Raw genomic sequence first — 72,089 nt, 5'->3', positions numbered from 1 at the left:
CCTCTTCGTTTATTAGAGAAACGTTGGTAGATTCAAAGGCTGAGGCAATGGACTTCCTCTGAGAGGTTAATGCCAGTTTTTACAAAAGAAATTCTGACCTAAAGGGGTTCAGAGCGTGCCACCCCCAAAATATAATGGCATAAGGATCATTCGGAGCTGAAAGCAAATGAGAAAAAGCAAACACAGGATGAGCTCTCTGCCCTCCGGCTACCTGCCTGAAAACAGAACACAAATTCCCCTTGTGAATTCCCTACCAGGAAGGGGATAAATACCTCATCACTGGAGGCAAGATGGCACCGGAAAGGGCCTACACAAACAAACCTTACTAAATGACCACTGTCTTCCATTAGTTTCCACCGCCCCCCCCCACACACACACACACAATTCACCTTCCCAGAGTTTGCTGCCACTAAAAGCCTAAAGCCCTTTTCCTTTGTCTTGTTACTTCTCTACAAACATACTATTCTTTCTTAAAATGCTGTATAAGCCCAAGTTCTAACCATCCCTTTGAGTTACGCATCACCGAATTTCTCCTGCGGGTATGCATGCTGCACATATAAACTACTTTTCTCTGGTTAATCTGTCTTTCGTCAGTCAGTCTAATTTTCGGGGTCCCAGCTACAGGTTTTTTCCCCCTCCTCTACAGACCTAACCCCTGATAACATGAAGACTCCCTACCATCAGAAACCTAATGTCATAAAGAGTTTATAAACCCTGGAGAACTTGTGTGAAGGAAACAAATACGTGACTCCTTCGACCGAGCAAGAGGACTGGAAATAAGATTCTAACCGTGGGATTCGTCACAGGGTTAATTTCAGGGTCCACGGGAGACCTGTAAAGTGAGAAGAGAAAAGAGAGGGGACGATAACAAAGCTCTTGTTCCCCTTTGTTAGCGCTTGAAGACACTATTCATTTAGTTCCACATCTCCAGGACTGTATTTCTCAGAAGTCAATACTGAAGCGGTCTCGGACAGGGAACTGGAAGGAAGAAAATCCGGCAGCAGTTCAAGTTTGACTATTTATGGTGTGTCACTGGGGCGAGTCACGGCACCTCTGTGGATGTTTCCTCAACTGTGAAGTGTATAGAGTAACTTTCTTTTCTTAAAGGTGACAAAAGGATCAAGTGAGAGCCTATGGATGAGTAGTTCTCAATTCTGACTGCATCTTAAAATAACTTGAGGAATTAAAACCAAAATGTTGATGCCTGGGCTGCATCCCACAGATCCAGATGTAGTTGTCCCAGGGTGGGTCCTCAGCTCTGTGGGTTTTCAAAGCTCCCCAGATCCTGCTAATATGCAGCCAGTGCTGGGAACTACAGGCCTACTGCAGAAGCAGCACTTCTCCAATGACCTTGAACAGGATCACCTGGGGATCCTGCCAAAATGCAGATGCAGATTCAGCAGCATGGGGCCGGAGAGTCGGCATTTCTAACGGGCTCCTAGGTTATGCTAAGCTGTTCCCAAGCATACTCAGAGTACAGCAAAGTACTAAGTAGCCACTAAGCACAATGCAAACAGGCATCTACTCTCCTTCCCCAAACGATCAACTTTTAGTGACCGTGGTGTGAGCTTCAGCAAACAACCTTCTTTCCTTCTTCGTAGGATAGTTTTGAGAGTAGTGTGTCTAACACACTACTATATATAAAATAGATAAACAACAAGGACCTACTGTAGAGCGCTGGAAACTATACTCAGTATCTTCTAAAAACCTATAATGGAAAAGAATCTGAAAAAGAATATACATATACGTTTCCATTATAGGTTATTTTATATATATATATAAATTAACTATACCTCAATTAAAAAAAAATAAGTGTGTACAAGATTTAAAAAACAAGCGTAAAAGGGTGGTATGAATAAAAGGGATCACTCCAGTTATCTGTTAAGAGAACATTTATTACAATTACAAGCACTCCCACTTGCTATGGTACCACTGCTCCCCACATTCATTGCAGATTACATAGGTCATCATTTCTTCATCTGGGCTTGAATTCTGCACCCAACCTGGAAGGAAGAGTGTCCCTCTGGCGATGACGGTGACCTGGCAATTGAATTTCTCGCAGCGTCGGCACTTTATTTTCTTGGTCGGCGTGCCCTCCACCACTTGGGGCAGGTAATGTTCCTGTATGCCAGATTCCGTGTAGGAGGCTCTCAACTGCTTCAGTTCGTGGCTGGCCATTTCCATGGCGGTCATTTCGGCAAATTCCCTTGGAGACATGGTCCCAGAGAGCAAGTTTTGCTGTAAGTGAGACTTGTGGGGGGTTTTCAGGTTGGCAACTTTGCTTCGGATGCAAGCTTTATATTTTTTGAGGTTCTTGGAGTGAAGGGTAAAAATGTGCTCTTCGATTTCTCGTGCAAACTTGTGCCACAGATCGGCTCTGGGCTGCTCTGTGGAAGGACTAGTTAGAGCTTCGTACAGCAGCTCTGTGCATCTGGCTCTCACGGGCGCTGCAGGATCTGGCTGCTCACTCGCTCTCTCGTCGGGGGATTGAGGGTCACCGGCCCTGAGATGCGCTGCCTTAGGCTCCGCTCCACCAGGGCTATTTTCTGGCACGATCCTTTCAACAGCTCCTGCAACATCTTGGGATGCGTGCAGAGAATGACAGCGGGAGCTGCCCCGTATCTCATCCTGATTTGGGTCAGGAGAAAGTCCTTGATTTTCTTCTTTATTTCCACCTGGAGGAAATAGTTTAGGGCTGCCCCGGGGCTTGCAGCGAGCATCCTTATACAGAGCTTTCCATTCTGACAGCAAACACTTGGCTTTCTTTTTCAAAGCCGCCGTGGGGCAGTTTTTGAGGACTCTGTACACAGCCCTGACCACACCTGTCTCCTGGAGATGCTCCGGAGTCACACGCAGAGTTTCTAGCTCAGTGAGGTGGTTGCCCAGATCCTCAAAATTCCTTTTAGACATCAGTTGCTCAATAAGGGAAGCTCTGGCAGCTATATGCTTCTTGTCAGACATCTTGTTACGGCTGCAAAGAAAAAACAGGTTTCCGTTTTCTCAAACTTGCGTTTGCCAGGCCGCAGCTTCCTGATAGGAGCACAGCACTCTCTGCCGGTTACCTATGCAGAGAAAGAGTTTGTAATAAAAATGGGTGCAATGGATTAGGAAATGCAATCTGCCATGTAGTATGGTTTAGCCTCAAAAGTTTGATTCTCAGTAGTTAAAAAAAAAATATATGGCCCTGTAAATAGCTTCTGCGTTAACAGTTGCTTAAAAGAAGCATGCTGAAAGATCTGCTGTAACTTTCCCACCTCTAATTTTACAAATGAATGATCTTTCCAAATCAAGATTAGTCAACTGCTTTTTGTGGAATTTGGTGGTTATGTTGGGGATGAAAACATGCCAGTGTCAGCGTCAATGGGGGAAGGCTGAGGAGGCTGGACTATCCTCCCCCATGTTCAGCTATTTCACTGAACTCCTTGCTGATGTTACAGTCTTGAAGTAGTACTTTTCTGAATATAAAAGCATGAGAAACAGGGCCAAGAGTGGATGCTGTTTAGAAGTCCCAAGGAATCTAAAGAAACGATGAAGCGGCACAGGTTGGGAGGCAGCTGAATCCAGGTCAGATGGGCCGCAAAGTCAACAGGCCACACTGTGCTGACATCTGACTCTCCTGAACAACGGGGTCAAGGTTCCGACTCTGTAGTCCAGAGGATTTATGACTTTGGACTAACAGGTCCCTAGGCCAGAGTTTGGTTCCATTAACTTTTTTCTTCTTTTTTTTTTTTAACTTTTAGGTGTAAAAAATTGCTTAATGGTTATGTCTGTGTGAATCTCATCCTGGGCAGGCGAATGTTCACTTTATCTAACCAGTCTCTTTTTCTCTCCACATAATGCACATAACCTTGCCTACCAAATACCCTTGGATCTGTATCTGCCCATCTGGTCTAAACGTGAACATAAGCATCTTGACGGCAGGGATACCGTCTTTTCAACACTCCATGGACTCTCATTTTATAGCACGTGATATTAAATAAACGATCACCGATCACACGCAGGCTAACAACGCTGAAGTGATTACGGAGAGAGTTAATGCAGTCTTCCTAGACACCATCTGACAAGGGCTGTAAAACGTAAGGTCCTTGCAGTCAGCAATTCTACTTTTATAAATTTACTTTAAGGAAATAAGAGATGTGGAAGCTGTTTTTGTAAGAACTTCCTGCAAACTTAGAAGAAACTATGAGGTCCCAAATGGTTAGACTTGCACACAAATGTTCACAGCAGCACTGTTCGTAACAGACAAAAAGTGGAAACCACCCAAATGTCTATCAACTGAGGAATGGATAAACAAAACATAGTATATCCATACAATGGGATGTTACTTGTCAATAAAAGGAAACTCTGATACAGACTACAACATGGATGAGCCTTCAAAGCTCTATGTTAAATTAAAGACACAGAAGACCACGTATTGTACGATTTCATTTACATGAAATGTCTGGAATAGGCCAATCTATAGAGACAGAAAGTAAATTAGTGGTAGGGCTGGGATGGAAGGAAGGGGGGGGGATCCAGTGGGGTGGAATGAAGAGTGAGTGACTACTAACGGGTGCAGGGTTTTTCTTGGGGGAGGTACAAAGTCTTCTCTCAAGTGGACTGTGGTGATGGGTGCACAGCCGTGACTACGCTGAAGACCACTGAATTGTACACTTCAGGCAGGTGAACCGCACAGTACGTCAACTGTATCTGAACAAAGCTGTTATTTACAACCAGCCTCTAGGGACTTCCTTGGTGGTCCAGCAGTTGGGACTCCGTGCTTCCACTGCAGGGAGCACGGGTTCGATCCCTGGTTGGGGAACTAGGATCCCGCATGCTGCGTGGTAAAAAAAAAAAAAAATTTTTTTTAAATAATAAAAATTAAAAAACAGCATCTAGGGAATTCCCTGGCGATCCAGTGATTAGGACTCCGTGCTCTCACTGCTGAGGGCCCAGGTTCAATCCCTGGTCAGGGAACTGAGATCCCACAAGCCATGTGGGGCAGCCAAAAAAAAAAAAAAATTTTTTTTAATTAAAAATAAATAAAAAGAAAAAGAAAAACAACATCTAGAGTCTGATCCAAATTTTATTTAAAAATCACATGTGACAAGAAAAGGCCAAAAAGAGATACAAAAAATTCCAGACAGAGGCATTTTCTGAATGGCAAGATTTTAAGTGATTTTTGTTTGTTCTTTTACTCTTTTGTGAATTTCCTCTAATGTGTATGTATTGTTTTCCTAATCAGAAAAGTTATTAGTCTAATACAGTTTCATGATAAACCCTATATATTTAAGATATTTGTCCGCTGGCAAATGGCATGGTAAATGGATCATTCCACTTCTACCACTCTCTGAAATCAGGACACCACAAAAGAGCCACCTCACCTCACCTGTGGCTCTGCATTCAGATCAGCTCTCACGATTTCTTCAGAAGTCCAGTGCTGCATCAAAAACAGTTCCATCTCCCCTCAAACTCTATCCCCAAATATGAACAGTTAAGTACCCATGACTACAACTCTGAGGTTCCTACTGGTTTTCCCCACTGCACAGCTCAGATGACCAAGATTCTGGGTCTTGCATTTTTACCGCCTGGGCAGTCTTTTTTTCCTCTATTTCTTTTTTAAAGTCAGTTAGCAATAACTCAATGGGCCATTGATTCTGGATCTTAAGTGGCATTTTCTAATTATCGAGAATTGGTACTTCAAGATCATTGTTTTTCCTTTTTGAATTCCACTTTCTTTTTTTTTTTTTTTTTTTTTTTAACATCTTTATTGAAGTATAATTGCCTTACAATAGTGTGTTAGCTTCTGCTTTATAACAAAGTGAATCAGTTATACATATACAATATGTTCCCGTTTCTCTTCCCTCTTCGCTTTCTTTTTTTGAATGATCAGAATGAAGATTTATTATTTATTTTTTTATAAATAAAGTTTTATTGGAACATAGCCCTGCCCATTTACTTATGTAGTTTTTTTAAAAATTTTACTGAAGTATAGTTGATTTACAATGTTGTGTTAATTTCTGCTGTACAGCAAAGTGATTCGGCTATACATATATATTCTTTTTCATATTCTTTTCCATTATGGTTTATCACGGGATATTGAATATAGTTCCCTGTGCTCTACAGTAGGACCCTGTTGTTTATCCATTCTATATATAATAGTTTGCATCTGCTAACCCCAAACTCCCAATTCATCCCTCCCCGACCGCCCCTCCCCCTTGGCAACCACAAGTCTGCTCTCTATGTGAGTCTGTTTCTGTTTTGTAGATAAGTTCATTTGTGTCATATTTTAGATCCCACATATAAGTGACATCATATGGTGTTTGTCTTTGTCTGACTTACTTCACTTAGTATGATAATCTCTAGGTCCATCCATGGTGCTGCAAATGGCATTATTTCATTAAATTCCACTTTTAAAGACTGAAGGGGCTTCCCTGGTGGCACAGTGGTTGAGCATCTGCCTGCCAATGCAGGGGACACGGGTTCGAGCCCTGGTCTGGGAAGATCCCACATGCCACGGAGCAACTAGGCCCGTGAGCCACAACTACTGAGCCTGCGCGTCTGGAGCCTGTGCCCTGCAACAAGAGAGGCCACGATAGTGAGAGGCCCGCGCACCGCGATGAAGAGTGGCCCCCACTCGCCACAACTAGAGAAAGCCCTCGCACAGAAACGAAGACCCAACACGGCCAAAAATAAATAAATAAATTTATTTAAAAAAAAAAAAAAGACTGAAAACAGTAAAAGAGGTCTTCCTAAGATTCAAAGGCTCAGTAAACAAAGACCAGGCAAGACAGCAGAGAAAAATTAAAAATACACATCCTCGATTGCTGAATATTGCTCTCAGCATTGTCTGCCTGAGATCTTGGGATCTGGAGGAAGTCAAGCAGGGGCGTCACAATGATAGGGTCTCAAGCAGCTCAATAAACTTGAGCCCTCCCCCCCAGCTGTGGGAAAGTTTCCTAACAAGTATTCATCCTACCCGCGTCTATACTCATTCTATATGCATCACTACCAAAGAAAGCAAGCAAGATTGAAGTTGGCTGGACGTCAGCAAGGTAGTTAATAAGAGACCAGTCTAGAGTGCCCACAACGAGGTTAGGCAATGTTTAACTCAGGTCGAATTTCTCAATGAAGGGTCAGAGCTTCAAGGAGATTCTGAAGGGGAATTTAATTGGGGCTTCAGGGCTTCAGGGCGATGGGAGCACTGTTTGTCTGTCTTAACAGTAAAACTTTTCCTTTACTCGTGGAAATCTACAGAAGTTAATGGCTTCATATATAAGCACTCTGCTCTGCATTTCATATGTCCTTTTTTTTTTTTTAAATAAATTTATCTATTTATTTTTGGCCGTGTTGGGTCTTCGTTGCTGCACGCGGGCTTTCTCTAGTTGCGGCGAGCGGGGGCTACTCTTCGCTGCGGTGCGCGGGCTTCTCATTGCGGTGGCTTCTCTTGTTGCGGAGCACGGGCTCTAGGCACACGGGCTACAGTAGTTGTGGCTCACGGGCTCTACAGTGCAGGCTCAGTAGTTGTGGCGCACGGGTTTAGTTACTCTGCAGCCTGTGGGATCTTCCCGGACCAGGGCTCAAACCCACGTCCCCTGCATTGGCAGGCGGATTCTTAACCACTGCGCCACCAGGGAAGCCCCTTCATATGTCCTTTTATTTACTGTTCCTCCATATTTTTTTGTTTTGAATTGTGGTAAAATACACATACCATATAATTTACCATCTTAACCATTTTTACATGGACGGTTCATTAAGTACGTTCACATTGTTGTGCAACCAACTTTCAGAACGCTAGTTGTCTTGCAAAACAAACTTTGCACCCATTAAACGACAACTCTCCATTTCTTTCTTCCCTGCAGCCCCTGGCAACCACCATTCTACTGTCTGTCTCTATGAATCTGACTACTTTAGATGCCTTATATAAGCGGAATCATACAGTATTTGCCTTCTTGTGTTGGGCTTATTTCACATAGCATAATGTCCTCAAGGGTCATCCATGTCGGAGCATGTCTCAGAATTTCCTTCCTTTTCAAGGCTGAATAATATTCCATTGTATGGACAGAGCACATTTTGTTTACCCATCCGTCCACTGATGGACACTTAGACTGCTTCTACCTTTTGTGAATAATGTTGCTATGAACATGAATGTACAAATATCTCTTTGAGACCCTACTTTCAATTTTTTTGGGTATATACCCAAAAGTGGGATTGCTGGATCAATATGGTCATTCTATTTTCAATTTTTTGAGGAACCACCATACTATTTCCCATTCTCCTCCGTATTTTTACTGGCATTTAAATGCTGTCCAACTTTCTATTCTCCCTGTGGGACAGTCACGTGGATATAAAGCAATTTATTGCCCTAGGAGGCTACAGTGTGGAAGCACCTGGAATATAAAATTGTGAGAACTGCCACAAAAAGACAAAGTAGGCTGTGTGTCCAGTTTAGAGCTCTACACAGTTCATTCAATAAACATCTATTATGTACCTCATACACGATAAATGCTGAGCCTAATGAGCTACTCTCTGCCTTGAAGGAGCTGACAGCCCAGCGGAAGGAATACAGACAAGAAGCTGGCCAATTACAAGGACAGACACCGCTGCTAAGGGACACACATAGGAGGAATACAGAAACCAAACCTGGGCTTCCCATCATCTGGCCGGCTCCAATTACTTCTTCGCTGCTTTCACTCTGATTCACGACATTTCGTTAGAGGAATCATCCTCCAGTACAGATCTCAGCAAGAGAGTCCCCCATTTGCCTGCTTAAAGCCCTTCAGAGGCTCCCCTCTGCTCTCAGGATGGAGGCCAAGGTCCCTGGCCAGGTAATGAAAAGCCCCGTTCCAGCTTCCACTGTGATCGCGTTGAATCGCTGACAGACACTGCCTACCTCCTTCCACTGTGATCGCGCTGAATCGCTGACAGACACTGCCTACCTCCACCTCCCAGCTCGATGCCTTTGCCCCACTGGCTCCCTGAGCCTGCCTGTCTCTCACCAAGAGTGGGTCTCACTCCTGACTGCCAAGCTGAATCATCTGGAGAAATTAAACAGCAAAAGCAAAAACAGTGCCAGGGCCTCACCCCAGACAGAATGAATTCAAATCTCTGCGGGCAGGCCTGGTATTTTGCAGCTCTCCGGGTGACTGTGAGCTAAACCAGAGCTGCCACCACTGCCCTGTACACACAGGCACAACCCCCCTCCCGCAGCAAGACCAACCCAGCTCTGCTGCCATCAGCCCGAAGGCAGCTCCCGTCCTGCTCCCACACTGAACACACACAATCTCTCTGACTTCGCATTTTGCTACAGGAGCCTCATTAAATTAGGAAATATTAAAAACGCTGGCTGTGCACAACTCACCTGAGAACCTTCTCTACAAACCACAACCGGTGACTGCAATGTCCTAAGTGCCACGATGCAGCCAGTCCCGAACAGTCATTCCCACACTTACCTTCTAACAGCAGAAGACAGTGCACATCGAGCAACTCTGTGTGCCGTACACACTCACGCCATCTCCATCCTCACAAAAACCGCGACACAGGTATAGCGCTTAGCTCCATCTTACAGATGAGGAAACCTATTAAGAACATCAAATATTTGCACACTGGTTTTTTTGTCGTGGTGCATATCACACTAAAAAAAATTTTTTTATTGTCTGCCTTCCCTACAAGACCACAGAAGAACAACGTCTGTTTCATTCACCGATACACACCTGGCAAACACCTGGCCAGGGCTTACTACGACTCAACAAATACTTTCTCCTCTCTGCTTGTGAGCGTCATCCTTTTCACCACGGACCAGCTTGCTTGTACCCACTTGCGTCTAAGCCCAGTGCCCCTCGGCTTCTTCCACGGGAGCCCAACCTCACCTCAATTCTAGTTCAGAAAATCATTTTAAAATATTCTAGTTCAAAAAAAAGAAAAAAGAAGCATGGTGCCTCCTGTGGGCTAATCAGGTGGGCTCCAGGAGTCAAGCCATTTGGGGATAAGGAGGGTCTAGAAGGTACCGTTCCCAGAAGTAGGGGGTGTCAAGTTTGTGGGGGGGGGGGGGGAGGGGAAATCCAACATCCTAGAATTAATATGAGAATTAAACGAGAGAGTCCTTATAAAGTCCTTAGAACTATGTCACACACACTAAGCCTAACTGACAATTACACAGGACTACAATGAAAAGGTTTACTTATATCTACCATACCGGGCATTGTTGTAGAGCAGGGTGTCGGCAAACTTTTTCTATAAAAGGCCAGATAGTAAATACTTTGGCCTTTGCAGGCCATGCAGCCTCTGTACGGACTACTCAACTCTGCTGTTTTTGTAGCAGGAAAAGCTGCCACAGACAATACAGAAATGAATGGATATGGCTTCGCTCCCACAGATCTCTTTTTCAAAGACAGGAAGGCTGGATTTGGCTGCAGGCCATAGTCTGCTGACCCCTTTCTAGGGCAGTGCTGTCCAATAGCAATATAATGCAAGCCAAAGATACAATGTAAAATTTCTAGTGGCCACGTAAAAAAACATAAACAGGTGAAATTAATAATACATTTTATTTAACCCAGTGTATCCCAAATATTGCTGTTTCAACACGTTGATGGATAGAAAAAAACTGGGATAGTTTACATTGTCTTCTTCATACTAATTCTCCAAAATTCGCTGTTTTACACTTAATGCACATCTCAATTCGGACCAGGCACATTTCAGGTACTCAAGAGCCTTATGTAGCTAGCGGCTACCATACTGGACAACACAGTTCTAGAGCATATGCTAGTACAGATAATGCTGAGATACACACCTATTCCCCTAGCTTCTGAATACATATTAAAAACAGTTTCTACAGTGCCAACAACAGTAGGCCCTAAACATCTGTTGACTGAATGCATACAAAACCTTGTAAGTATTAACTGGCATTACGGATATATGGACAAAGTGCACACATCCGCCCTAAAAGCTGATGAAAGATCAAAGAGAAATTTCCAAAAGCTGGTAACAAATCAGCAATAACCTAGATCTGTTTAGATCTTTAGATCTAAGATCTAAAGAGAAAACTTAAATTTCTAGCCGTAACCCACATACCTCTCTCCGGCTACACAGGGAGCCCCTTCCTCTGTGGAGAGAAATGATGCCAAATGTTGGTAGGGGCGTCGCAGTTTCTGAAGTCACGCAGGACTGCTCTAGGGCCCTTTCGCCTTACGACGACCCCTAGCAAAGGTGCAGCGAGGGGAAGGGACCTGCACAAGGGCCCACTCCGGCCCGGGTTCGGGTACCAGTGGGTGGGGTGGAGCGACAAGCAAAGCCTGCTGCAAGCCGTCCAAGGGTGACAGCCTGGCACCCAGCACACAGGCAGCGGCGGCCCCGAGAGAGCGGCCCACCCGGGAGATCTCGGCTGGAGAAGAGGTGAGGGCGAGGGCACGTTCCGGTCTACCGGCCCTGGGCACACCGAGAACCTCCCCAAGCAGGGGTGGGCTTCCACTGGGAACAAGGACTCGCCTGACTGCAGTGACAGAGACGCCCGCGAACACAGAGGATAGCTCACCGAGAAGCACCGGCGAAGCCCGGGAAGCCTCGGCGTCCAGATAGAATTTCCGGTTCCGGGGCGGGACCACGAAAAAGCTCAACCAATCCAAGCCCGCAGGCTGGAGAACACTGCCCGGGACCCAGCGCATGCGTGCTAGGGAAGTGGCGCCTGCGCAGAGCGGTCGGTGGCCCAGGGGGCCGGGCCCGGGGCCACCACCCATCCCCGCATCCCCCCATCCCCGCATCCCCCCATCCCCGCATCCCCCCATCCCCGCATCCCCCCATCCCCCCATCCCCGCCACACACCCCCACCCCCCGCAGCTCCCAGTATGGGGTCCTGTGGTCTGGGGCCGACGGTCCGCACCGGGCCCTGAATTGAAAGAAGCTAGCCTTTGAGCATCGAAGTGTGTTGAACTACTCTGCAACCTACCCTTTCTGCTTCCAGTCAAGACAGCGCTCAGCTAAATGTTGACAAAACTTTGGACAAAACTGTGAATTACCTATTTACTTAACGCAGTAATTAATTCAACAAGTACCTACTGCACCTTTGGCATGCATCAGCTGATATGAAAGTAGAAAACATTCATTAAGTAGCCTTGTGCATCCTGCACTTCCCACCTGTACGCATTCTTTACCTGCAAGGGTCCAATAAAGACAAAGTGTTGGTAGAACTAGAGAAAGTGGCAGCCTTCTTTGCTGACCCCATACTGGAGGGTAACTTGGGGGAAGGTTAAAGGAAGCAGGGTTTTGCTCTGGATTGGGTGCTGTCAGGAAGCAGGGTGGTTCTATGATTGAGCAACGTAATAAACCTTACCTAGGAGGAGGGAAGACAGGACCAAGACTAAAGCTGTAATTAGTAAAGCAGCAGCAGCGACTCCATTTTAAAAACTGTTGAAACATCGCAAGTTTATCCTGGATGTAACCTCAGAGACTAGTTTCAAAAGGCTATTGCTTCTGTCACAAGAACAAAGCGAGACACCTATTAATCTACTTTATTGAACAGGCTGGGCTCTGTAAGGTGTAAGAAAGAAGAAACTTTTAATTTTTTCTCACCATTGCCTTGAAACAAGCTCTGTTGGCTCTCTCCTGCCCCTCGGCTGCTCTAGGGCTGGAGCTTGAGGCTTGAGCAAATCCCACAGCTTTTCTTTTCTTTTTCCTTCCAGTTTTACTGAGATATAATTGACATACAGCACTGTATAAGTTTAAGATGCAAAGCATAATGATTTGACTTACATACATCACGAAATGACGACCACAATAAGTTTAGTGAACATCATCTCATATAAATACAAAATAAAAGAATAAAAATGTTTTCCTTGTGATGAAAACTCTCAGGATTTACTCTTAACAACTTTCATATTTAACATACAGCGGTTGTTAATTATCTTTATAATATTGTACATTACATCCCTATTACTTGTTTGTAACTGGAAGTTTGTATCTTTTGACTACCTTCCTCCAGTTCCCCTTCCCCTGCCTCCCCACAGCTTTTCCAGTCACTTTCAGGTATAAAGAAACAATCTTATTTTTAGGTTGTTAAATCCATTCTAATCTAATATCAGAACTTCTATTACTCAACCAATTCAAAGTGCTGACCCTCGCTCAGCTCAGGTGTGATCTGTAACTCTGTGGCCCAGCAAAGGGGAAGACACGTGGATTAATTTCTTCACTCTCCTTACTGTACCCTGTCTCTGCTTCCTGCACTATTTTCTGGTCTCCCCAGGGTGAGGGCAGGAGAAGGAAGGAGTGGTAAAAAGGTCTTATTTGATTAGTATTGTGAATTGAATGGTCCCCCCACCCCCCAAGATAGATACTTCTACTTCCTAACCCTGGAACCTGTGAATGTGACCTTGTTCGAAAAAAGGGTCTTTGTAGGTATAACTAAGTTAAAGATCTTAAGATCATCCCGGATTACCTGGGCGGGCCCTAAACACAATGACAAGTGTCCTTAGAAGAGACAGAAGAGGAGAAGACACAGAGACAGAGAAGAAGCCACGTAAAGATTAAGGTGGACATCGGGGTGATGCAGCCACAAGCCAAGGGACTCCTAGAGCCACCAGAAGCTGGAAGAAGCAAGGACGCATTCTCCCCAGAGCTTTTGGGAGGAGCGTGGTCCTGCCAACACTTTGAGGTTGAACTTGTGGCTCCAGAACTGTGAGGGAATACGTTTCTCTTGTTTTAAGCCACCCAGTTTTTTATGGCAGCCACAGGAAACGAATTCAGTTAATGATGTTGCTACCTGGTATTGGAGCTCTCTGTGTGCTGATATCCAAAGGCTGCCTCTTTTGTTTTTTTTTTGTGCGCTCACTTTGGGGATATTTTGGAGACACCCCCCCCCCCTTGCTGGGGGGCCCCTTCTTACCCATTCTCTGGTTCAGATGATACACTGGTTGACCACCAGCTCCTGCATTTGGTGGCACGTCCCACCCAGCCTTTTTCTGTTGGGTCAGCTCACCTGCAGACAGGCCTCTTGGGCGAGGTCCTTCCAGAACCACCCAGCTACTTGCTTGATATGCACTTAGCCCTTGGCAAAGTCCCAGCAGCTCTGCCCCGACCGAGCCCTGGAGGCAGAGGCCGCTCCCTCTGCAGTCATACTAGACTTAAGCCGTCCCAGCTGGCTCAACTGTTGAGTTTTTTGGGCGCGTCATGCACCATTTCTTGTCCCTTTCAGTTCAATTCGGGAGCACCTGTCAATTTCTCTGAGTGGTTTTCTCTCAAGTTCCCCTCCACTTGCTGGGAAGGCGGGAGGAAGCTTCTAGAATTCTAAAGGTCATCTTCCAATTTTGCCTTCTCCTGTACCTCAGCTGAAAAGGTGTGACAGGCCATGGGTGCCTGACATAGTGTTGGGCTCCCCACTTAGTACTGTGAAGATGGTCTAGCATGTCTCTCTATAAAAGTACCCAGCGGGCACTTAACACTGGGCTCAGATTTGGGTGAAACTCCAAGTCAGGAAAAGTCCCATTTAACATCCTCTTGCACCCAGAGTAATCTTTTTTGTTGTTTTATAAATTTATTTATTTTTGGCTGCATTGGGTCTTCATTGCTGTGCGCAGGCTTTCTCTAGTTGCCGCGAGCGGGGGCTACTCTTCGTTGCGGTGCGCGGGCTTCTCATTGCGGTGGCTTCTCTTGTTGCAGAGCACGGGCTCTAGGCATGCGGGCTTCAGTAGTTGTGGCACACGGGCTTCAGTAGTTGTGGCTCACGGGCTTAGTTGCTCTGTGGCATGTGGGATCTTCCCAGACCAGGGCTCGAACCCATGTCCCCTGCATTGGCAGGCGGATTCTCAACCACTGCACCCCCAGGGAAGCCCCTCAGAGTAATCTTTAGCTCGTTTCCATACCTCTTGTTCTCCTTCCCCACACCATTTGCCCATTTTGCCATTTCTCTAGAATGTAAGTTATTGTAACCTAGATTTATGGCCACAGGTTGGTAGAGAATGACGGAAGCCTGGCTTCCATCAGTTGGTGGTACATATCATACGATGGAAATTCAGAGGCAGTAAAACAATATTCATACTAGTTTGTTACTGGGGATGCTTCAAAATTCCATGTAATCAGAAAAATGGAGAAAAAGTACAAAAAGAGATGGGATAAAAGGATGTCAACTCAAACACCTCAGCCTGTCTACTCAGTTGCCTCCCGCATTGCGGTTAACAAATCTGAACCGAAGCCCACCCGCTGGGATTTCACTCTGTCCGAGTGGCTTGGTACCAGCAGGAACGCGTCTGCCAGGGATGTGGACTGCTCCGTGAAATGCCTCACCGCATTCTGGTTCTCAGGTTTTTCTTTTAAAAGGAGGTCGTTTTGTAACAGCAGTTCGTCCGAGGAGCAAGATGTGAGCACTGAACTAAAAACCACTGGTCTGTGCTGCTTCTTTTGTCTTTCATGCGCGCACCCTGTAGCCTCAAGGCTTATTCTCGTGGACTCGCCACTGTACACACCATCCACAGCCCCCCTTTCCCAACATGACCTGGGCGTGCTGCCAGAAGGGACCATTCATCAGAGACGACACTATAAAGGGGAACCATGCTCATCCCAGGTCTTCTAAGTCTTCAGTGGGAGACACATTTGGCCAGGAGTGTACCATTCTGATTTATGGTGCCCAAGGGAAGCATTTTTTCCATTTCAGCCTCATTTTCCCCCATAACAACCTAACGCACTGTAGTTGCCACATGATCTGGCGCATACAATACTATTTTTGCTAGTTATTATTCATTTCAAACCGGACCCAAACACCACCTAGTTTTCTAGCTGCTGAAGAGAATGAAGGCGTCAACTCCTTAGTTATGACAAGAATAAATCACTTAGTTTGGTATGTTGGCTGGGACAATTACATGTACTCAATACCAGCTTTTATGTGACGGGGTCTACGTGGTGGACTTTGGTGGGTTTTGGCCACCTGGCTTTCAGCCCACCTTCAGAACAGGCCATCAGGTGCCCCGCTCTGCCCTAGCCAGGGGGCAGCGACACGACCCAAGCGGGGCTGATGGCACACTCCTCCCTGGAATGTGAATTTCAAGCACAGTAATGTGGAGACTAACATAGTAAGAGATTATTCCTTCGATGGTGGCTTCCTGATCAGCAATGGCTTTTTCCCATTATTCTGCTTCTAACCCTGCAGCTCATTTCCAAGGCTGGATTTCTGGTCTTTCCATCCACCTGCACACTCCTGTTTCCTTACTGTAATTTCCCTTTGCTGTAGGTTAGTGGAGGTCTGTTTCTGTTCTTGCTACAAGCAAACACTGACTCAGCCCGTCTTAATGTAGCTGTGTGATTTGAGTCATCAGAAGAGAATTCCTGATCTTAACATGGTGCTGAAATTGCCTTCTTACTCGTTCCTTTGTATGAAGGCATTGGAAGCTGCTAGTACAAAAGAGCAAATATTACTTAGGGAAGGTTACACTGCCAGCTCTTTACTCCTTACACCTGAGTTTTCTTATAAGGGTCGTTTCTCTTTACTTGTCAGAGATCAGCAGAATGGGACTTGAACAAGTAAATGTTGATAGGGGTGAACTGGGAGAGAATGAGAGGTCTGCAAGATTAGATTCTTCAAGATCTCACGGGCGACTGATTGGAAGGTTCTCGGTACCCAGAAGAAGCATGAGTTCGCAAGACACTGGGGAGAAGAGAAACGGAGCCAGGATGAAGCTGGAGATGCTGGAGACAGCCCTCTTTGCTGCCTGCCCGCTGGCAGCCACATACATGCACGTAAATTGCCAGCAGGGGGCACTGCTGGAACTCTGAGAGAGGGTCTGGAAACCGAATGAGGCAAGAAGAAAGTGTTTCCCTTTCAGCGGGGGAGCTGTGTGCTTGCAGCTCAAACTCAGGAGGAAAAATATTTTTAAAAGGACAGTAACAGGGATAGGAAAGGGGACGCAGAAACTTTTATCCCTGTGCAGAAAGAGCAATAGATGTGGGGAAGGTGAGCCTGCGTTCCAGGCTCCTGAGCAGCAGGAAAGGAAACCCTCAGGCCTCAGCTCCTGCTGAATGACTCCTCAAGACTCCAGTGCCATTTGCCTTCAGTCACAACCCGCCTGCTATTAAGAGACGAACTCACTCCAGGTGTCCCAAGTCAACTGGCACCAAGTCACATAGATGAGGTTCATCTTAAAGGGGGGGGGGGGGGGTGGGTGGGTAATACTTTTACTTTTTAAAGTAAATGTTTTGGTGAAGTCTAACACATATATAGAAAAGTCAGGGCAGAAATCATAAGTGTGCTGCTCAAAGACTTCCACAGAGTGAACATGTCCCTTTAAAAAGCATCAAGAAACAATGGCCACTCCCCCAGAAGTCCCCCCACCTTGTGTTCCCTCGCAGCACCCTCTCCAAGGGTAAACACAGTCCAAACTTCTCCATCACAGAGTTATTCCCCTGATCTCAAAACTTTTGTAAGTGAAGAGGGGAAAAAAATTATGTAAGTGGAACCATACAGTATGTACTTTCTGGCTTTTTTTTTTTTTTTTTTTTAATTTTTTGGCCACACTGCGAGGCTTGCGGGATCTTAGTTCCCCAACCAGGGATTGAACCCGGGCCCTCAGCAGTGAGAGCGCGGAGTCCCAACCCCTGGACCGCCAGCGAATTCCCTTGGCTTCTTTTGATCAATGCCACATTTTAAAAATTCATCTGTGTTGCTGTGAGTAGCATTAGTTCGTTCATTCTCATTTCTTGGTAATATCTCATTGAATAAATATACCAGTTTATTTATCCATTCTGCTCACAAGGGACAGTATGGATATTTGAGTTGTTCCACTGTGATTATTACAGAAAGTGCCACGATGCATTCTATTGAGTATATACCTAGGACCGGCATTCTGGGTTGGTAACGTGTACTGTTTTCCGTCACAAATGACGCATGACCATAAATCGACACACCACATCTTCTGTATGATTTTTGTACCTGAAGAAGGCACTTCCAAATGTGTTTTGAGCAACACTGTCCGTGCAATACATAATAGGCTCTCAAAGAAATTACTGAGAAGGAAGGGGTAATTAGTTCTTACCTAATCTCATTGAACCCAGCACTCATCATGCTCTAGGAAGTGGCCACAGGGTGGCAGAAACCATAACAAACAAAACCCACAACCTAGAAGTGGAAAACAATTTCTATAACATTCCCAAACTGGTTAGAGATATACATAGGACAAGTTTTTGTCAAAAATATGCATACGTGTGCCCAGCAGTGGGATTGCCGGGTCATGTGGTAGTTCTATTTTCAGTTTTTTAAGGAACCTCCATATTGTTCTCCATAGTGGCTGTATCAATTTACATTCCCACCAACAGTGCAAGAGGGTTCCCTCTTCTCCACACCCTCTCCAGCATTTATTGTTTCTAGATTTTTTGATGATGGCCATTCTGACCAGTGTGAGGTGATAGCTCATTTGCGACCACCTAGAGGGGTGGGATAGGGAGGGTGGGAGGGAGACACAAGGGGGAGGGGATATGGGGATATATGTATACGTATAGCTGATTCACTTTGTTATAAAGCAGAAACTAACACAACAATGTAAAGCAATTATACTCCAATACAGATGTTAAAAAAATATACGCATATGTAAACTTTTTATCCTAAACCCACTTCGGGGCAGCCCTTCTCAGCTCCAGGCCAGACTCTCACCACCCCTTACTACTGCCTCTAAGTCTATTTATAAACTGTTGTACAGAATTTTTTCACATGTATGCTAAGGATAGAATTTTTATGAAGCAGGACGGGACGTTTAAAGATGTAAGAGTTCCCCAGAGGTCATAAATAACTACTCCAATCTACAACTCCATTCTCCACAGAAAAAAAAGGACCCTTATTTGTAGACATTTAGAGGAATCCCAAATTGTTTGTTGCCTTGCCATTCCCTGGCCAAACAGAATGAAGCTGCATCCACACATCGCCAGGATGATGCTTTGAATGGACACAGAACGCAGCTATTTGGCATCTGCAGTCACCGTTTTACTGACTGGAAGAGGAAAAAAAAAAAAAAAAAAGGTCGAATTCATTTACAATGGCCTTTTAAATGTTGACCTGGTCTAAGCCTTCTTGAAGGGCCTCAAGCCTGTTAAAGGAATTTGAAAAAAGTCTACAGGCAAATGTGGTTAGGGGCATTTCTCTATAAAAGCCAGTTTTTAAAAGGGAAACATGTCTAGCTACTACCCCTGCCCCTCATTCTTGCTTGGGGAGAAACTATTAGTGATTTGGATTGTCAGTCTGATAGCACTGCACCTACCAAAAGAACTGCATTTACTTGAAATGATGCTAAATGGTCATTATCCAATTGGCCCCTGTCAGATTTCTTAAATGTTCTAAAAGGCAAGAATACTTGATTCAAAAACAAATAACCACTATTGGAGGAAAGTTATCAAATTATAACATATTCTAAAACTTTTGGATGCCATTTGCGGCAACATGGATGGACCTAGAGATTATCATACTAAGTAAGTCAGACAGAGAAAGATAAATATCATATGATATCACTTACATGTGGAATCTAAAAAGATGATATTAAACGAACTTATTCACAAAACAGAAACAGACTGACAGACTTTGAAAACAAACTTATGGTTACCAAAGGAGAAAGGCAGGGGGAGGGGGAGGGATAAATTAGGAGTTTGGGATTAACATATGCACACTACTATATATAAAATAGATAATCAACAAGGACCTACTGTATAGCACAGAGAACTCTACTCAATATTCTGTCATAACCTATATGGGAAAAGAATCTGAAAAAGAATGGATATATGTGTACGTATAACCGAACCACTTTGCTGTACACCTGAAACTAACACAACATTGTAAATCAACTATACACCAATGTAAAATAAAAATTAAATTAAAAAAATAAAAAATAAAATTTTGATAGTTCTCTGCCACAATGTAGAATGATTTTACTCTATGTTTATTTTGCAGAAACTAATTTACCTGATATCTTATGGTCTGATTGGAACAAGATTTAAATAGCAGTCCTGAAAAAGAAAGCAGTAGTATCAAAGGTGAGAATGTTATCTGCAAAGCTATAAATTTATAAGAAGCCAACCTTGCTACCCAGTCTTTCTCACTGCCATCACCTCATCTCACTGATCCCTGAAAGGTAATAAGAGTCTGATTTTGGGAAGCCATTCTCCATGGGCCTCTTGTGTTTCCACCTATCGTCTGCACAAAGGCATTCGCAGCTTTTGTTCTGTACTATCTTATCAAGGATGTTGGTAGAGCCTGGGAGAATAGAGATAGTATCTTATTTCTCAAGAGCAGATTTGTTTCCTGACAAAGATAAAAATATCATCTCCTTCTGGGGCAATGTTTGGGCAGGTTGGCTATTGGTCCCCTTATAAGATTGGGGCTTTCCTCAACTCAGAGTTCCTCACTGTGACACAAACTCACTGGGTACCCGGCAGCCACCTGGACCCGCCTCTGCATTGCCCCGCCCCCTCTGAGCCTCGGGGTCGGGGACAAGGGGCAGTGGTGTGACCCTGAGGCCCGTGCTACCTGTTGTCCCGTGGATAATAAAGTCCACCTCTGACCCAGGAGTCTCGTGTTTTCTACTGATACCTATGAAACTGTGACAGGCCAACTTGTTAGCTTGCAAGTAGGGGAACAGTTCTTGACATCTGTGAACATCTCCAGGTAAAAGTATTCCAGAGTCATCCCACAAGTATTCTGTGCCTAAGAAAGAAAGAAAAGTACCAAAAATATAGGCTACATCAGGCCACACTAGAGATCAGTGCAATTTTAGGGAGGCATCAAGTGCCCGAGAAGCAGGGGTCATTCAGTACCCTTCCTTGCTTAGGACAGAGGCCCAGATGTGGTCTCAAAATCTTTAACTCAGTGCTTTGGGCAGCCGCTGACATTCAGCCTCCTGAGGAGGCAAAAACGGGGCTCACGCCATTGTTATTTCAATGTTAATATACACTCGTGAGGCTGGAGGACGTGGTAGATCCTGGTGAAGGTAATCTAGTCTATACCAGCAGACAGGCAGCACCATTCAGTGGTAAGAAATTTGCGCAGCACTCAGGGCCTGCGGCAGGTTGAAGATCTTGCTTTTGTTGCAGACCCAGTCTACACAGTCTGTCCTTTTCTCTCACAGTGCTTCACAGCCTGGAGACAAGATGGAGAAAAGAAAGCAGTTGGCTTGATCCAGATTGGGGCTCTGCCTGGCGGCTGTGGCAGAAAGACACCAGAGCACGGGCCTTGGGGAGGCAGTGGCAAGGGTGTCTTTGAAGGTATGGTGGGCCTTGGGGTCTAGGTTGTGTCTTATTAGAGAGGAGAGTCAAACCAGGAAGAAACCAAGAGGTGGGGAGAAAATGGAAATGTCAAGGGAATGGGGGTTTCATTTTAAAAAGGTCAAAGGATGAGCATGGGGAGATTAAGAAGAGAAAGCCAGATCAATCAGGGGAGTTTGACGTTGGAGTTCAAGAGCTCAGAGGTGATGATCAAGTTCAAGGGGTGGCCACAGGGCAGAGACTGAGGAGGAGAAGATGGTTACTGGAAGAGAGGAGGTCAAAGAACTGTGAGGGCAGGTTCTGAATGGGTCATGTGGCTAGATGTCACCACGATGGTTGACGACTATGGCTAGAAGGACGGAGGGCCAAAGAGCTATTTAACTGCGCCTTCAAGGAACAGTGGCCGTTACGTGCAAGTAGAGAAAGAAGAGACTGTGGACAAGAGTTGGAGCAACGAGGATGCCGCCCTCAACTCCAGCCCCTGAAAAGAGTGTCGTGGGGGAGGAGGAGCAGCTTCATGTGATCTGGCCGCAGGCGGAGCGGCGGCCCTGGGAGAGCTCAGTTCCGCTAAGGGGGAGAGACCGAGTCTGTCTACCAGACAACGGAGTACGTGTGATGGGGGAGGGGGCAGAAACGGTGGGCGTGAGTGCCCAGAGGAGGGAGCCCATAACAGTGAGGGGATGAGAGCGTGGGAGAGGATGGATGACAAGGGGCAGCTGCACACTGGGTGATGCCAGGGTCAACATCTATGGGAGTCATGGCTCAATTATCCGACCTTAGTTTCCCCAAAGGAACCCAAGTATGATTCCACGCTACTGCGGGCTGGAGGTCCATGACGCTATAGGCCGTTGACTGCAACTCAAAATAACATGTTGGTATCTAAGGTCCAAGAAGTTAGTCCCAAACACCGTGGTCTTGTGGTAGAAATGGCAGGCGAGCCCACCAGTGGCCAGGGAAGAGTGGTCACCTGACTTTGGATTGTGTTTCGTTTGAAATCCTAGATAGGCCGAGAGAGGTTTATTTTTGTCTGACCAGTATGGGATGGGGTAGACATGCCACCATGTCATCAGGGACCCAGGCTTCCTCCAGCTATGTACTCCTCCATAGGCTGTGGCCCTTGCCCTCATGGTCACAAGGCAGCTCCCAGAGCTCCTGCCTTCACAACCACGTTGCAGGCAGGAAGAAGGAGGAAGGGAAACGGCAAAAGGGGCTGCTAACCGAGAGCCTTCTTTAATGATCCTTCCTGGAAGCCCCACCAATGACTTCAGTGGGCTCCCCCATCTGAAAGAGAGGCTGGGAAATACAGCCTTTTAGCTGAGCACATTGCATTCCCCTCATATATATGGTTATACTAGTAGGGAAAAAGGTGAGAATGGATATTGGGTAGGCAACTAGAAGTCTCTGCTACAGATATTACAGAAACATGAAATATTATTATTCAGTTTAACTCATCTTTGTGTATTGGCTTTCTCCCCCATACGTAACATAATTGCAGGCCTCCCTATTTCATTTCTGGTTCAGTATCGCTTCCTGTAACCTGGATTACTGGGGCACTGTCCTTCGCTGCAAGGTCTCCCCTCTATTTTCCTTTAATCTAAGCCAAATTATGCTCTCAAATCTCCTTGGTCACTGAAGAGATGGGGGCTGGGGTTGGGGGGGTCCTTCTTCAAGTTCTAGCACAGTTTCAGAAGCCACCTGTGTCAGTTAGCTTTTGCTGTATAACAAACCACCCCAAATTTTCACATCTTAACACAACTACTTTATTACCTCTTGCAACTCTGTGGGCTGATTTGACTGAGCCAGGCACTCCTCCATCTGGTCTCCCTGGAAACACTGTTTTGGGGGTTTCTATAACTAGCAGTTATCCTAACACATACAGCTACAGTCCTGTATAGACTCTATGGCCAAAGAACTTCACACTAAGGGAGAACAATGTATTTTTTCCCACCATCTTAAGAGGTTGTATGTGTTGGTTGTATTAAAGAGAACATCGTTGAAGAAGGATTACTTTTAAAAAAAAAGACAAAGAAGAAGGATTACTAAGAGTTTCAGTATAAAAAAAACTCTAAGAGTAAGGCTACAAATTTTAAAGATTAGTAAGTGGACACCTTCTTGCTTTCCTTCCTTTTACAGCTCAATGCCTTCGCTGCTTTCGGGCTAACAGGCAAATATCTGGGGAATCTTCTGTTTGGGAGCTCTCTTGAACCTCTTTCTGACCTAGACTCTTCAAACAGAATACACTTTCATCCTCAGGGAATACACTCAGGATTCATTACCACACAAAGCAGTTCTTGAATTCAGAAGAAAAGAGAAACAGGAAAGGAGGCATTAGTCTTTTTTGGAACCTGGCTACTAGCATAATTTGGTTTTAGGTATTTCTCTGAGGCCTTGAATTCAACAACTTACGCTAATTGGCATTGCAGTTATGAGGCCTAATAAAGCAGTCATGTGTTCCCATAATGGCAAGTAATTTTAAGAATTTTTAAGAATGTAAGTAAATAAATAAATATATATATATATATCTCTCTCTAAGTATTTCCATAGAGAAAAGAATGAAAAACACATTTTCTAGCAAAGCAAATAACCATACACATAATTAAACACAGAATCAACAATACCTTTTCTTACTTAGAAACTATGACACAAGGTGATTATTTAGATATTATTATTACAAAGAATTTAAATATACAAATTTGGTTGTAAAAGATCAGGCTAAGCCACTTAGGTAAAAGTCTATCTGTGATGTTATAGTTTCCAAGAAGTGCCATGAAAGTCAAACAGTTAAACATTTCTCTGTGCTTTTTTTTTTTTTTTTTTGTAATTCTCGAAATGTTATATAAAGTGGTTCATCAAATCGTGTAGACACATCAAACGTACTGGGGTGGTGGGAGGAGGGCTAAACTGACACATCCACGTTTTATAGACTCAGAAATGAATGAGAAGACACAGTGGTACTATATTTAAAGCAAATATTGGCATATCTTGTACAAGAAAGGCATCTTACAATAATGATTCTGTTGATACATCACAATTTTTCAGTTTGTATTTCTAAAATGGGGGATCTATGATATAATGTCAAAAAAACAGAGAACTGACATAAAAAGCCAAATATAAAGATACAAAAGACAACAGTAACACTCAACCATCCACAGATAAAAGGCCATCTGGACATAAGCCTGAAACCAGCAAGACGCCATCCACCGCAATTTCTCCGGTTTTGCCCTTGCCACGTTCTGCTTCAAAAATGATCTAATAATGGAGAGGGAATACAAAATTACTTCAAGATATTTAAAGCAATGATAAAGTCCCACTATTTAATAGCTATTAAACTGGACTAAATTCATATGTCCCTATTGCATAGAAACAGGCTTTGACACTGAATATATAATAATATATTTTCCAGATGCCAGGTATCTACACTGAGTGAATTACATTCAGAGAAAACAGGGTCACTGCAACACCTAAAAGAAGCTGGAAAGCCCTGGAAAGCTGAGAAGAGTAAGGTTTAAGAAGAAATTCTGGAATTCCCATTTAAAGAAAAAAAAAAAAAAAAAAAAAGCAAAAGTAAAAGAATAATATGATTTTCTTCTCGAAAACCAGGCTAGAAGGAATCGAATACTCCCCGTGAACATAACATAATCACAGAGCAGTGTTCAGGGCAGCGGAGATGAGGCAACTTTAGGCTTGCGTGATGACCAGTGCGTCCGGCTTTCCCTGGCTCTCCAAAGAGAAAAGTGGAAGCCTCAGAAGGACAAATGGGGGCAAAGACCGACTGAATGCCCACTGCCCGGGCTGCTCTCTGTTTTCTTACGCTCCCTGGATTCATTTTCTTGAGAATGGCTGGAGACAAGCTATCACTGAGCAGCAAGTGATAGCACAACTGGGTACAGAAATCTCTTCCTCCCCTAGTCTCTTCTCAGGCAGGAACGGCTTTCAGAAAGATGTTCCTTTGAGATAAGTTTTAAAAGTAGTGAGCCGAAAAGCAGACCCCTCACAGCAGCTGCAATGGGTGGGATAATGAGGGGAGGCATGTCTAGATCTTGGGATGTGGTGGCTTTCCCATCACTAAAATCCCTGACTGATACTCCCAGATAACTAAAAAATAAATATCAGGATAACGGAACTGACATCCTAATTTGTGTTTGTTTTTCCACTGCATTTTTGCCAAGTCTGGAACAACAAAAAAAATTCAGGCAGGCTTCTTACGTTCTCTTTCGTCAAGGAGATTTGGGATATAAAAATCAAAAGCAGACTTTTCTACAAGACATCCCCTTGCTGATATTTGCCCCCCGCAGGCTTAACCTCCTTGAGAAGGCTAAGCCAGTAGAAGGTGGAGTGAGGTGCCTGTGAGGGGTAGAAGCAGAAGGAATGAGGGGGAAAGTGAGATTCTCCAGGACTAGGAGCCACACCACTGTGTCTTCGTGGCCGAGCCCTGGGTGGGAAACGGTTGCCCGAACTTCCTATGGAGGATGGATTCCCAGGAGCAAGACTCCAGTAAAGTTTTCTGGGTCCAATCTGGCATGGAAATTGAAGAGATGAGTCACTTGCAGAACCACGTGGGTGCACAAAATGTGGGTCTCCAGGGCCCTCACGATGAAGGGAAGATGTGCTGCCCATCTCTTAATGTCTGTGCCACTTTTAGCCTTTCAGATGCTCAGGCCACCCTGGGCAGAGTGGCCCTCACTCAACCCTATGTGAGCAAATAACGGAGACTGAATCCCACGCAGCGCCATCCCCCCGCCACACAGCCTAGTGGGATGGGGCTTTGGGTTCAGATGTAATTTGATTTAGAGAAAGCAACGTGACTTACCTTGTATGCCTGAATTTATGGAGTAAGACTCACATCTGCTACAAATATCCACAGCCAATATGACACTGATAAACTGAAATGCACGCTTTAGTCTGGACTGCTTGGCTTCCCCACCCTCTACTGCGCCCCATCAAGGTTTGCCCTAGTACTGAAAAAGTTCAGGGCACAGGTGCCTGCCTCAGGCCCCTGCTGGGCCTGCGTACCCTTCTAACAGGCCAGGCTCTTTGGGGGCATGTTTTCAAAAATGTGCATTTAAATAAAATCACTGTTTTGATAGCATACACCCCCAGCAAGCCACTGAGTTATGTAAAATATTTCTCAGTATATAAATTCAGTAAACATGGAGGTAATTACAAACGCTGGGCAGAGGCACGCTTCAATTCTCCAACAGGGATCTCAACCCTCTACAGCACGACTCAACGTTACGATCCCCAAACTACGCTACAAACACAACAACGTAAATATGTGGATTGGATGTGTACTGACTCAAATTTTTTGCAGTGAGAATAAACTAGAATTAAGGCATTCGTCGGTGCTAAACCAGCCCTGGAATTGGGAAAGAACGGTTAAGAAGTTCATTAACTTGGCCCAACATATACTTTTATCCATAGTCATGTCTCAGGATGTATTTTATTTAATTTATTTATTTTTCATTATTTATTTATTTACTTATTTATTTATTTATTGCTGCATTGGGTCTTCGTTGCTGCATGCGGGCTTTTCTCTAGTTGCGGGGAGCAGGGGCTACTTTTGGTTGCGGTGTGCGGGCTTCTCATTGCGGTGGCTTCTCCTGTTGTGGAGCACGGGCTCTAGGCACGCGGGCTTCAGTAGTCGTGCCTCGCGGGCTCTAGAGCGCAGGCTCGGTAGTTGTGGCGCACGGGCTTAGTTGCTCCGCAGCATGTGGGAACTTCCCGGATCAGGACTCAAACTCACGTCCCCTGCATTGGCAGGCAGGTTCTCAACCACTGCACTGCATCAGGGAAGCAGGCGGACTCCCAACCACTGCACTGCATCAGGGAAGCCCAGGATGTATTTTATTTTATTTTATTTAGTTATTTATTAAAAAAAAAATTTTTTAGGTATCTATTCTTTTTTTAAAATTTATTTAATTAATTAATTTATTTATTATTTTTGGCTGCGTTGCGTCTTCGTTGCTGCGCGCGGGCATTCTCTAGTTGCGGCGAGCGGGGCTACTCTTTGTTGCGGTGCACGGGCTTCTCGTTGCGGTGGCTTCTCTTGTTGCGGAGCACGGGCTCTAGGCGTGCGGGCTTCAGTAGTTGTGGCTCGCGGGCTCCAGAGCGCAGGCTCAGTAGCTGTGGCGCACGGGCTTAGCTGCTCCGCGGCATGTGGGAGCTTCCCAGACCAGGGCTCGAACCCGTGTCCCCTGCATTGGCAGGCAGATCCTTAACCACTGCGCCACCAGGGAAGCCCCCAGGATGTATTTTATATAAGATGTTCTGCTGTGATCCAAGTGTGATGAGTGAATGAAGAGATGCTGAATCTGACATCTGACACTAAGGGCCTGGCCGTTTGGTTTGACGCCTAGTACAGGATTTTACTTCCGTTGACTAACACGTTCTCTTTCACAAGCAAAGTAGAAATGGAGTCCTGAACATTCTTCTTGTCACCACTGGTTGGTACTCTGCTCTTCGTGTATCTCCTTCCAGATTTCACCCTATCTTTTCCCTTCCCACCTCGAGCAAACTTCTCATAACGGCCTAGAGGGGCTGTCCCCAGGGCTCTGCTCCCTTCCCTCCTGGTGGCTCTGCAGTGTGGCTTTCCCTCTTCCCCTCCAAAGACACGACTCCTGCAAAGGTCGGTAGCCACCTCCTGATGGTCAAACTTGACAGACTGTCATTTTTATCCTATTTGTTCCTTCTGAGCAGTACATCCCATTGGTCAACTTCCTCTTAAAACTCTGCTCCCTTTTCCTTTATTAAATCCTCTGGGCAGTAAAGGATGAACTCAGCAGGTCTGGGTTGTCCAAACCCTGCACATTCCAAAGACAGGTTTGGACCTTGACTGGTTCCTGGAAAATAACCTCTAAGTCCCTGGAATATCTTACCTCTTAAGAGTGTCTGTGGCCACGCCAGATAATTTATGCTAACAATGTGATTTACGGTGGGGACCTTGGGCCACACAGTATCAGCCTGTCCTCCGGAGAAACTAAAGACTGAGTAACTAGGGTCAGCCATGTGGGCAGTCATGCGAGCAGACCAACCCAGAACAAAACCCCTGAACACCAAGGCTTGTGTGAGCTTCCCTCGTGGGCAGTACTTTGTGCATGTTGTCACGCATCATTACTAAGAGAATTAAGAGCTGTCCCTATGACTCACCAGGAGAAGAAAATTACACGCTTGTGCCCAATCTCTCCTCTGCCCTACATGCCTTTTCCCTCTGCTGATTTTAATCTATATCTTTTCACTGTAACAAACTATAATCGTGAATATAACAGGTTTCCTGAGTACTTTGAGTCCTTCTAGGGAATCATGGAACTTGAGGGTGGTCTTAGGTACCCCAGACAATGGCCACTCTCTCAGTGCAGTCCAAAAAACATTTAAAAAATGACCTTCTAGATGTGGTAGATATATACAATGGAATACTACTCAGCCATAAAAAAATGAAATAATGCCATCTGCAGCAACTTGGATGGACCTAGAGATGACCACACTAAGTAAAGTAAGTCAGACAGAGAAAGACAAATACCATATGATATCACCTATATGTGGAATCTAAAATATGATACAAATGAACTTATCTACAAAACAGACTCACAGACATAGAGAACAGACTTGTGGTTGCCAAGGGGGAGGGTGGTGGGGAGGGAAGAAATGGGAGTTTGGGATTAGCAGATGCAAGCTATTATAGAGAGGATGGATAAATAACAAGGTCCTACTGTAGAGCACAGGGAACTATATTCAATATCCTGTGATTTACCATAATGGAAAAGAATATGAAAAAAAATATATATGTATAACTGAATCAATTTGCTGTACAGCAGAAACTAACACAACATTGTAAATCAGCTATACTTGAACAAAATAAATTTTTTAAAAAGTGACCTTCCAGTCTCCATTCACTGTGATAAGTGCTGGGCATAAAATGAATGAGCGTTCACATATTAAGGAGTTTAGAGCCTGGTTCGGAAGGAAGTTGGCGAGAGGAGCCTGACACACACAGACAGCTCATTCCCATAAAATGCTGATACGCACGCACTTGACAAGTATTATCATTAGTTGTGCTATTAATTACCTCATCTATTTCGCTCCAGAACGTAAGCTCTTTAAGTGGAGGAAAGAGTCTAATTCATCTTTGTAGCCCCAGTGCCTAGGTACTTCAGTTAAGTGTTTTGTTTTGTTTGTTAAATCACTGAAAAAGAATGTAAATATCTCGTTTAATATGTTTTCCACTTACGCTTTTGGGAGTATCAGTCCCTTGATACAGCTGAATCTTCCCCATCTTCCACCGTTCATCCGTGCTCCTGGTCTTCTCCCATGCCAGGGCATTATTACTGTTTTTCACAAACACTCGAAGTTTCCCTACTTTGTTTCCAGCCAGCCGGTAATGAAAGAGCAAACAAAAGTTGCTTTGGGGTTGCAGGTCGGGGAGGACAAGTTTCAAACGGCCGATGTCCTTCTTCTGACCTGCCAGGACCGGAACTGCCATATAGTAGCCAACAGCTTGAAAGAGAAGAAAAACCCACAGTTAATGAGGCCAATGTAAAGGGTTTGGCTATAGTGTATAAAATAGCTGTAAAAAATGAACGCTAGTCTCCTATAGGGAAAGCTGAAGTCCTTTTCATTTCGAACATTTAGGAACAAAATTTTCATGCTAAAATGGATTTTAGGGATCATGGGGCTGAAGTTCTTTGCTCTCCAAAGAAGGTAACTAAAAGTCGGAGAAACTGAAGAATTTGTTCACATTCACAAAGCTTGGTAATAGCAGATACGGGGCAGGAACCTAACTAAATGGTCTTTTAGCACTGTAGGTGACTTTCTGCTAATGGAGAACTTGTGTTCCAGAACTTTCCACATTGGTTGTTTGAACCTTGGAAGGCATTTCCCCGCTGAGTTGGTATGTATGATGGCCAGCTCGTTAGGTGGGTCCACAGTGCGGTATTTAATCCACAACATACATGACTTTGTACCAATGGTATCATGGAGCTTAGCCACCATGTGTAACGTATCACTCCAAGTTCTGATTGAAGATGGCAGGAACACAGGTCACCTTCTGTTTCTAAGATCCTTTTCCCAAGAATTTTTTAACCAGTGTGGTGGATGTTTGCTCATCTCCAGTCTTCTGGTTGTGGCTTTGATGGACTTGGGCAAAAACTCTCATAGAGCGGGGTTTGAAGAAGTTGATAGGAAGAAAGAATTCCTCTAGAAGCCAGGAAAAAGACACGGTGGGTGGGTGGAGTCTTCTGCTAGCCCACAGACACTCCCAGGACCCAGGTTGACAATGTTTTGGTTTTCACTGGACCCAGAGACTGTCTGGTCTTCTTCCCCAGTTAGTGAGTTTGCCAGATTCAGAAAATAAAAATACAGGCTGCCCAGTGGAGTTTGCATTTCACACAAACAACATGTCTGAGATATACTAAAAAGTATGTGCTGCTTATCTGAAATTAGGCATCCTATATTTTATCTGGCAGCTCTTCTAGCTATACTCTCTTCTGTGACCCATTGTGGTAGGTTTCCCTTTCACTCCCAGCTCAAGCCCACTTTGATCTGTCCTTGAGATTTTATCCTTCTAAAAATGCTGATTCATCCCATGTTTCTTTTTTATATTTAACTCTGTAGGGAAGAACCAGCCCACCTAGAGATCTGATGGAGGCTCAGGAAGGGAGGGAGGACAATCTGAGTGATGCAACAGCTGAGAACCCCAGGGTCATTTCTGAATGAGGTGTTTGTAAATAGGGGACTTGGACCCTCTACCCTAATCCCAAGTTCTAAAAGGAATTTTTGTTAGGAGATATCCAGGTTTCCTGCTTGCATGTAAGGGCTTGCAAGGAAAGACCTCGGGGAGGAACTAGTCTAGAGGAAGGATCTACAAGAAGGATCTTTTACCTGAGAGCTGAGCCTATACATCCCCAAATAAACAATTTGGTAAGGATCTGGATTTCCTAAAGGTATAACAGTTACCTCTAATTATAGACTCAGCCTTAAATGACCAAGATTCGATTTATGCTCCAACTGGGATCAGCCAGCCAAATGCTCTGCCCAAAAGGAAGTTAGAGCTCATCGACAGTATTTAAGTAGGCAGTGGAAAGCAGGCAGCTCAGAGCTTAGGCAGAGAAAAATCCAAGGTTAAGTGGAAAGAAAGAAATCCTCAAGCAATAGAAGGGAAATTCCAGTCCAAAAGTTCAGATTGCTGATGTGATGCTCATTACGGTTTCAATGCTCTGAGGGGTAACTCTATGAAAACTCCAGGTTTAGGCAGAGATCATGTTTCCTTTCCAGATTCATATCCCCTGCCTCCCAAACCCAAAGCAAAACCACAGAGCACCACAGCTGGTAAACTGGGGAAAAGAAACAATTTCCTTCCCCCTTTCCCCAAATACTCTTAACCCTTATACCAACTCCCACATCTGTCTCTTAGCAGTAGGAGAGTGAACATGGAAGAGGTTTGCTGGAGAATCCTTTGCGGGGGTGGGTAGGTGAGTGGGAGAGGGATTAAGGAGGAGAATATATGCTGACCCAAGTCAATCATTCATCAGGGGAGACATGGGAAGGTCTAAAAGTTTCCAAACTTTCAAACAACCCTGACCACACAAGTGATAGGAAAAATGACCCTCCCGTCACTGGAGCTCTCTTTCCCTGGGCCGTATCGCAGAACATGAAATAGTGAAATCTGAATACCATTATCTCGGTCAGCAGGATTCCAGTCGAAATCATCTTCTATATCCTGTTTCCAGTCACAGACCCCGTGGTCAAAGCTGCAGTCAACTGAGATATTTAAATCTGCTAAGAAAAAGGGTGCATTTCATCAACATTAAGAGCATTACGAAAGGGAATTCCCTGGCGGTCCAGTGGTGAGGACTCCACACTTCCACTGCAGGGGGCCCGGGTTCAGTGTTCGAACCCTTGTCGAAAACTAAGATCCTGCAAGCCACGTGGCGCGGCCAAAAAAAACCAAAAAAGCATTAGGAAAATGTTTAACACTGGGAGCTTTGGAAGGCGATGCCATGTTTTCAGTTGCTGTCAAGAGTTTAGGGAATTTGGAGGACTTCCCTGGTGGCGCAGTGGTTAAGAATCCGCCTGTCAATGCGGGGGACATGGGTTCGATCCCTGGTCTGGGAAGATCCCACATGCCGTGGGGCAACTAAGCCCGTGTGCCACAGCTACAGAGCCTGTGCTCTAGAGCCTGCAAGCCACAACTACTGAGCCCACTAGCCACAACTACTGAGCCCACGTACCACAACTACTGAGCCTGCGCTCTAGAGCCCACAAGCCACAACTACTGACCCACATGCCACAACTACTGAAGCCCGCGTGCCTAGAGCCCATACTCCACAACAAGAGAAACCACCTCAATGAGAAGCCCGCGCACCGCAATGAAGAGTAGCCCCCGCTCGCCGCGACTAGAGAAAGCCCGCGTGCAGCAATGAAGACCCAACGCAGCCAAAAATAAAATAAATAAACAAGAGTTTAGGGAATTTGGGACTAGCAGATGCAAACTATTATATATAGGATGGATAAACAATAAGGTCCTACTGTATAGCGCAGGGAACTATATTCAGTATCTGTAATAAACCATAATGGAAAAGAATATGAAAAAGAATATATATATATATATATATATATATATATAAATATATATATATATATATATATATATATAAATATATATATATATATAAAACAGTCACTTTGCTGTATACCAGAAGCTATCACAACACTGTAAATCAACTATACTTCAATTTAAAAAAAAGAGAGAGCTTAGCCAAGCTACTCCACAGTATCGCTGCCCTGGCATCCGTTTTGTTTGGCACCACGGCCTGCGGGGGCCTCTAACGGGCACTAGCCCTTGTGCAAGTGCACGCCCTAGATAAGAGCCTGCAGAGTCACGAGTAAAAGTGAGTTCCTGATATGACTTCCCCAACAGCCCCTGTGATCGACAGTCTCCCTTGCTTCCCAGGGCCTTGCCCTTGTGCTCTCCTTAGGTAAGACCCCCTCGTAGCTTACCAAAACCCCTATTGTTTTTGTTGGAATCCAGCAATCCAGGCTTCGCCCAGCAACCCCAAAGCGCTCCACACATGGACCCTAATAGAGGCGTGTGCCCCACATCCTGCCTCGACTTCCCTCTGTGGCCCCTGGAGGCCTTGCCATGTAGTCCCCCAGGACCCAGAGTAATAAGCTTCTCTATCTCAATTTCTTGTGTGGGCTTTTGTTGAACCATGTGGCACCCAGGGGCTCTACTTAACGAATGTTAATTTAACAAATCCTAACAAGTGCATGGACTACAAGGCCAGTTAGTACAAGCTTTGAACCAGTGCCTCTGGTTACTTTTATGTAGATTGGGGTCAGCAATCTAACATCCTGGCCCACTGCTTGTTCTTGCAAATAAAGTTTTATTGAAACACACCACGCCCATTCATTTACATATTGTCTATGGCTGCTTTTGAGCTACAATGACAGAGCTGACAGATGCAACAGAGACGGTATGGTTCACAAAGCCTAAAATATTTACCATCTGGCCCTTACAAAAAAAGTCTTGACCCCTGATGTCGGTGTCAGAAAACACCACTGGGAAAGAGGGGAAAGACTGAGATGCTTCTGATTCATAACAAATGCCAGCCTCTGGCTTGGATTTGGGGGTTTTGGCAGTTTATGCTGAAGAATAAAGGACTGGCAAGGAAAGGGGAAAAGCTAAAGAGAGAAGTGGCAGCAACTGGTTGTTGACTCATTACGAATTGCAAAACATTTTCATGTACCTTACATCATCTGATTTGGTTGTCACAAAAATTCTACAATCAGGCCCATTTTCAGGAAAGTAAAACTGAGGGTCATAAGTGATTTGTCCAAGTCCCCCAGACACTGAGGGCTGGAACTGGACCTGAATCCTAAATCAGACTGAAATCCAGACTGTCCGTCTGCACATATCTTAAGCCAGTACAAACACATGGCTTCTTCTCTCACTTTCCTTTCTTCCTAACCCCTATTCTTCCCTATTCCAGCAAAGATATTTTATTTCTAGTCCCAGTTTTAAAATTAAAAGATGGCAGGGGGATGGGATGAATTGGGAGATTGGGATTGACATATATACACTATTGATACTATGTATAAAACAGATAACTAATGAGAACCTACTGTATAGCACAGGGAACTCTACTCAGTGCTCTGTGGTGACCTAAATGGGAAGGAAATTCAAAAGGGGGGATATATGTATATGTACAGCTGATTCACTTTGCTGTACTGCAGAAACTAACACAACATTGTAAAGCAACTATACTCCAATAAAAAAAAGGAAAAATAAATAAATAAAAAGATGCCAGGTAACACTTGCTTCCAGTTTTCAATACTCTTTAGTGAGTGCTATTACTCGTTCGATAAGTTGATGTTAGCAGCCCACAAATAATGCAACATAAATTTTTCAGTTGGTTTATAACTGTAGTGGCACGTTTGTCCCAAACTCTCCCTTCTTCCGCATCATGTGGGACATGGGGAATGTAAACTGGGGCAATGGAATGGTATGTAGCCAACCATTCCGCCAAGAGATAAAACTCAAGGCTTTGGTCTCACCAGCACCATATTTCATTTGTATAGCGCTTTAGGGTTTACAAAGTACTTTCAAATACATTCTCTGATTTAATCCATACCACCCTCCAAAACACATGCTGTTGGTGCCGCACCAGTACGTGTCGGCACGTTATGTTCCCTTGCAGGCACAAGGCTTTCTACTGCAAACACCACAATTCTCTGAGTGAGGGTATTCTCTGGCTGGAGCATGCTTCGCCCAAGCCAGGCAGACCAGAATACCAGGGAGCTCTTTCCCTGGGAGAGCTCTCAACCAGTGATGGACACGACTTGGTGATTAGCTACCTCTGCTTCCCTGCCTTTGGGTAGGACCACTAAGTGCTGGAATTGGACCTGGACCTGAAGTCAGATTGGAATCCAGGTTCTCTCCAGTCTTGTAGAGGGTCCAACTGGGATGGAGATCCAGTTGCCACAGTGGTGTCCTTCCCTGATTTTATGGCAGGCCAGGAGCACCAGGGAATTAACACCCTCCTGGGAGTGGCCTTCAATCAATGTCAGATGGGAGTTGGTGTATAAATACCCCAGCTCCCTTGCCCCTCCAGTAGGATAATTCTGAGCCACGTGTTCTATACACTGGCTCCCAGATTCCCCAGTTGGATCCAGCTCCAGGCACCTACAGTGGAAACTTGCTCAATGACATGTCCTTTATTGCCTCCTTCTCTTCCCCGGTCTCCAACCGCTGTTTCCTGGAATTACCGCCCACATAAACCACTTGCACACAAATTCTTGTCTCAAGGTCTGTTTTTGAGGAAAAAACAGCCTAAGACAGCACCTTAGAGAGGAGTGTTGCTCTTATTCTGACTTTACACATGAAAGCCATGAGACTTCACAAGCCTAAGTGACCTGCCCCAGGCAAACAGCAAGTGGAAGAGTTGGGGGGCCCACCTGAGTCTACTAATTGAGACTGAGCACTCCGGACACCTTATTCAAAGACCTTTAAAATCAGAGGCATAAGCTAATAAGCAAAATTGTAAACTTTCTGTGTTTCATTGAGGATTATGGAAGAAAAAGTAAAGTAGAAACCTGGTTGATTTGGGGATCCAAAGAGGACTCAAATAATTTATTAATGTCACTTAGAAGTGTAAAGCAGAGCTGGGGCAGAAGTTCCAAGCACCTAGAGAAGGTAGCTTATCCTCTGAGCGATAAAACATTTTCTTCCTAACCAGGAAAATGGGCAATAAGATGTTTGATGCAGAGAAATTTAAAAAGCGGAACACTAGGACATCTCTGGCGGTCCAGTGGTTAAGACTCCGTGCTTCCACTGCAGGGGGAGTGGGTTCGATCCCTGGTCAGGGAACTAAGATCCCGCATGCAGCAAAAACAAACAAACAAACAAACAAACAAAAACGTGGGACACTTAGGAGAAATATGAAAGAAAACAAGATGCCTACAGGAGTTGGGTCATGGGTCACTACCCTTTGGAGAGTTTTTCGTAGAAGCTTCTCAGATTAAATTTGGAGGAGTGAAGTAGAGAGGTACTTTCTTCATGGTGGAGATTGTCCTATAAACCAAAAGGACAGAATTTGAGAATGTAATCACGGGGTAAACACAGAAGGAAATCCAATTAGCGTAAGCTTAGGACATGTATAGTGGTAAGTGAAAGTCTGAAAAGGAAAGAGATCAAGGCATTCATATTTACACGAAGTAAAACGGATACGTATATAGGTTAGGCTTTTCCCTGATGTCTGTGTAGAGATGCGCAGGTAATTTGTCGTGGGTAGTGAAAGTGCTAAATAAACTCAGAGGAAATTAGGGATCATGCCTAAGAAATTCCAGATTATGAGGCTTTGCTAGAATGATCACAAAAATGGTCCCAATTTTTACCCCTCCCTGTGTCCACGCTCTCTGCAATACGACGTTGTCGTGCCTTCCCCAACTCTTAAGCCTGGGCTGGCCTTATGACTTGCCTTGGCTGATAGAGTATGACAGAAGCCATGCTGTGCCAGTTCTGGCCTAGACCAGGCCTGTGTGCCTCTGCTCTCCTTCTGGGAACCCTGCCACTGCCTCACAAGAACAAGCTTGGCTAGCCTCCGGGAGGATGAGAGACCCCATGGAGCAGGGCAGAGTCAGCCCAGGGGTCCCACCTGAGGCCCCAGGCCTGTGAGAGAGCACAGCTAAGATGAGCGAAGTCACCGAGCGGGCCCACAGCTGATGCAGACACGTGGGCGAGCCCCACCTAGACCAGCTCAGATCAGCAGAACTGCCCAGCCAATCCACAGAGTCACATGCAAAGCTAAATATTTATTGATATAGGCACCGAGGGTTTGTGGTTGTCTGTTACAAAGCGCTACTGTGGCAATAGGTGACTGACACAGGCACTTAGGGCCAGATTTTAGTACACGATGATTTTCAGGTCGTGGGTCCCCATGGGTTGGAGTTGAAGCAAATGAGTCATTTTCTGCCATCTCCATACATAATGATCCGCCTCACTTCTTTACTCTAGGTGACAGGTGGAGAGGTGGAGAGAAGACAGCCTTACAGTATCATAATCATTGGTATTAATCACATAAGGACCTCCTATTTTCACACTGGCACTGGGTATCATGATGTAACGATTTTTCCCTTGGGTATTTAGGAATGAAGCAGTGATTCACACACAACCATCTCATCCTATGAAGAAATGAAAGGACCACGGGACACCGTGAGACAGTGTATACTCAGAAGAAGGCACCACTCACCTCTGTGTTCCAGTCGGGACGCTGTAGCTTTTCTTTGGACCAGAACCAGATCAACTTCACCCGCTTCGTTCACCTTAGGGGCTAACAATGAACACTTGATCAGTTAAAAAAAAAAAACAATAAAACCCTAAAGCCTCACGTGCTAAGAAGTTATGAATGAATGAACAAAGAGGGTTTTACCATATACAGCTGGCCCTCCATATCCATGGGCTCCACATCCACAGATTCAACCAACCACAGGTCGAAGATATTTTTTTAAAAATCCAGAAAGTTCCAACGAGCAAAACTTGAATTTGCCTTGCGCGCCAGGCAACTATTTACACAGCATTTACATTGTATTTTGTATTTTAAGTAATCTAGAGATTACTTAAAGTATATGGGAGGATGTGTGTTGGTTATGTGTGAATGCTGCACTATTTTGTATAAGGGACTTGAGCATCATGGATTCTGGTATCTGTGAGGACTCCTGGAACCAATCCCCCATGGATACCAAGGGACAATTGTGTTCTACGGACAGAATACGTTACAACTGTGTTTCCCTAACATTTCCAAAGCATCCATATTGGTTCCAGTTTCCTCATGTAGAACATCTTTTTCCACAGGTGCGACCTAAGCATCACCCAAGTAACCTAAATAACACATCCCTTCTCACCAGGTTTTGGAAACATACTCTCTTGAGATTTTGACTCTATTAATGGAGATGATGTCATTGGTATGCTAGTTCTTGGACAGGTGGGGCTGAAGCTACTTTTCATTTGGTTCAATCCAACAGCCATGGAGCAGGAACAGACAAGACAAAATATAGAGGGAGCAACAGACGCCTGCTGAGAATGAAATGGAGAAAGTCTCAGTGTGAGGGATCCAGGGTGGGTTAACATGGAAACCACCCTGGAGGGGCCGAGGCTGGTGATGGGCTCTGCTCGGCCACCAGTGACAAGGGGCAGTTCTCCAGCTCATGCAGGAAACTTAAGCTTAACCTCTCTATAGAATTTTCCTCCAGCTGTCTATCTTGCCTTTTTAGATCATAACCACACAACTCTGAAAATCTCCTTTCATTGAGTGCGCCTGTAAAAAGTGCCTCCACGAAGGAAAAAGGTAGAGCTAGGCAGATCCACCAGGGGGCGCTCTCTGGGGTCTGGGGGTGCGCTGCATGCAAAGCTGGGCGTCCAGACGGCCGTGCTGGCAGGACAAATGGGCTTCCTTGGCTGGGAGCGGAAAGAGGGTCTGCATCAAATAGGAAACCCCCCAGGCAAGGGGAAGGGCCTGACCCTCCGTGCGTCCCACAGCAGCAAATTGGATTTCGTATCTGTGGAAGACTAAGTTTCCAGACCTTATACAGAGCCCTGCTTCTTAGGACTTAAAGCTGACCCCATCTTACTTAAGGCGTGAAACTGTCTTCCCTTTTTCTCTCATTTGCCAGGAGAAACTACAATTCACTTTTCATAAGATGTATAAATTAACAAAAGTGATACTCACAAAACACATCTCCCCGAAGGCTTTGCTGCTCCTCCACATGGTTTGCCAGGGCTTTCTCATCTCTTCTCTCTTCCTCCAGCCCCTCTTTCTTTCTCTCTTCATTCCTCTTTTTTTCTCCAGGAGGGTTCCCATCTCTGGAAACGCTCTCTTCAGAGTTGAAGGGCTGCGAGTCAACCTTAGGGGCAGGAGTCCCCCCAGGTTCTGCGATGTTTTTCATTTTTACCTTCTTTTTCATGTTATTTTTGTGAGCAAGCAACTTCTTGATTCTGTCTTTGATGGTACCAGGTGCTCTGAGGAATTCCTTCACAGAATTTTCAGGGATAACTAAAACCAACAGTAAAAGAGAAGTTCCACATTGGCCAATAATTAGATCCCTCACGAAAAATGGAGCATTTAAAAAGCGTCAAAGTGCAGTACATGAATGCTTCCAGAATCAACACATCTATGAGGCTCAACCATTTGATATTTTAGGAAGAACTATATTTGCAGCTGTTTTAAGCAGTTCCAATGTTACGGTAGGATCTTAACGACTTTAATTGTTAGAGGACAAACTTTCGTTCTGCTTCAGAGACTACGATAATGAAATACCTGCTCCTACCAAGCAAGGCTACAGATTCCAACGTGATGGATTTTCCAGGATCCGCTAATATTTCTGCTTTCACAGTGGTATTCGCCAAAGCCGCTGTTGCCCAGGTGGTCCTGCGATTTGTTTAACTGTGATATTCAAAGATTATGGCTAGCATTATGTTGAACCATATAAATTGCCAATAATGGGCCATTTGTGACCTACAGAACGGTGATTTTTGATTCGATGTATACACACCTAATTTTTCTTCCCTGTTCTCTCTCCCCTTCGAATTTCTTCACCTCAATCAACTACTATCAAAAGCTAAATGATTTTACTTATTGACTATTTATAGAGAGACATCTATATTTACTGTTTTACATTCATTTCCTATTTCTCATCACTAAATTAAATTCTTTTTTAAAATGCACCTTTAAATAGACTGACAGACATAGAAAACAAACTTATGATACCTAAAGGGGAAAGGGAGGGATAAGTTAGGAGTTTGGGATTAACAGACACACACTACTATATATAAAATAGATAAACAACAAGGACCTACTGTATAGCACAGGGAACTATATTCAATATCTTGTAATGGGGCTTCCCTGGTGGCACAGTGGTTAAGACTCCACCTGCCAATGCAGGGGACGTGGGTTCGAGCCCTGGTCCGGGAAGATCCCACATGCCGTGGAGCAACTAAGCCCGTACGCCACAACTACTGAGCCTGTGCTCTAGAGCGCGTGAGCCACAACTACTGAGCCCACGTGCCACAACTACTGAAGCCCGCGTGCCTAAAGCCCGTGCTCCGCAACAAGAGAAGCCACCGCAATGAGAAGCCCGCGCACCGCAACGAAGAGTAGCCCCCGCTCACTGCAACCAGAGAAAGCCCGCGAGCAGCAACAAAGACCCAACGCAGCCAAAAATAAAATAAACAAATGTATACCAAAAAAATATCTTGTAGGGCTTCCCTGGTGGCGCAGTGGTTGAGAATCTGCCTGCCAATGCAGGAGACACGGGTTCAAGCCCTGGTCTGGGAAGATCCCACATGCCGCGGAGCAACTAGGCCCGTGAGCCACAACTACTGAGCCTGCGCGTCTGGAGCCTGTGCTCCGCAACGGGAGAGGCCGCGACAGTGAGAGGCCCGCGCACCGCGATGAAGAGCGGCCCCCGCTTGCCGCAACTAGAGAAAGCCCTCGCACAGAAACTAAGACCCAACACAGCCAAAAATAAATTAATTAATTAAAAAAAAAAAAGTCTACTCCAAAAAAAAGAGAAAATCTTGTAATAACCTATAATGGAAAAGAATCTGAAAAAGAATATATATGTGTGTGTGTGTGTGTGTGTGTGTGTGTATAACTGAATCACTTTGCTATACACCTGAAACAAACACAACGTTGTAAATCAACTATACTTCAATTAAAAAAAACACAAACAATATGGATAAGAACAAACTCTCCTTTGACCATCATCCCCAGTTCTAGAGCTCTCCCCAGAGCTAAGCACTGTTATCAGGGTGGAAAGCATCCTTCAGAATTTATCCACACTATTCATTTTGGTTCACACAAATGCACTCAGACTCTCTGTACTATTTGACAGCTGCTTTTTTTATTCATGAATGTCTGGAGATACTGTCATGTTTGTATATATAAATAGTTCTACCTTAAAAAATGTACCTCTAGGGTGCTTCCTCATACTCCCCAGTGGATCAATGACCACTGGGGGAAAATGTTAGTGTAGAACTTGAGAGGTAGAAAAAAAAGGTCTTTTAGCCCAACATCTTTGTTTTGTAGATGAGGCAACTGGGCAACGTTAAATGACTTGCCCAATGTAACTCAGCTACCGAGGGGCAGAGCTAGATTTGAGGGTAAAGCAGATGAATGAGTCTTTTTCCAGTCCTATTTCCATGACATGTTTCTTCCTGCTTTAGGGTTAAGGGTTACTTTTCTCTAACTGCCTCAAATTCCTCGAGATCTGGAGTCTAAAGATGCATGCCCCCTTTCTGGGGATCTAATAGTGATAATAAACAGTATTCAACTACACACTACTATATAGAAAATAGATAAACAATAAGGAACCTGCTGTACAGCACAGAGAACTATATTCAATTATCTTGTAATAACCTATAATAGAAAAGAATCTGAAAAAGAATATATATATGAATCACTTTGCTGTATACCTGAAACTAATACAACATTGTATATCAACTATACTTCAATGAAAAAAAAAGAATATCCAAACTGATGCGAAAAAGTAATTTAAGGGAATTCCCTGGAGGTCCAGTGGTTAGGACTCCACGCTTTCACTCTCGAAGGTCCAGGTTCAATCCCTGGTTGGGGAACTAATAAGATCCTGCAAGCCGCTTGGTGCAGCCAAAAAAATTAAAAAGTTATTTAAGAAGATTAAAAACCCCGACCTTTAAAATCAAATATATTGTCCTTTTATAAAACATCTAGGCATGTGCTAGTCTAAGACTAAGCAAAAAGGGTCTAATACCACTGAATCAATTCACTCAATTCTACAACCTGGATAGAGTTCAGAGGGAAATGAAATAAGGGAGTAGGCACCAATGTCAGTGTCCAAGAAGAATATTACAAAAAGACATTGGATTGAGAGTTTGTTAGAATATTTTTCTTGGCAGTATTTTAATCTCTTCTGCTCAGTTCCTTCTCCAACATTTGGCTGATTCGCTCTGTACCAAAATGAAATGTAGAAAAATAAATAAGAAGAGGTCCACAATATTTTGTGTAATCAAAAGGAAAAAGAAAAATGCTTTGAAAATATATATACTCCTAATTAATACATTGCTCTTACTTTGAAATCAATCTAAGGTTGTGAAGACAAGAGGTACATTTCTCTTTTCAATGAAATGTCCTAGTTATTTATCAATGTGACAGCCTGTAGTTACAGGTTCGAAACCAATGACTAATACAAATAATCCATCATTATTCATCTTCGTGAACTTCAGATGGCCTGTTTCAGCTAATCTGCCAGAAGTTGCATAAGCTCTGACTGTAATGTGCGTATATACCCCTTCCTCTGAAGGCTCCACTGTGCAATTCTGTCTTCGGGTCTCTGATTCTTTTCTCAGGACCCAGCATGAAAAATTAACAGGAAATACCCATTCCCTGGAAATTTCCTTTATGCAGTCAGTAACCTAACACTGAAGACCTTTAATAAATAATGAGGAGAGGGTTTCAAGCCACACCAGCCAAACCTAAACATCTGCCTTTGTTTTCTGCTTTGAAGTTTTGATTTTTCCTATTGAAAAAAAATAAGTCAAACCATCACAACCTTTGTGGTGCCAACAATTTCACTCCTTCAGTATGTAAAGAGCTGGGGCAAGGATAAAGCAAACTATGCATATGCATGACTATGAATGGATAGATTTGGCTGTATCTAGGTGTTGCTATTTCAAATCTGACACAGCTGATGACGGTTTCTCTTGAAAATTTCTTGATGAGCGTAACATCTTTTTGAGAATATACAAACGTGGGAGGAAGCTGCCACAGTAGGAGGACCTGGCACATTTGGGGATCTCAGACATAAAAACAGGGAATTCCAGAGTTTTCAGATTCACAGGCCAGTCTTCTGTAAACGAAGTTGACAATTTCTCTTTCGGAGAGATCTGAGATTTCTCTATATATCCACTTTGTCAACAACTCTACCTACCTGAAAATCCTCGCTTTGCTTAGAGAAGACCACTATGATGTGAGAACACCTTTCCCAGGAGGAACATGACTTTGACTTTCATTTACCTGTGCCAAGTTCACCACATGATCTCCTATCACCTGTCAGGAGAAACTCTCCTCTCATCTGAGCTTTAGACGTGGTCTTGGGCGGAGAGGCTTAATCATGAATGAGGAACGTACTGCACCATGAGATGCAGGCATCAGGAAGGGGCTAGGATAGCAGAGAAGCTGACCCAGGAGAGTTTGCTGGGGAGGAGTCCAGGAGAGGTGCCCACCCCAGAGGAGTAGCCGTGGGTCCCGGACACACTTATCCTGCCTTCAGGCACACAGCCCTGGAGCCCAGTTTCCTGGGTATGACTCCCAAGTCCCCACACCTTCTCGTCCTATGTCCTCAAGCCCATATTTAACTTCTCTTTGCCTCAGTCTCCCCATTTATAAAGCTGGGATAAGAAGAGGGTATTTGTGAGGCTGAAATGAGTGAACACATGTCAATTACTAAGATTAGTGCCTGACATATATTTGGCCTATTATTTTTAGATTTCATCACCAGAATGTTGAAAATCTTCTACTGAGTTAAAAAAATTTTTTCCAGGCCATACCTCCAAACTTCCGTTTATGTTATTACTGAAAGAAAAAATATTCAATGACCTGGTTGTAGCAACACCTATGCTCCTGAATATGCTCTGTATAAACTGAATTAATAATGACTAAAGCATATTCCTAATGACTAAAGAAGCCGCTTTCCAACGGGAACGATCATTGAATTTTGGTAAAGAAGCCATTGCCACTATTACTCCTATTACTAGTGCATGGTTATCGAACATTTAATAATTCTGCGCTGGAGTTAAGCCCTATATGTGGATGTTTATTGATTATGTATGGATTATTTCACGTAATTGTCAAAACAATATTAAGGGCCAGATACTATTATGTATATTTTGCAGATGTGGAAACTGAGACACTGAAAGGTTAAATAGTTTCTTCTCAGTCCACAGGCAGTAGGCTAGGGAGCCAGGAATCAAGCCAAGGTAATTTGATTCCAGAAGCCATGCTCCTGGTAACTAAATGACTTAGTGTCCTTTCCTAAATTGACTGGTACTACCCAAGTCGGGTAGTACTAAAGTTTTGATTTCCTTAGAATGACACACAGCTGCTGTCAAATTAAGACCAAATTATCGAACAGTGTATTATTAATACTAACATATGTTAGAACGGTAAAAAAAAAAACAAAAACAAAAAAAAAAACATACATCGACATTTAGGTTGCTTTGTCCTTTGGGTACAGATGGTGCATAAGGATAACTGACTAACTCCTCTTCTGTACTGTCACGTAGGGTCTAAACTTTCCCCAAAACAATGAACTCATAATAAAAGTTGCTATGTTATTAATATAATACAATTTACATGGATACAAATGTATTTTACAACGTAGCATCTTATAATGTTGGATGCTAATTGGATGCAATTCTCTCATTTTTGTATGACTTTTCTTTGCACATAAGGGTGGATTTTTTGGCCATCCTTTAAGTAATGTGTGTTAAGACTTTAAGATCAATTTTTTTTTTTTTCATGTAATGTCTGAAACATTTATATTAACATATTTCCATACAAAGATCAATTTTTAAAAGAGACATGGCTGTCTATTTTACAGAGAATCAATCGAAGCAGAATGGAAAGGACTGGGCAAGGAATACAGTGAATGACCCAAAGATAACTTTCTCTTGTAAATAAATATTCTGGCGAAAGACTAAAGAAATGATTCTGCTGCAGAATGGATAGTAACAAAATGAATGATTTTCAGATATCAAACAGAACATTGTGATGCATTTGAGGTTTCCAAGAATCAGGAAAAATTTGTTTTACCCACCCCCCTCTACTAAGCTTAGAGTTAGATGGTCAAAGAAAAACGTTAAGTTTTCCTGACATAAGAAATGTTTGGGGCTGACCAAAATATACAAACAGCTCATGCAGCTCTATGTCAAAAAACCAAACAACCCAATCAAAAAATAGGCAGAAGACCTAAACAGTCGTTTCCCCAAAGACATACAGACGGCCAAAAAGCACATGAAAAGATGGTCGACGTCACTAATTATCAGAGAAATGCAAATCAAAACTACAATGAGGTATCACCTCACACCAGTCACGATGGCCATCATCAAAAAGCCTACAAACAATAAATGCTGCAGAGGGTGTGGAGAAAAGGAAACTCTCTTACACTGTTGGTGGGAATGTAAATTGATACAGCCACTATGGAGAACAGTATGGAGGTTCCTTAAAAAACTAAAAATAGGGCTTCCCTGGTGGTGCAGTGGTTGAGAATCCGCCTGCCAATGCAGGGGACGCGGGTTTGAGCCCTGGTCTGGGAAGATCCCACATGCCACGGAGCTACTGGGCCCGTGAGCCGCAAACTACTGAGCCTGCGCGTCTGGAGCCTGTGCTCCGCAACAAGAGAGGCCGCGATAGTGAGAGGCGCGCGCACCGCGATGAAGAGTGGCCCCCGCTTGCCGCAACTAGAGAAAGCCCTCGCACAGAAACGAAGACCCAAGACAGCCAAAAATAAATAAATAAATAAATTAATTAAAAAAACAAAAAACCAAAAAAACTAAAAATAGAACTACCATACGACCTAGCAATCCCACTACTGGGCATATACCCTAAGAAAACCATAATTCGAAAAGATACATGCACCCCAATGATCATTGCAGCACTATTTACAATAGCCAAGACATGGAAGCCACCTAAATGTCCACTGACAGATGAATGGAAAAAGAAGATGTGGGACATATATACAATGGAATATTACTCAGCCATAAAAAAGAACAAAATAATGCCTTTGCAGCAACACTGATGGACCTAGAGATTATCATACTAAGTGAAGTCAGACAGAGAAAGACAAATATCATATGATATCATTTATATGTGGAATCTAAAAAAATGATACAAATGAACTTATGTACAAAACCAAAACAGACTTACAGACTTCAAAAACAAACTTGAAAGGTGGGGGAGGGATAAATTAGGAGCTTGGGATTAACAGATACACACTACTATATATAAAATAGATAATCAACAAGGACCTACTGTATAGCACAGGGAACTCTACTCAATGTTCTGTGATAACCTATGTGAGAAAAGAATCTGAAAAAGAATGAATATATGTATATGTATAACTAAATCACTTTGCTGTACACCTGAAACTAACACAACATGGTTAACCAACTATACTCCAATAAAATTTTTTTAAAAAAGAAATGTTTGGGTTGATGTAGGATTTATAATTTCTAAACACTGGGCTACAACACTGAAAACGCGGGTTGCAAACGGCTACCCCCTTGCATGCTTAAAGACAGTGTCTTCATTTCGATGTTGATAACACACTGTGGTTTCAAGAGGGAGCAAGTGATCGAGAAAGAAGAGGACACCAGATTTACTCTGGCCAGTTCTTCCTAATCCCTTTGATTCTTTGGCTTGCGGGCAGGGGTGGGTACATGGAGGTGAGTTGCCCACTTACTGACACAAGTGTTTTCCCAAGGCACCTTTTTTTTCTCTGCACGGCATTTTTTTTTTTTTTTTTGCATTCACTTTTATAGGATTTCAGAGTCAAGAGGAGCTAGACCTTAATGAATATGATTGAAACTGTGCTAATAACAGTCACAGCCTGAGCTAACTTTATTGAGCATCTACTATGTGCCCAGCTCTCTCCACCTATATTAGTTACCTCATTCAAATCTCGCAACGAACCTATGAGAGAGCTACCGGGAGGAAGGTGGGCTCCCCCAAAGCAGAACCCGAGAGGAGGATTTGGGTGCAGGTGGTTTACTCAGGAGATGGTTCCAGGAGGCAGAAGTGGGGGAAAGGGCACAGTGAGACGGGAAGGGAGAAAAGTCGAAAAGGTACCTCAATGGGCAGGTAATCACTGTGGGTGACTGCGGCTCAGTCCTGCAGGGGACGTCTGGGAACCAGCACAGAACCCACCTCAGAACTGTTCCGCTGCACAGGGGAAGCTGGGGGATTTACGCACAGACCCCTGGCTTTCACTGCTTGAGGACTGTCCCCAGGGGTGTGAACTCAGGGGTGTCCACGGCACCAGGGCTCGGGGCATGCACAGAACTGTCCACCCGCCTCACTGAAATTAGGGGTCTCCAAGGGACTGTGGCCTGGCCCCTTATGAGCACCCACCACAGGACCACCAGGAGCCCCATTTTGGATAGGAGGAAACTGAGTTTAGAGGGGTGGAGCAACTTGCGAAAGGTCACAGCCAGCATGGGGCACAGCTCAGGTTCAAGCTCAGGCCTTCCTCGCCCCTGAGCCTGGGCTGTTGACCATTACATCACACAGCCTGAGACAACTGAGGCCGGAACAGACGTGTGCAAATTTGGTGGCGTGAAGGAGCCCTTGACCACTGATCCTATGTGGAAAGCTGACTTATTCCATCTCTTCTCTGAGGGCCTCTCAAAATTATGGCATCTTTCCCCCCATCCCACCCATGCACAGCCCTGCACAGGCAGCCAGTCTCTCTCTTTCTTTGGATAAAGTTTCAGAAGGACACCATGGGCACATCTACACAGAGGGAGAGAAACCACAGAATCAAGACTGAGTAGCCACTGAATCCCAACTGCAGCCCAAGGCGGGAGTCCCTCCCGGAGGCCCCAGTCCCCACTCCACGGGGTGCCCTGCTCCACTCTGAGATACCCAGTGGGAAAATCTGTAAGAGAGAATGCAACCCCACCCACTGGCCTTCGTCGGCTTTGGGAAGGCAATTTTATTTTACATTCGTCAAGATATTTATGGGCACAATGTCTGCTTTTCAACACTTATTTTCCCTTCCAGGTTAAATGCTGCCCGGTTCTTTTGGCAGTTCTTCATAGAATGTGATTTCCCGACTCGTTTTCTTTGCTTATATTCTTCTGTACCTCATCTCGTCCAGTGCCGCTGGGGTATGGTGAACCTTTTATGGGTGTGCTGCTCAGGGTCCGTCATAGTGTGGACCGTTCATTTCTGCCATCGCTGAGCGGCCGCTCTGTTGTGTCATTGGGAGCATCGGCCAGATGCGGGCACGGGATGGGATACAGGTCAAGGGACCGCTTGCGACCGTATTTACTGGAACATGTGGGAACGCTGCTAAGGGGCCTGTGAGAGAGCAGGGTCAGGGCAGCCAACAAATCCAGGCACGTGATGAGCCAGTGCTAAAAGGCACATGATCAGAGGAGAAACCTGGGTGACTAAACACAGCGGGACACGGTTGGCCAGGGGAGGGACGGTGCTGTAATCGTTGCTGGCTTGTCTTGGTAGACATTCCGGGCTCTCACCATGATCTCTAGTTTTCTTCTCTTTCAGGACGCACAGCAGGATTATATATATTTTTGCCCCTGATTCCAAGCTGAATTAAGTAAGAGCTGGTGGGTGACTGTCCAAGCTTCTTTCCATGCTGTGACAAACCCTACGGCCTCAGACTGATACCGTGGTACCATAAGACGGTGGGGCCTCTGTCAGCCTGGGTTCCTAAGTGACAACATGGAGAAGAAACGGCCTGACAACACTCTCCGGATATAGCACGAGTGACAAAGAAACTGTGATGGCTGTCGCAGCTGTCGACAGCAGTGACATTTTCTTGTTATACATTCGCTGTATCGATTTCAGAGTTTACCACCTGAGCACTGAGGAATTCAGCAGCAAGAACCACGGGACTCAGCTAGCCAACAAAAAAAGTGAATACAGGCTTGAGGATGATGATAAAGTGACGTCAGCTCCATACTTTGTTTCGGTTGTGCGTTCCGGAAAAAGTCATGATTCACATGGTTAAAAACCTTCTGGGGTTCTGGGCCACTGACAACTCGGGATTGCTCGTCACTGCGCCATAACCTAGCCTATCGCAAGCGATGCATTTGCTCAGTGTCACTTGTCCTCAAATCTTACTTTCGGTATTTGAAAATATGTTGTGACCAGCAGAACCTCCAGAACGCTTGCTGCACTTTAAGCACAGTGCCTATGGCTTCCGTGAAAATTGGAGATGATGTGGTCTGATTAGCCGAGAAGACAAGCCTGAGGCAGAGGTAAGTTCCCAAACACCGTGTGCACGCATCTCGCAGCCCCCCAACACACACACACACACACACACACACACAAACACACACACATACACACAGAGAGGGAGGAACAGGAGGGCGACATGGAGAGAATGCTTTATGGGGAATAGCGAACACACCATGACCGAGCGTACTTACCAGAACACTGAAGTCCACTGCCTTTATATCCCTGCTTGCACTTACACTTGAAGGATCCTTGGGTATTGAGGCAATTGGCATGGAGGCTGCACGTGTGGGTGTCCGCAGCACATTCATTTATATCTAAAAAATGTGAACGGTCCCATGAATAATCCTGTGGTGATAGCACTTGCTGAAAGATTACCCCTTGAACTTGAGTTCAACTCCAGGGTCAACCACTCGACATTGCCAGTGAACGCTGTGTGGCCTGGGAGCCGAGAGGTGTTGAAGACTCCCGGGCCTTGGCCCGGAGCCCCGGCTTTGCCTGACGCCCAGTAGGTAGGGAGTGTGTCTGCAGCTCGCCTTCCCCACCGCAACCTCACCTCCCGCTTATCAGCACTTCTGAAATCTCTAAGATGTCCAGGTGTGATTTCTGAACTTTTTCACCAGCCTAACTTAGAACTAAATAACAGTATCAGAAAATAAATTCTATACATGGAAGGGCTTGGAACTCCTAAACAACAAAGAACAAGATGGGCTAGGAACCGCTGACATCATCTGAAAAATCTGAACATTTTGTTCAAAGGCTGCCAGGAGCAGGGATGAGGCTGGTCTGAGCTTGTCTGCTGGGTTTAGACTAGGAAAGTTTGCCGAATGCCACCCAAGTGAGAGCTTCCTTGGCCCTCTTCTCCCTCCGACTTTCTTTCCATACTTATCATATGCACACAGAATAGGCTATTGTTTTTAACTTAGGCACACGGGGGCTCAGGTGCTAACCTTAATCACTTTTCAAATCACAAAGGTTTGTTTCCCCGGATAGCTCTCCACGTGGATTCCCACCCTGTCCAACGGCACCTCCCTTTAGGTATCAGGAAACAGGCTCCGAGTCTGTGACACAGCCCGGCTGCACTGCAGAGCTGGAGGGGTCTGAAGCGGCGCATAGGATCCTAGCCCACAGGAAACGGGGGTTTTATGAGCCGGTCTAGGCTGGCCTTTGAGCTTGAGGTAAGAGCTATGGAGGCGTCATAAGACAGTTCAATACCCAGGAACCCAGTGTTGCCCCAACACGATTACACAGGACACATCCTGGGCAGCCCTGAGCGTAGAATGGAAAGAAATCTTACTATTTCCCCCAATGTTAGCATTCCATGTTATGCACACGTTTGTTACGTGCATATTATGTAAACAGGAATCTACAGGGAGCCCGGATGTCCCTTCACTGCAGGACAGGCCCCATCTGCGTCTATCAAGGGCAATGGGAAGGCGTCCAAGGGCTCCCCAAATGCCTTGCTCATTGAGACTTGGAATTCCTTCCCTAAGGGACAGGATCTTTTATTTCACCCAGATCAGGCGGATAGCTGAGTGATACCCGAACCTTATCAGAGTGATCTTGGTGACCCTGGAAAGGGGCTGCGGAGCTTGAACGATGGAAAGGCTGAAGGAGGAGAGAGGAAACTGCACGTGCCTTCAACTCCTTTATAGGTTTTTCTACAGCCACTCCTGAAGGAAACTTATGAACAGACCACTGAGATCAAGATCTTGTTATTCTTCCTTTTATCAAATATAAACATGCTTCACTGTTCCCATTTTTAGCTATACCTGGAGACAGAACCAAAAATATAAACAAAACCAAACCAATTTTTTTTAAAAAACCCACAAAAATCATCTCAAGCTATTTACCTCCGTAATAGAGCTGCAGAGACTAAAGTTCCTTACTTTAAATCTTGATGGACCTGAATTCATGAAATTCATGTCATCAGAATTCCCTTAATGCCAAAAACTTAAAAAAATGTAACTTTTTCTGTGTTGTTAAGCTGGTCAGTACAGTAGATGGTTCAACTAATACACTGAACTGATGTCAAAATATCTGTAGAGAAAGCCTACAGGTTTGATGGGGAGAGGAAAAAAATAATAGGTGCCACCAATTCTTACCTACACAGTCATATCGGCCACTGAGATATTTTAGTTCAAAACCAACATGGCATTTGCAATAGTAGCTTCCAAATGTGTTCACACATCTTCGATCGTGGGGGCAGACGGCTTTATCCGAGGCACATTCATCAGTATCTAGGATGGAGAACCAGGAGATGTCAGGGATAGCAAGAAAGCACCCTCCCTCCAAAATACTCTCATGCACTCACCCACGGCGCACAGCACACACGGGCACACGCAGCTTCTTCATTGGAAAACTCTGATTATTCGGGTACCAACATCATACCCTCCGGGAAGTGTTGTAGATCCCTGAGGCACACTCACTGCTTTTCTATCACCTTGTACATCTTGTTTTAGAGGCATTATCTCACTGTAATGGCATTACTTATATTCACATTTTCTCTCTCTTTAGGCCCTGCCTTTTCTGGGGCAGGGAGCGTATGGCTGGCACTTAACTACACAGACATTACAATTTTCTAAAGGAATTATTATTTTTCCAGCTATGGATATTGTATGGCAAACCCCATACACAAACATTTAAATTTTGCATTTTACAAAAGAATCATTTCATTAGCAAGCTCCTCCAAATCCTGCCATATTTTCCCAAGTCACAGAAACGTGGTTTCCTAAGAATGCACCTATACATAAACTGTGGGTCAAGCAGAATGATGTCATGATGCAACTTCGGCAGACAAGAGGCTTCCTTCCTTTTCTACCATGGAAAGCCACGTCACAGAGGGGCTGACTGCTATGCTGACCAAACCATTACGACTCAGACTTTGCCTTAACTTTCACATGTCAAATCAAACAGATTTGGAACTGCGGTTATTTTGGAACTGTGGTTAAACATGCAGCTTGGTTGGTGCTGGCTTATTGTTCCTTTTGCATTCTTAAAATAATTAACAAATAAGTGTTGGATTGACCAGAATTATTTTTCAGGGATCACTTCTGTGCACGTCATGTTTCCCTTCTAATAAAAATGGTACCCGACAAGTCAAAGAGGTGGGCGACAATTTGGATTCAGTTTGGTCAAGAATTAGCCTTGTCATATAAATCTGATTTTACTGAAGAGTACTAAATCCTGTGAATCGATCTAAACCTTTGACTACTCTCAAAGGACAGAACCAAATTTTTAATTTACACAGATTTTTTTTAAAGTGTTTATCTGAGTTAGGATCTATTTGGCTGAGCTTTCTAAGTCCGGTTTATCAAGTTATGTACATTTAGGGTAAATAAACACCAACCACCTTGACTAAAAATATTTCTATTGTGGTACAGAAGTCAGAATATTAAATCATACTGCTATTTGCTTATTTAAATCAAACGAGATTAAGAACTCTTTCAACACTGTTTCGTTTGACATCCTATATTAATGCTATGTGCTCACTTGGTCTAAGCATTATGTATCTTTAGTGCAATATAGTTAAATACAGCACTATGAGTATATACAATTTGGTAGTTGAAGTAAAAAGTGCAGGGTAAACAGTCAAAATTAAAATTACTTTCATCTTTTTCCACTATGGCATCGGGCAATCCAAAAATTATAGAGAAGCGTTCTTTCTAGCGTCGCAAAGTGTCTGTCTAGAGCATAGGTGGCTATAAACATTGCCTTAGAAATGGACATAAATCTGTCATTTTAGGAGCTTTCAACGTCTAGTCAACAAGCAGGTTGTGATGAATGGAAAAGGAGGAATTCAGTAAAGGGAGAAGTCAGGGGAGGAGATGATTCCGGTTGCTCTACCTATACAAGCTCTTCCATTTGGGGCCAGGCGGAGTCCCGAGGATGGACACAGACAGTGCGGCCCCTCTTCTGTGTCTTTACAGCCATACTGGCAGTTTGTCATGGCACACGTCCGAGAGTCTGCAAAAGGAGGCACGGATTAGCCTTTCCCCCACGAAATGATAAAAAGTACTTACAGACCGAGAAATGATCTCTAATCTCTGGGACATGAAATGTAACACGTGGAATGGTATTAGAGGATAGGCTTCATCGTCTGAGTCCCAAATGGAGAGCCAAATGGAATCTGGGCAGGGGTGGTGTCTTGGTGGCCCCGTGGCCTATTTTGTTGGCCAATGCATTGCATTTGACGGTCTTTAGGCTGAGCATGCACCACTCGGTTACCAAAGACGGCATCTCTCTCTCTTCCTGTACCAGCTCTAACCACTCCTTTATGTCACCCGGCTGGTCTCTATTATTGGCTGAAATGCAACCTCTGATGTAGATGATTCATCTGAATAAATAGGGGAAAAGAATGCAAATTCTAGCCATCTCTCCATTCATATCTAGCCTCAGTGAGAGTCACCTGAGTCACAAAACCTTGTCTTTTAGGTGCCTGTATTAAAACATGTAGCAGATAAGACTGATCAGCTACCCAAAAGCCATTCCCATCACTGAGGCTGGAAAACCAGTAACTCGCCTTTTTCCCAGCTTCCCTTGCAGCAACAAGGAGTGGCCATATGACTCAGTTATAGCCAAAGAGATACTAAGATGTCTGCTGGAGCTTCTGGAAAGGATGCTGCTGCATGATAAAAGGGACAGGCATAAAAGAGGCGTTTGTGCCTTGGCATCACTCCTTTCCCCTTTGTCTTGCCTACCTTTGATGTGTGTGTGTGTGATATCTGGAGCTCGGGCAGCCACATTGTGACTATGAGGCCACAAGCATGAGAATGAAATCAATACCCTGAGGATGGCAGAGGCTGAGTCCTTGCTGACCTGTTCTGGAACTGCTTGCCTCCAGCTTTTTAAAGATAATTTAGTTGGATTTGTCTGTCACTCTTTGCTAAATAGAACTTATCTCACAAAAATGCGTACCCTTTGCAGGGTTCCAGTATGTATGGATCAAAAATGCCTACAACAGGGGAGCACGGTGAAGAGCCTGTCTTTATCCACCTGCATCTATAACATGCCAATCACCCCACTGGATCAAAGAGACTGCAAGGGGCCAGGTGAAATAAAACCAGCATCCAGGAGAGAGATTTAGGGCCACCTGGACACTGTGAGCTATAAACAGGGAGGCACAGGCGACCCCCACATACACAGAAATAGACAAAGAGAGTACAGGGACAGATACTAGGCCACGGTAATGTAACAAACACCGACCGATGGTTATATTTCTAGTTTACTCTTTTTCTCTTTAGTTGTCTTCTTTCAAAATTAATCTTGAAAATTTACCCATTCTAACTTTCCATTCGGAGAATGGCACTCACTAGGCTTTCTTGGAATGCTTCAGAAACATCCATTAGGACAGATCTTTTGAAAATGTTAAGTGATGACTAGAAACGCCTGGATAGTCATTCCCACGGGGCTGGGGAGTGGGGAGGGTAGGTTCTGGCCAAGTTCTGTTTGGTAGTGCTCACACGGGTGCTGGCTTCATAAGAATTCATTAAGCTACACATTTGTTTCTTGGGGGTTTCTGTTTAATTTATAATAAGGATTTTTTTTTAAAATAAGACTCTTTGAATGCCTGCTTTACCTGTTAAGCACGCTTGCTAATGGAGAACCTATTTGAATGCCTGCTTTACCTGTTAAGCACGCTTGCTAATGGAGAATCTAGGTGACCGGTGGTGTGGGGGCACTTTGCCAGGCGGGAGGGGGCAGCAGAAGGATATGCTGGTAGGGGGGCAGTGAGCTGTGTACAAGCCCAGATTTCACAAGCGAGGGCGAGCCCAGGATAGGCTGGGGAGTCCGAGGGACTCTGCAACCACGGGAAGCTGGCAGACGGCGCAGGTTCCAGGTTTGCTGGGGGCTGCAGGGCAGAGGAGAGAGAGATGGGGAGGGAGGAGGGCACCGCGGGAGGCAGGGAGGATGGGTTTGCTTTTCAGCTGCAACATAAAACCTGAAAAGCCTTCCTTCGCAATAAATGAATGGATATAGACACTCACCCTCCCACAGGACGTGGGTTCTCTTTATCAGAGAAGGGCTTTTCTTTTCAGGAATGTGAATCGGAATGGATTTCCAAGAAGAGTCACTAATCTTTGAGCGCGGGGCAAGGGGCGTGAGAAAGATAGTTGGTGGGAAGAATGGACGTCCCAAGATGGAATTGAAATTTATCACCTTCCTAAAACAATATGCTTATTTCCTTCAGTATGCTTATTTTCATGAAGAAACCCAATACGTCCATGCATATAGAGAGATATATAATTTATTTTTCTCCTCAGTTAGTCTTTTTATTTAAAAACTAAGTGGCCAGCAGAGGGAAACCCATAGAGACAGAAAGCAGATTAGTGGTTACCAGGGCCTGGGGGGAAGATGAGAGGAGAGCGACTGCTAATGGGGATGGGGTTTCCTTTTGGGGTGATAGAGATGTTCTGGATAGTGGTGATAGTTTGTACAACACTGTGAATGTACGAAATGCCACTGAACTGTACACCTCAATATGCTCACAATGGTGAATTTCACAATGTATGTATTTTACCACAATTAAAAGTAAAATAAGTGCTCAGGCTTCCCTGGCGGTCCAGTGGTTAAGACTCCGCGCTTCCACCGCAGGGGGCGCGAGTTCGATCACTGGTCTCAGAAATCCACAGGCTGCGTGGTGCGGCAAAAAAATAAAAATAAAAATAAAAATAAAAATAAAAATAAAAATAAAAATAAATAAACTAAAATAAAATAAGCGCCCCAAGATGTTTTAGCCTGGGGTGATGTTAGAGCCTTTGGGGTATTCTCCCCCCAGTTAAGCAAGTCAGCTTTTCCCCAAGCATCAAATGGCAAAAGTCAAGCTTCCGGGTTGACTGAGAGCGGGCTGGCTGCTGAAACTTACTGGAGCACGTGGCATCCGGCATGAGCAAGTGGCCGCTGAGGCAGAAGCACTTGTAGCTACCGTGTGTATTCACACATCTGTGTTGGCACGGCCGGGGTTTTAATCCACACTCATTCACGTCTGCAGGGAGCAGTTAGAAAATGGAGAAAGATGAACTGAATGAGGAAGCCTCCAGACGGGGTTGGGAATGGGGTTGGCTTCCCTGCACCCCACCCGCGCGGGTGAGCACAAGGGGCGGTGACTCGCCTTGTCGCCAACCATCAGGGAAGGGCTGGTGAGGAAGTGGAGCAAACTGGATGGTCACACACCGCCGGAGGGACTGTAAATGGGTAAAACCGCTTCCAAAAACTGTTTGGCAGCACCTGCTACAGCTAGATAGAGACATACCCGTGACCCGGCAATTCCACTCCTGCGTGTATGCCCAACAGAAACACGGCTATGTGCTCACCAAAACAACATATGCTAAAATGACCACAGTAGCACTATTCTTAATAGCCCCAAACCGGAAAGAATCCAAATCTCTCCCAAAAAAGGATGGATAAACAACTTGTATACTCATGCGATAGAATACTATACAGCAAGACTGAACAAACTATTCAATACAAGTACAAGCGACCGTGGATGAACAGACATGATATCGAGTGGGAGAAGCTGGACACAAATGAGTACATTCAAACCAGGCACACGTGAAACAAACAAAACAAATCCAGGCACAACTGTTCTGTGGCGTAAGAGGTCAACATATGGTTCCTTGCTGAGGGCTGGGGGCAAGTGATGGAGGGGAGCATGAGGGGTCTTCAGGTAGGCTGTTAAGTTTCTCTATTTCTTGGTCTGAACACCAGTTACGTAGGTGTTCTTGAAAATTTACTGAGTTGTACATTTTTGATAGATGTACAATTTTGTGTGTTTCTTACTTGAATAAAAAGTTAGAAATATATAATTTAGATACTTCTGCCTTTAACGCTGTCCCAGGTGGCCTATGACAGATGCCAACAGCACAACCTCCTTTCAATCGTTATTTCGGGCAGCCCCATGAGGGCTAAATGGTCTTGGCTCACACCTTTCCAGAGGGAGCCCTGCCAGGCAGCTATTATTGGTGGTGAGGTCACAGGATAATATTTAATCCCATATAAAGATGCTCAGAGGATGCTGTTAAATAAGAAGGTTGCAAGACTATGTATACAGATCGATGCCAAAATTTCTTAAATAAAAAGCAAAGAAAGACAATGTCTGGGGGAATTCCCTGGCGGTCCAGTGCTTAGGACTCGGTGCTCTCACTGCCAGGGCCTGGGTTCGGTCCCCGGTCGGGGAACTAAGATCCCACAAGCCGTGCAGCACAGCCAAAAAAAAAAAAGCCTAAGAGGCTGTGCTCTACATGTTTATAATGGTTACCTCCTGGTGGTAAGATTGAGGGAGATTTTCTTCTCTGTACTTTTCAGTGAATACTTAATGTTTAACAAAACATTAAGAATGAATTAGCTTTTTATAAAATAAAAAATGATACAGAAGGAAAATAAAACTTGAAAAGCAATCATGGGTCTCGTCTTTGGGAATGTGGTCGTGTGGGTGCCTCATGTCTTAACTCCCTCAAGGAAGAAACAGAAAGGAGAGAAGAACCAAATTCCATGTAAGACCAAAATCCAGTGCGGCAACAGGCGGAAGTCCATCCTGGAAAATAAAGAAGTGGCGCTTTCGCCTCTGAAAAGAACCTTATGTGGGGATTTTCCGACGCCTCAGCTGGACATTTGAACCCACTTCTCCACTGCTGATTCCCTCTACGCTACCATCTCCTGCATGGACGCTAACTGCTTCAAAAGCAGAAATTTAAAAATACTGATTGGACATGATGGGAAAGCCAGGGCTATCCCATCACTTGGCCCTAACTCAGAGGGGTCTCTTGGAAGAAGCATTTTGGGGAAAGACATCAGTTGAGGGTTGAGGCCTGCGGCCATCAGTGGATATAGACGGACTTTGACCAGGCTGTGCCGGGGCAGGGAGGCTGTGCAGGGGAGACGGAAGGTCCCAAATCTGAGCCGACTGGACCACTCCCTCAAAGTGAATATTTTGCTGGGACTTGAAAAGCAGCATGAAAAATACCCTCTCTATTCCAACTCTCTTGAGAAGGTATCTTGGTACAGAATCCAAGACATACGGAAAAACACGGTTTTCTGGTGTGAAAGCCCTGGTAAGGGACACAGCTGAAGTATTACTTATGAGAGCATGACTCTTGACGCGCTTCCCTCAAGCCACTGGACGCGGTTCGAAGAAGCACCTTAGCGGCACTGGCCGCTATGCTGGCGGTGGGACAGAAGAGGCAGAGTCCTCTCTGAGGCTGCAGGGCTGGCAGCACAAAGAAAGGCTATTTCAGGGTCTGCAGCTAACCTCTGGGCTTGGCAGTGAGGGCTGGGGCGACGGAGTGGAGTGGGTGCCTGCCCGTCTCTGGAACCCCATTCTCCCTTCTAGAATCCTGGCAAGGCTCTTTCTTAAGGGCAGCTGAACTGGATTTGCTGCTCTCTGCTCAACTGCATTACAGAACTAGGGACCCTTTCTTAATTAGTGCAGCCTTCTTGGTGCAAGGGTTCCTCAGCCTCGGCACTGTGGACGTTTGGGGACAGATCATTCTTAGTGGTGGGCGTTCCCCTGGGCACTGCAGGAATCTTTAGCAGCATCCCTGGTCCCCACCCACCAGATGCCAGTAGTAACCCCGCCAAATGTCTTCAGACATTGCCAGATGTCCCCTGGGGTAAGGCTTCCAGGTTTATCAAATAAAAATACAGGATGCCTGGTTAAATATGAATTTCGGAAAAATGACTCATACTTTTTCAGTGTACATATGTCCCGTATAACATTTGGAACATACGTACACTATAAAATTATTTGTTGTTTATGTGAAATTGCAATTGAAACTAGAATTTAAATTTAAATCTAATGGGGGATCTGTATTTTATCTGGCAACTCTTCCAGGGGGACAAACTTGCCTACTGTTCTCGATATTATAACCTCTTTAGTATCTTCAGATAAACAGCATATGGCAAAAGTCATAAATTGCCTCTTAAGAGATATCAATTACAGGGACTTGCCCGGTGGCGCAGTGAATAAGACTCCGTGCTCCCAATGCAGGGGGCCCGGGTTCGATCCCTGGTCAGGGAACTAGATCCCACATGCATGCCACAACTAAGAGTTCCCATGCCACAACTAAGGAGCCGGCGAGCTGCAACTAAGGAGCCCTGGAGCCGCAACAAGGGAGCCCACCTGCCGCAACTAAGACCCGGTGCAACCAAATAAATAAATAAAACATTTAAAAATAAATAAAATAAATCAATTACAATAAAAAATATGCATGTCATTCAACCCAACAATTCCATTTTTAGACATTTACCCTACAAAAATACTCAAGGGTGCAAGGATATGCATAGGATGATGTCTGATTTAGCGCTGTTTGTAGTGGCGAAAAATTGGGGACGACTTAAATGATAGTGGTTAAAGTATTTACATAAATGATAAAAGCATTTTCTCTACAGACTAGGATACAGCCTTAAAAAGTATGAGACAGCTCTGTGTGCACTGACATGCAGAGATGCCCATGAGAAATATGCATGTCTGTACTATAATAAAAAAGGAACTGCAGAGATGGAGGACAAGCTCTTAACTACGGGTAGAGGATGCACTGGGAGCAGACATGCTCACTTTTTAATTTATATCCTTGTGCAATGTTGGATTTTTTTAGTAAAAGATATGCATTACTTCAGTAGCTTAAAAACACAATAAACATGATTGGTTCACAGGGAAAAAAAAGTCTTTTACCTGGTATCTTAACAAAAGCATCAGAACGACTTTGACATATTTCTAGAACATATTGATTGAAAAATCTCGTTCTGAAACCACTTTCATTTGAAGATTCGAGTTAGAAACTACAGAATTCTGAGCACCTTACTGTGTTCCAAACCCCGCTGCACACTGCCCGATCTGCTTCTGAAAGCTCTGGGGTAGGTCTGTATTACCACCCTGGTCTGTAGTACTGACCTTGACTGCAGGTTTTCCCGGTGTATCCTGGAATGCATCTACATTTGTTCGGTCCCACACACTCACCAAACTTGCATCCAGGTTCACACGTGGCTGTGGAAAGAAACGGCGTTTGGACCATAAAACAACAGGAATAGTTAGCCCAGTGAAATGCACAGATGTCAAACTCAGGTGCCTTCTGTATGGCAGAGAAATCCACGGCGACATACAGAGGACGATCTGCTTCCTCTCTAGTCTGTTTTCACCTTTCAGATACTGGAAAGCGTTTTGCTTGTGAACTAGATCACTGGCCCCCATCCCCCCACCCCCTTCCACCCCATGAGTACAGGTTGATCATAACTGCTTAGCAGTACCACACCTCCAGTTGTAATAAGGAAAAACAAATCTGACTCCGTATTAGATCTGTTTCTTTTACTTTAACCTTTGTATTCTATTGCTTTTGCTTCGAGTTAAGATTGTTGCCTATGGGGACTTCCCTGGTGGTCCAGTGGTTAAGAATCCGCCCTTCAATGCAGGGGACACCAGTTTGATCCCTGGTCGGGGAACTAAGATCCCACATGCCGCAGGGCAATTAAGCCCACGTGCCACAACTACTGAGCCCGTGCGCCACAGCTAGAGAGAAGCCCGCGCCGCAACGAAGAGCCAGCGTGCCACAACGAAAGATCCTGCGTGCCGCAACGAAGATCCCGCATGCCGCACCTAAGACCCGACGCAGCCAAACAAAAAATGAATTAAAAAAAAAAGAATGTTGCCTATAGCCTGAAACATACAGGATAGCCCATTCTCAAGGCTCTGACCTTTAAGCATATAACACTCTTCCACTCATACTGAGATAAAAAATTGCAGAACAGAGAATAACATTTGTCTGGTTGGAGGTTTACAGGAATGTTGTGACCTGACCTATGTGGACAGCTACAAGAACAAAGGATTCTGGCACCAAGAAGTTTGCCACATCCGACCATGCGCCTCCCTCAGATGGCCTTTAAAATGCTTTGCTGAAACCCTTCAAGGAGTTGGGGGCTTTGGGGGGCATGAGACCTTCCTTCTCCTTGCATGGCTCTGCAATAAACCCTTCTCTGCTCCAACCTCTGACGTTTTGGTTTGTTTGGCCTCACTGTGGGTCGGGCACACAAATATGCATTAGGGAACACAGTGGCACTCAAAGAAAAAGAAAGCCTCCCAGGCCACAGTCAGCCATTTTTGCATGTAAACACAAAAGATTTAATGAAAGGAATATGATTTGTGAGCTGGAAGTGACTCCATCTTGGAGCAAGGGCCAAGGTCCCTCTCCTCCTTTCTACTGCTTGCTTCTTCTTCTCTCCCATATTGTCTCTCCTATTTTTCTTTTGAACGATCAAAATCTTTTTAATGCTGTGTGTTATCAGTCAAAATGAACAACCCACAGAGAGATGTTATCTCCAGCCCCAAGGATGGGAACCACAAGCGTGATGGTGATGGTGATGGTGATGGTGACGGTGACGGTGACGGTGATGGTAGTGGTGATGGTGATGGTGACGGTGATGGTAGTGGTGATGGTGGTGGTGATGGTGATGGAAGCATGACAAAGACAGGATTTGTTTTTCTGTTTTATGCACTTCTATATCCAGACACCTGACACAAATTAGGCACTCAGTAAATATTTGTTGGATGAGTTAAGTGGCGGTAGAAACAACAAGGATGGGATGGGGAACAGCTTGGGTTGGGGGCAAGAAAACACAGTCAGAGATGGTGGAAAGTTTGAGTCCAACTCATAGGGAAGAGGCAGGGAGAAAAAAGCTACAGATAGGAAGAAAGGAAAATGCGAAAACCCAAAGACAAGAAGAGGAGAGAGAGAAAAAGTAATGAATGAGAGAGAAAGGAGGCATGTAGGGAATCACGGACCCTCGTATTTTCTGGATCTAGTAGGAGCTCCAGAAAGAGCCAGCATATGAAAGGATGACTCAGCAATTGCCCAGAAATGCTTGCTTAGTTCTCTGCCCATTGATTCCCTGGCTCATAGTAGGCCCACCCCTAAGCAAGCTTGTTCCTAAGGACACCAGCATCTTCCCCTCTGACCCCAGCCCTACTTTTTGCTGTCACCATTCATCTCCCAGCTACCTGGACTCAAAATCTCAGGTGTCTGTATTTTTTCTTGTCCCCAACCCAATCAGTTACAGCATCCTATCTTTCTATCCCTGTTTCTACCACCAATTCAGTCAAAGAACAAATATTTATCTAGCTAATGGGAACCACTTTGCCCACAGATATCTGGGAGATTACACCGCACGCCTCTCTCTCTCCCCACTTTCCCCACAGATATCTGGGAGACTACACCGCACGCCTCTCTCTCTCCCCACTTTCCCCACGTCAGCCTGTGACCAGTGGAGGCAGGGGTCGAACAGCCTAGCCCCTGGTTTCTGGGCAGGACAAATTCTGTGGTACAATTAACACTCCAGAGCTCCCTGTGGGATCAGGCTGAAGCCAGACTTCTCTCGAAGCCACATCCTTTGCCTCGCTTCTTCCCCTGCTCCCTCACTCCCTTACAGTTTTCTCCTGAGAGCGCCTCTCAATAGAATATCTGTACAAGAATTGCCTGCAGGGCTTCCCTGGTGGCGCAGTGGTTAAGAATCCGCCTGCCAGTGCAGGGGACACGGGTTCGATCTCTGGTCCGGGAAGATCCCACATGCCGCGGAGCAACTAAGCCCGTGTGCCGCAACTACTGAGCCTATGCTCTAGAGCCTGCGAGCCACAACTACTGAAGCCCGCGCACCTAGAGCCCGTGCTCCACAACAAGAGAGGCCACCGCAACAAGAAGCCCGCGCACCGCAACGAAGAGCAGCCCCCGCTCGCCGCAACTAGAGAAAGCCCGCGCACAGCAACGAAGACGGAAGGAAGGAAGGGAGGAAGGAAGGGAGGGAGGGAGGGAGGGAGGGAGGAAAGAAACTGCCAAAAAGTTAAAAAAAAAAAAAAAAAAAAAAGCGCCTTCCTTCGCTCTGCTCCTAGGAAATCTGATGTCAGACATGACATTAAACTGATATTCCAAAAGCATAGCTCTGATCATGTCACGCTTTGCACAGGAGTCATCAAATAAACTTTGTTGGGTCCTGAATACAGGACAGGTATCGTAACCATGATCTGGCCTCCATCTTCTTTTGCAGCCTTAGCTTACTCTGTTCCCCAGACCCAGGCAGCACTGTGGTCAAACTAGACTGCCTGCTATTCTCTAGACCTGCCCTGCGCTTTCTGCCCCTTCCTCTCTATGGTGACCCCACACTGGGGGGCCCCTCCCCGAGCCTCCAGTGGTTAATATCCTCCCAATGCTTCAAGGACTACCTTGTATGGCCTCTCCTTCCAGAAGCTTTCACAGATTTCTCCAGCCACATGTGAACTTCTGCTCAACGCTGAAAACTCCACAGAACTTTGGCGGGCTTCTCCCATGAAATTGATGTCTTCATCTTATTAAATAATTAGGTATATATTTTGCTTCAATCCTTGACTTCCATCTACTACCTGATTCTAAGTGCCTTCAGAACAGGGACTTCAATATTCATCTTTGTTTCTCCTGCTGTATTTAATAGTGCCGTGAACACGTTAGATACTTAAATAGTTCTGAATGATAAATAAAGTAATAAGTGTAGAACTTTTAACAGGGAAACATTTCATGGCTTGGAATAGATCATAAGTGAGAGAAAGTAGGGGAAAAAATGCTTCCCAGCAAAATTCTTCTACTTTTGGAGACAAACGAGATGGAATTTGATTTCCAGGGTCTATTTTCTTATGCTTATGTTCTTGGAGATGCAGCTTTACGTCTAGATGTTAGAAAAATAAATCTTTTATTTTTTTTAAGCCCTGAAGACCTCTGATTGCTCCCTGGAAATTTATTTTCAGTGTTGTCCAGGCAGGAAAGCCCAGGATAAATGCCAAATAGAAGACAGGAGAAGTGGTGAATAATAATACCCTTGCTGCTATAAGGTCAACACTCCAGAAAGATGTTTTCAATTTACAGTAACTTTGGATCTGTGATTTGACCAGCCAATTCACAGCACAGGGAAATTCCGTTTACGTCTAAAATGGCCTGAGATTTAAGTGTCCTTTAGATAAAGAACACTCTCTTGTTTAATTTTCTCGCAAACTCCTCTATCTGCAGCTTTTCACTGGGGATCTGTCCACGGACAACTCTTTATCCCGTATCTCGCTAAGTGACCAACATGTGAAGGTTAATAATACTGAGTGGAGCGGACCCTGCCCTGGGAGCAGATTTAAGCAGGGCAGAGGCCAAGATCTAGAAAGCCCTGGCACCGAGGCAGGGCCTCTGAAGGAATGAAGGGCGATTAGACAATGGAGATGACGGCCTGGGCTGACTACGACCTCACAGGCTAGGGTGTGGCCCTGCCTGTGCGGGCAGGTTGACATGCGTTCCCATCTCATTACCACGCAGGCCACACTGGCTGAGAAATCAGAGCCCTGGCAATCAGGGACTAACCATCCTGTTATTCGGTGCTTCAAGGAGCATATGACTTTACCATCAAGAAGGACCATGCCAACTGGATATAATACAATACAGATTTTAGATATAAAAATCATTGCAATTTACTATGTGAACATTTGACTGGGGCAGAGGGAGGGCTGACCAGCTCTTCAGCTTGCCGAACGTGCAGAGGGAGCATTCTGCTGGAAACCCCTTTAGCATCTTGCTTTCAATTCTTTCATGCCTATGGTATTATACTGTCCACAAAAGCACTGAGAGTGTGACTGGCTGTGTGTACCGTGGCCAAACTGCTCTGATCTAGTTACAGAATAGCCCTTCCAGAAAGCCAAAGCTCCCCCTCATTTATTCACCAGAGACACGCAAGTTGTATGGCAGTAAAAGGTTCGTGCGACTGTAAGAGAGATTCCAAATCGGGCATCCCACGTGGTTTTTGACCCTTTCCACCTGACTGACTTCAAAGAAAATGTGTCATGTTGTGCCTAGAAAAAGAATAAAGCAACACTGAATTCCCCCATCACCTGCTGCTTTGAGGGACAGAGGTCTGCAACGAGAGTTCTGGGTCCTTTCTGGATCAAGGGGAACTTATGAGGCATTTTCTACGTGTGTTGGGGAATGAGCTCAGCCTTTGATGCATACACTCCTTACCTCTGAAGTAGGTATTCAGCTCTCCATGCTGCAGAGGAGGAAATGCAGCCTCAGCGAGCTTACCTACCTTGCCCAAGGTCACCCACATCATTCGGGTTCTCAAGACAGCGCCCCTGATCATGACACAATACATCCAATCAGCGTGAGGACCACCCTTTTCAACCGACAAGATCCCAGGGGAATGTTCTAACTTTCTTTCTCTAGGCAAACAGTGATGAGCTTCAAACATTTTTTCTAGTATCTTCATACTCTTGTCAGATCCTCATAAGGAAACTGTGACAGTGGGAGGTTTTACGTAACATCAAGCGTGTTGAGAGTGAGATCCATGTCCTCCAACGTTTCATGGATTTCAGACATGATCAAGTTCTGCCCTCACCGATGGTCTATCCAGATATTTTTGAACCAGCTAAAGAGGAGGAGGTTGGGGCAGGGAAAGAGCAGCAAAAAGAAGGTAGCATTGTCATTCTAAAAAATAGCTAACGTTTTTGTGCTTTACAGTTTATAATCCAATATGATCCACACCAGTGCCTGAAGCGTATGGGACATGCAGTCGTGTGTTCATCCCATTTAACAGATAAAGGATCCGGGTTCAGGCCTATGCCACCTACTAGGTACACAGGGACCCTGACACCAGATTCCTGTGCTGAAGGAATGCACCCCTGGTCAGACAGTCAGCTAGGAGGAACGCAGATGTGATTCTTCTACACTGCGAGTGTCGATTACTATAGAAAGTTACATAAAAAACAATGCGACACAAAACTCTGTGCTCAGCCCTAGCCTCCCCAGCTCTCTTGAAATTATCAAAGGCCTCTCTCGGAGTTCCTTACACGTGGACTGAGAAACAACGTCCAAGGCAAATTATGGTACCTTAGTTTGAAATCTACACAAGAGAACCATGCATATTTTGCGTGTATGCATGCATCCCTTGAAACCATCCAGAAACTGGCACAAAAGACTTAAAAAATGTGAGTAACCAAACTGTAAAGTAAATGGCTAACTTTCTTGTTTGTGGTGATTCATGATCAAAAAGTGAATTTCATAAGAAATCAGTTGGAAAAATTATAATTAGAAGGAGGGATTTACTGACCTATTTATGCCCAACTCAGTTTCTCTAGATTAAAACAAAAATAGTAACAAACAACCCAGCCCCGTACTCACTAAGATAGCAGCAGAAATCATTGACAAGACGGGGCTCCTGAAACAAATCATGTCGAGGGTGATGGCGTCAGCCATATTTTGAACGGGAAGAGATCTCACAGGAACCGGACCTTGGGTGTTGGCAGTTACCATGTCCCTCCCTCTAGGGAAGCCACTGGCAATCTGGTGACAGCTGACGGTGTCACAGATGAAAACCGAAGGACCCAGGCCTACTACCTGAGCACAGGGCGGTCTGAGTTTTTACAGAATTACCTTCACAGACTCCCTTGCTGCTCCTTCTCCAGCCATAGCAGCAAGCCAGTTTGGTTCCATAGCGACAGACCCCGGGCTGGAGTGGCGATGCCGACAGCCCGCGACCCCTTGGACTGCGGAGAAAGAGCCACGTGTTAGTACTGAGAAAACGGGAAGGGCCACAGAGACCCTGCCCTGCTACTGTAGGTACAGGAGACGTGACGATTACCTGCTCAGTTCCATAAACCTGCTACAAGCGCGAGGTCAGATTTTGAAAACCTGAATTCTGGGGTGCCAGCCTCTGCTACCACCTCTTGCCAGCCTTCCCCAGTAATGAGCGTCATCCATTTCCTTCTTCGCCAGGGTTCGAAGAATTGGGTTACATAATCTATAAAACTAGGACACACAAAAGCGGCCACAAACGTCTGTTTCTGAACCTTGTAGAGGGCCAATTTTCAAATCTGCGCTGTACAGACACAGCGGCTACCCAGGTCCGTTTCCACCTCAGGGCCAAGTGTGCTGACGTGACTCCCTGGCCCCATGGCTTTGTCCCAGAAAAGAGCGCTGTACTTTTACCCCACTGGCCACCTGGGGACCACTGAACAAACTGGACTCTTGATACACTATAGACGGTTAAAGCTGGGAAGGCTCCAGAGATCTTTCATCGAAGCCCTCTCATGTTACAGATGAGGAAACTCCAGCCCACCGGAGCAGTCACAGCCCCAGCAGAACCATGTCGGGGATTCCAGCCCAAGGCGCCTTCTCATTCCTGGAAACACAATTCCCTCAACTCTTCAACCACAGAGCAGGGGTTGGCAAATGTTTTCCATACTGGGTCGGATTGTAAACAGTTTAGGCTTTGTGGGCCATAAGGTCTTTATCCAAATGCAAAAGCAGCCACAGGCAACAGTAAATAGATGGGTATGGCTGTGTTCAATAAAACTTTACTTATGGACACTGACATTTGAAATTCATATACTTTTCACGCGTCAGGTCATGCAATAAAATTCTTCTGGTTTACCTTTAACCATTTAAAAAGGTAAAAACCGTTCTTAGCTCAAGGGTCACATAGAAACAGAGGGCCACCCAGCCTTGGCCTGGGGGCTGCAGTTTGCCAACCTTGATCTAGAGGCCAGAGAGAGCGGCCCCGCCCCGAAGCACCATGGCGGCAGCTCCCTGCGTGTTCACCCATTATTCACTGGTCTGGGATTGGACAGGGTTGCTAACAGATTCTGGAAGAAAAGACTTAAGTTGTATATTTTGTGGATGGCTGGGGTTGTTTCCTCATGCATATTAAATACACTGTAAAACATATGCCTATTAAATACCTGGGCACTTTAACAGACAAGGAATGCGCTTTCACCATGTGCTTTCTGCTGCACGACTGAATTCTATGCAAGTTAATAATACCTTAGTCAAGGTCAGGAAGTTAAGCAACCCTGCAGCTTTCCCCTGTGGTCTGCTTCTCCCACCAACTTGGTTATTCAGGGAAGAGCTGCAAACATATGGTCCGGGACGTCTCATTAACTGAGGACACCAAATGCAAGGACAATTTTACTACTGACTTTTTCTTGAAGGGGACTTTTTTTTCATCCTCTAAAGGAACTCATTTGGGGGATTTATAAGTCAATCACTCGATCATTCAGAACAGGGTTTTTCAGCCTCTACATGACTGATATTTGGGGCCAGATGAATCTTTGTTGTTGGAGGCTGTGCTGTGCATTGGAGGACATTTAGCAGCAACCCTGGCCTCTATCTGTAGAGCCAGTAGCAGCCAGCCCTGCAACTGTGTCAGCCAAAAACGTCTCTGGACATTGTCAAATGTCCCCTGGGCTGGGGGGCAAAACTGTACCCTGTTAAGTACCACTGCATTCAAATGAAACATTTATTGAGCACTTGCTATATTCCAAGCACTGTCTTAGGCACATAGAGTGATTAAAAAGACCCGACCTTTGCTCTCTTAAGTTCATAGTCTATTGTAAACAGATGTATTAGAGTATAGGGCAGCATGGTAAGTATCATTACACTGCTCTCAGAAAGAGTTTTGACTGAGAAATAATAGAGCCATCTGTCATAATCTAACCTGGATATTACTAACAATTACTGCAAGGGATACCATAATCTTGACCCAGTCTGCACGTAACTGACAATTCCCAAACAAGAAACTGTGGACAAATGAACATCAAGTGCGTTGAGTGAATAAGTGCTAGTTCAAACACACTGATGTACTTAAGAATCTTTTTTTAGCATTTAAAAAATTGAGTTAGAATTCACGTAACATAAAAGGCACCATATTTCCAGTGGTTTTTAATATATTCATTGTGTTATGCAACCATCACCATCATCCAATTCCAGAACATTTCCATCACTCCAAAAAGAAACCCCATACCTAACAGCAGTTAGTTCCCAATTCTCCCCTCCCTCCATCCCCTGGCAACCACAAATCTACTTTTTGTCTCTGGATTTGCCTATTCTGGACATTTCATATAGACGTAATCATATACTATATGGTCTTTTTGTGTCTGGCTTTTTTCATTTAGCATGTTTTCTAGGTTCATTCATCTTGTGGCACATAAAAGTACTTTGTTCCTTTCTATTGCTGGATAATATTCTATGGTATGAACAGAACACATTTGTTTATCCATTCATCAGCTGATGGACATTTGGGATGTTTCTACATTTTGGCTACTATGAATTATGCTGCTATGAACAACTGTGTACTAGTTCCTGTATGAACATATGTTTTCATTTCTCTTGGGTATATACCTAGGAGTGAAATTGCTGGGTCAAAGGGTAACTCTATGTTTAACTTTTTGAGGAACTGCCACACTGTTTTCCAAGATGGCTGCATCATTTTACATTCCCACCAGCAATGTATGAGGGTTCAAATTTCTCCACATTCTCACCACCACTTGTTATTGCCCATTTCTTAATTACAGCCATTCTAGTGGTTGAGAAGTAGTATCTCATTGTGGTTTGATTTGCATTTCCTTGATAGCTAATGATGTTAAGCATCTTTTATGTGTTTATTGGCCTTTTGTGTATCTTCTTTGGAGAAAGGTCTATTCAGGTCCTTTGCCCATTTTCCAATTGGGTTATTTGTCTTGATGTCCTTAAGATTTGAACACAAAGATCGAAACTAGTCTGTAAAATGAGCTATCCCCATATCCTGGTGAATAGGTAATGTAACTTTATCTCACCCTGTGAACAAAAATCTTCCACCTAGATCCTCAGAGAGTCAGTTTCTTGACCATACATGCTTGTAATAAACCTTGACAAAGTGCCCACATCTTTTTCCTCTTCCTTTAACAACATGGAGCTGATGTTTGGGGAGCAGAGTGGAGGGAGAAACTAACTTTGCCTGGAAAAGAGGAGGAAGATGTCACAGGGGAGGCGACATTTCAGGTGGATTTAAAAGAAAACATGATAAACAGGAAGGCTATATGGGGGGAAATTCTGCCTATGGGAATTTAATTCCATATTTTTATAAGGAACGTGGGATTCATTTAATTAGATTTCAATCTATCAACAAAACCATAGAGATCACTTGCCAACTTTTTTTTGAACTTTTATTTAATATTGGAGTATAGTTGATTTACAATGTTGTGTTAGTTTCAGGTGTACAGCAAAGTGATTCAGTTATAAATATACATATATCCATTCTTTTTCAGATTCTTTTCCCATTTAGGTTATTACAGAGTATTCAGTAGAGTTCCCTGTGCTATACAGTAGGTCCTTGTTGGTTATCTATTTTAAATATAGTAGTGTGTATATGTTAATCCCAACCTCCTAATTTATTCCTCCCCACTACCTTTCCCCTTTTCCCACTGTTCCTCTTCTTGACTGCAGGTTTGCAAGCAATAAGCTCTCCAGCTCCAATAGGAAGGGCCTTACCTATTTCCTGATGCCAAAAAACCCAGCTTCATCCTCAACAGGAGACACCAAGAACATAAGGAGTCGGGGGCCTATAAGCTGGAGCATAGACGGTGGGATGTGTTTGGAGCAGGGGAGTGGGAAGGGAAGCAGAGAAAACAGTGGGAGGGAGAAGGAGCAGGAGATAAACAAGGGCCAGAAAGGAAAGGCCTGCATCCATGTGAAACATTTTGTCCATCATGAAGGCGCCGGAGAGTTATACAACGATTTCAAGCAGTTGGATATATCGAGGATTTTGCAAAACACAAAGCAGCCTCCACAGAGGTGGGGTGGACCCAATAAGAGCCAACAAGATTATTGAAAAATTACACCAAAAGCAAAGGCAACAAAAGTAAACAAGTGGGACTATACCAAACTAAAAAGCTCTGCACAGCAAAGGAACAAAATGAAAAGGCAACCTACCGAATGGAAGAAAATATTTGCAAATCATGTATCTGATAAGGGGCTAATATCCAAAATATAAAAGGAACTCAAACAACTCATTAGCAAAAAACCAAACAATCTGATTTAAAAATGGGTAGAAAATCTGAAGAGACATTTTTTCAAAGGAAGACATACAGATGGCCAGCAAGCACATGAAAAGATGCTCAACATGAACTAATACTCAGGGAAATGCACACCAAAACCACAATGAGATAACACCTTACACCTGCCAAAATGGCTACCATTCAAAAGACAACAAATAACAATGGTTGGCGAGGATGTGGAGGAAAGGGAACCCTTGTACACTGTTGGTGGGAATGTAAATTGGTACAACCACTATGGCAAACAGTATGAAGGGTCCTCAAAAATTTTTTTTTTAAAAAACTACCATACAATCTAGCAGTTCCACTTCTGGGTATTTATCCAAAGAAAATGAAACACTAACTCAAAAAAATATATGCACCCCTATGTTCACTGCAGCATTATTTACAATAGCCAAGATATGGAAACAACCTAAGTGTCCATCAATGAATGACGGATAAAGTGGTATGTGTACACAATGGAATATTATTCAGCCATAAAAAAGAATGAAATCTTGCCATTTTCAACAACATGGATGGACCTTGAGGGCATTATGCTACGTGAAAGACAAATATTGTATGACCTCACTTATACGTGGAAGGTAAAAAAATAAACAACAAAAAAACCACCCCAAGCTCAAAGATACAGAGAGGAGATTGGTGATTGCTGGCAGGGGCCACAAAACAGGTGAAGGCGGTCAAAAGGTACAAGCTTCCAGTTACACACTAAATGAAGTCCTAGGGATGTAATGTACAGCATGATGACTATAGTTAATAATACTGTACTGCATATTTGAAAGTTGCTAAGACAGTAAATCTTAAAAGTTCTCATCACAAGAAAAAAATTCTGTTAACTACATATGGTAACGGATGTTAACTAGACTTATTGTAGTGATCATTTTGCAATGTATACAAATATCGAATCACTGTGCTGTACATCTGAAACTAACGTAATGTTTTATGTCAATTATACCTCAAAAAAATTACTGAAACTGTTAGATGTGAAATTACAAAGAACCAAATTGAAATTTGTTGAAATGTGATTTTTTTAAAAAGCTTACTTA

At 44.5% G+C, this 72,089-nt stretch overlaps 3 protein-coding genes across 4 annotated transcripts in view; all 3 read right to left on the bottom strand.

Annotated features, from left to right (window-relative positions):
- The window catches only part of RAB9A (RAB9A, member RAS oncogene family), a 53,993-nt gene extending 44,454 nt beyond the window's left edge, over positions 1 to 9,539 (bottom strand). Inside the window, exon 1 of the mRNA XM_068533654.1 lies at positions 9,432 to 9,539. The gene's annotated coding sequence lies outside the window, so the exon portion shown is untranslated. The remainder of the gene's footprint in view (positions 1 to 9,431) is intronic.
- On the bottom strand, positions 1,893 to 9,515 carry TCEANC (transcription elongation factor A N-terminal and central domain containing). Of its 2 annotated transcripts, none has more exons than XM_068533651.1 (2): positions 9,432 to 9,515; positions 1,893 to 3,062 (listed from the first exon to the last, which is right to left on the bottom strand). In XM_068533651.1, exon 2 carries the CDS (start codon positions 2,959 to 2,961, stop codon positions 1,903 to 1,905), a length of 1,059 nt encoding a protein of 352 aa, XP_068389752.1. In that variant the 5' UTR covers positions 2,962 to 3,062; positions 9,432 to 9,515; the 3' UTR covers positions 1,893 to 1,902. The 2 variants fall into 2 exon arrangements, with proteins under 2 accessions (XP_068389752.1, XP_068389753.1); XM_068533652.1 differs by having other exon boundaries at positions 1,893 to 2,971; positions 9,432 to 9,514.
- Positions 9,540 to 24,300: 14,761 nt separating the features above from the next.
- Positions 24,301 to 60,131, bottom strand: EGFL6 (EGF like domain multiple 6). The gene is given in 11 exon segments (XM_068533699.1): positions 24,301 to 24,444; positions 29,420 to 29,685; positions 31,861 to 31,962; positions 37,437 to 37,517; positions 38,913 to 39,236; positions 49,394 to 49,516; positions 51,305 to 51,439; positions 53,046 to 53,165; positions 56,065 to 56,184; positions 60,088 to 60,100; positions 60,102 to 60,131. Coding segments are annotated over 11 exon segments (1,425 nt in total). The 3' UTR covers positions 24,301 to 24,333.
- Positions 60,132 to 72,089: the final 11,958 nt, after the last annotated feature.

Source organism: Eschrichtius robustus, chromosome X (genome assembly GCF_028021215.1).
Source record: "Eschrichtius robustus isolate mEscRob2 chromosome X, mEscRob2.pri, whole genome shotgun sequence".
NCBI classification, from domain to species: domain Eukaryota; kingdom Metazoa; phylum Chordata; class Mammalia; order Artiodactyla; family Eschrichtiidae; genus Eschrichtius; species Eschrichtius robustus.
The sequence above is the reverse complement of the archived record's forward strand: the minus strand, read 5'-3'. Positions and strand labels throughout refer to the sequence as shown.

What these genes read in the sequence shown, in the direction of transcription:
- TCEANC (XM_068533651.1), bottom strand. Translation starts at nt 2,961, where the DNA reads ATGTCTGACAAGAAGCATATAGCTGCCAGAGCTTCCCTTATTGAGCAA.